The 72089-nt window shown below is 41.5% G+C and overlaps 2 long non-coding RNA genes across 3 annotated transcripts; both read right to left on the bottom strand.

Annotated features, from left to right (window-relative positions):
• Positions 1-18169: 18169 nt before the first annotated feature.
• LOC144374007 (uncharacterized) lies at positions 18170-38022 on the bottom strand. 2 transcript variants are annotated; one of them, XR_013433534.1, is made up of 5 exons: positions 34330-38022; positions 33811-33961; positions 29425-29495; positions 24085-24237; positions 18170-23041 (listed from the first exon to the last, which is right to left on the bottom strand). It is a non-coding gene; the product is annotated as an uncharacterized LOC144374007 (long non-coding RNA). The 2 variants fall into 2 exon arrangements; XR_013433533.1 differs by lacking the exon at positions 33811-33961 and having other exon boundaries at positions 34330-36718.
• A 111-nt stretch (positions 38023-38133) lies between these two features.
• Positions 38134-57400, bottom strand: LOC144374004 (uncharacterized). Its single transcript, XR_013433532.1, has 4 exons — positions 57288-57400; positions 46699-46773; positions 44299-44397; positions 38134-39418 (listed from the first exon to the last, which is right to left on the bottom strand). It is a non-coding gene; the product is annotated as an uncharacterized LOC144374004 (long non-coding RNA).
• Between the last annotated feature and the right edge of the window lie 14689 nt (positions 57401-72089).

Raw genomic sequence — 72089 nt, 5'->3', positions numbered from 1 at the left:
TTACCTGTGAGATATCCCCAGATAACTCTCTCAAGCTCCGTTTTTCAGTCATGCACCACTCTTCATCCCATTCCAGAGAAGATCTCTTCAAAAACCCCATTATCCGCTGGATTCTTCTGATACTGGGACCTCTAGTTGGTCTTTTTATTCTGTGCTTTCCTTCCTTGCATTTTAAAATTCCTTCAAGGACAAATTAACAAAATCTCTAGCCAAACTTCCAATCAGCTGCTCCTCAGGGATTCCCAGCTACTTGCCAACAATCCGGATGACATGCACATCCAGTCATCCCAAGAAACCTCCACCAAGTGCTGAAAGATGAAGATACCGAATGACAACTCCACCGAAGGGCCATCATGCCAAAAAAATAAGCCCTTGGTTTTCAGCTTTATATGTTCTAATCTGCCTTCTCCTGGGCAAAGGCTTTTTCTACCAGCCCTACAGACTAGATGACATGCCAGAAATGAATGCTGTTTCTTTTCATAGTTGCAGGGCATATTCATGGACTTCTCCCCAGAGGAAATCCAGCCTTCAGTGCATGGATATGGGGCCTCCTGGCCCTTCTCCAACCAACTGACCTCCTTCCCTCCCTCTAAATGATGCCCCTACTCAGCAGGAAGTAGCCAGATCAAGTACAACGCCCCCAAACCAAAACAAAAAGGGAGAATGTTGGTAAAGACGGTGCACAGACTGCTTCTCTTCAGGGAGCTCAGGTCCATGACGCACTGAATGGCACGTGTACGGTCACCTCCAATCCCTGTGAATGCACAAACTTTGAATGGCGCACCTCTAATCCCTGAAGTGGCGTGAACTCTCAGCCAGTAAAGAAGTAACAGCCCACTCACCTTGCTCCTCCTCATCCTGTGTTAAGCCCATAAATATCAACACCCTGTTCATGTTCACTCTCTTACTCTTACTCTCCCTCTCTCTCTTACTCTCCCCTCTTTCTTCCCCCCTCCCCTCTCTCCCCCTCCTCTCTCTCTTCTCTCTCTCCTCCCTCCCCCCCCCTCTCTCTCCCCTTCTCATGATCCCCTTCTCTTCTGTGACTGACCGCTATGGTCCTGATAACAAAATCTCGGACATGTAAACGAGATGTTTACATGTTTTGGCTTGTTGAGCTTATGGAGCTTTTCCATCGTCCTTTACAGTCAGTTTATTAAATCCCGGGACAAAGCTTCAACTATAACACCACTTCATCAACAAGACAAAGAATAATTTAAAAAGAAAGAAAGAAAGAAAGGAAGGAAGGAAGGAAGGAAGGAAGGAAGGAAGGAAGGAAGAAAGAAAGAAAGAAAGAAAGAAAGAAAGAAAGAAAGAAAGAAAGAAAGAAAGAAAGAAAGAAAGAAAGAAAGAAAGAAAGAAAGAAAACTGCAGGGATTTCTAATTTCTTGGGCAGGAAGTGGACACAGAGGGTCTGTAAGCTGGCAAGACTCCCACATTCTCTACATCTGCTGGGAAAAGCCAATTTCTCTCCCATACTGATTCCTTCTCAGTATCAGAATGTTTTTCTGGCTCAGACTGTAAAATTGCTAGACAACACAGCCTGCTTCTCCTTCACCTTTGATACTTGCCTCTACTTGTCTCCAGTGCTGCCACAGTCTACTCATTTTATACATTCACCTTTTATTCTCAAACCTGACAATCTGCTCCTCCTCTGGCCTCTAACCCTGGGAGACACCTTCCAGCTCTTCCCTGCTCTTCCTACTTCTTCTCATCTTGTAATGCCGAATTCGTGGCTTGGGGCTAAAATCCCCAATAGAGTTCCAGGAGCCGAATCTGATTCAATCACACAAGAGTCTTTATTGCAAGCTTGAGCCTGGACTCACAACCATTTCTGACACAGGGGTCCTGAGGAGTGAGTCCCAGCCCTTAGTTCATTGAGTATTTATAGGTTTTTGGGGGGGATACTCTATGCATCACAACATCACACAGCAAATCATTTCATACCACGGGGAAAATCAAACAACCACTCCTAACACTGATTAGGACTTTCACTGGTGGGAACAAGTTGGTTAAGGGTGATTGGTGAGTTCAAGATATGGATACATTTGAACTGATTGGTTTAAGCCATGAGGGGTTGCAAACTGCAGGGTTGCCTAATCATGTTATCAATCATGAACACTACTGGGACGGTCACCTGGCATTTCAGAAATTTTCCCTGTCTCATGCTGATTGTTGGCTGCTAGGGGTTTGCTATGGGTACTCACCTAGTTTATCTGAGTTAGGGACACCTGACCCTACAGATCTATCCTGTTATTTGCAGAAAAAACAACTCAGCAGGATTGCTATGTGACTAGGAATGCTCTGTTGATTTTTCCAAGGACAACGGTCACCGCCCCCTCCCTTTAGACAGGTCTTGAGGTAGAAGCTGGGTTTTCAAAAATGGAATCACAGCAGTTTTTCAATCTCTGTAGAACTGTGCTTCCTATTCTGTAGGGTATGATGTAACATGTGGGGATGTTGCATCAGAATGGAGGAAACCTAACTTGATGTAGGGCATGCAACATGTAGGGCATGCTGCATCAGAAAAGAGGAAACCTAACTTGCTAGCTGCTACCCTGATTCCTGGTCCAGGGGCCACATGTGGCTAAGATAGCTCCTGCCAATCAGCTAGAAGGCATTGTTGTGGGTTGTGACAAAAAAAATGGACCACCTCTAGGATAGGCTCAGAACCCTTCCACCCTCATGGACAGCTCATGTCTCCCATTACTGCCTGTAGGATGGGTGTACACGTGACCTCTCCCAACCCTGCTGACCTTTATCCTGATTGGCTCCTGTACATTATATTAGCTGTGTGTGTTTTCTCATTAAACAACATCCTGCTTTGACTGGTCTCCATGAAACATCTGATTGTCCTCCGGCTAGGGAGGACTGAGTGAGTGGTTAGTTGGCCCTCTCCTTTCTTGGCTTCTCCTGGTTGGGGCATGCTCTCCCCAACTATCCCACAGGTCAGGAAGAAATGAGGACTTAAAACCCCAACACCATTCAGCCTTGGACAGCAGTGGCTCTGTACTGGGTTCCTCTACTGGCCATTTTCAGAAGACCCTTGCAACAAATTATCAATATCTTTGTGGAAATACAATTTAGCCAATGCCCTAACATGGCCCTCTCCAACACAATAACAATTTTTGGTTAAACCATTTTCTTCTTGAAAACATTTTTATTCACCTTTTATTATATATTAAAATCCAGGTAGGGTGTGGCTGAGTTTTCTAAACCACTCAAGGTATGCCTTGGGTTTATATTTTGTCTCTGGTGATTGAAGTTCTCTCCTTGGTTTCTTGCTATTATGACCTCTCCTGACTTCCTTTTAGTTTTCTCTACATTTTGCCAGGCAATTGTGCCTTTTGCCCATGAGACACTTGTTTGCTGGTTTTCTGGACAGATTCCTATTATTAGAATGCTTCCCAGGCACAGGATGGACACAGGGCTATTTATAAGTGAGTGAAGACCAAAGTTATCTTGCAAATTCCCCCTCAGGAGTAGCCTTCCCTCATTTATCTCAAACTAGGTGTGGGGAAACAGATTTAATGTAGTCTGGGAAATCCAATCAGCCTGAGAGGGTGTGTTCCCAGCTGAAGACAGGATAGGATCAGTGTCTGTGGAGCCAGGGTGTGTCCCTAGAATGTGGTCCTGATGAGATTTACAAACTGATTGACCCTAAATAAAAGGAAGTCAAGCAGAGGTGGCATGTTCCCAGAGAAGGGGCACTGAATAGTCCAGAGCTTGGGAGAAGAGCAAGTCCCTGCTCACCTGAGGAACCCTGCTGGCTGTCTTCTCCTCCAACTCTTATTTCCTGGTGAGTTCTCCAGACAATGGATGGGAGCCACTTTGCTTCACTGTGAGTTAAACCCTCTCTCTCTAGGAATTTGTGCCTCACCTCAGAATTATAATCTCTAAATTGTATTGTTTCAACAGGGACTTCTCCACTCTTCCTGCTTTGACAATTAGGGAACCATTTCCATTTGTCTTGAATCTAGGTTATGATCTTAGTTTCCTCTTCCATGATTTTGTATCTTGCTATAACCAACAACCAATATCTAGTGGTTATAAATTTAAATGACTCATCATTGAAATGGAAATGAACTCATGTATATCTGTAATCCTTGTCATTTGCAATGTTAAGAAAGGAGAATTGCAAGTTCCAGGCCTTCCTAAATAATGTACCAGGGTCTTCATCAACTTAGTGAGACTCTGACACAAAAGAAAAATACAAAAATTACTAGGTTTGTGGCTCTGCAGTAAGAGTGTGTTAGGTTCAATCTCCAGTACCAAATACCAAATACAAAAAGGCTCTTCTGATTCAAGTGGTAGAGATTTCTTTTTTCCATTAGCTGCATTCTTATGGATAAACCAGATTATGAAAATCTTGCACAGCTGGGGTTTTTGTTGCAATCCAATTTTATCAAATTGTATTTTCCATTTATCTCATTGACATAGGTTCATATTGATTTCTCAGTTCCTGTATGTTTAAAGCTGTTCTCCTATACTATAGATTTAGATTCTGCTTTTATGCCTGCATTGATAGAATATAAAAGGCATAGGGAAGAACCATTCACTATGTCTGGCATTGAGAAGAGGCATATCCCCTGCATTGAGTAGAGGATTTATCCCATCCTGAACACTGAGAATTATGAGATTAGGGGGTCATGGTTTAGGTTTGAGGTTTAGAAGGCTTGCATGAGAGACAATGCATGAAAGTTAGAGGTGAGAGATTGGCTTATGATAACTTTCACCTAATCAGTGATACAAAGCCTTAAAGGGATTAACTGGGTGGTGACTGAGGGCAGGTAGGGTGTGGCTGAGTTTTCTAAACCACTCAAGGTATGCCTTGGGTTTATATTTTGTCTCTGATGATTGAAGTTCTCTCCTTGGTTTCTTGCTATTATGACCTCTCCTGACTTCCTTTTAGTTTTTTCTACATTTTTTAGAGTTGCATTATATTTGTACGTGATAATGGGATTTGTTGCTCTGTATTTGTACATGCACACAGTATACAACATAAAGTGGCCAATATCACTCCCCAGCATTTTCTTAGGCCCCTGCTGCCTCCCTCCCACCCCTTGCTCCTTTCCTCTACTGATCTCCTGTCATTCTTAGGACATCCACACCCACTCTTATTTTCCTCTCTAGCTTCTGCCTATGAGAGAAATCACAGGACATTTAACTTCCTGAGTTTGACTTATTTCCCTTAACCTACTGGTGTCTAGTTCCATCCGTTTTCCTGCAAATGACAGAGTTTCATTTTTCTTTGTAACTAAACCCCCCTCCCCGTGTAAAGATACCACATTTTCTTTGTGCATTCATCTGTTGATGGAACTGAGACTGGTTCCATAGTTTAGCTACTGTGAATTGTGCTACCATAAACATGGGTATGCCTGTGTCACCATAGTACAATTACTTAATTCTTCTGCAATCAGGAACCAAATGCATGTTGAAACATGCTAGGAGGACGGGGAATTCCCAAGCTGGCATCTCAGTGGTGAGGAATGCCTCAAACACTACCTTGATAGTGAGGATACAGAGAGACTCTTCCCTGATGTCTTCCTAAGGGACCTGGAGGGAGAGGACAAGTTGCACCAATACCCTTGCTGACATCACATGACATGTGGATTAGTGTAACTTTGCCCACATGAATGACTAATTGAGAAGCACTAATCCAATTGTTAGTTTCTTCAATGCTCTATAGCTAGGTTGTTGTTTTCTGAAAGTTAACTGTATTTGGACATATGGTGTTAAAAGAGGAAAATTCAATCAAGATAAATGTGTGGACACCATTGCAATATGATCAGTACCCTCACAATAGAAAGAGTTTGGGGAAGAGTTGGGAGCAGGAACACCATATAGAGACACAGGGCGGCCGGCCTGTACAAGGCAGGAATAGAGGTCTCAGTAGAAACAAGCCCTGCAGACAAGTTGATCTCACACTCCTAGCCTCCAGAATCATGAGAAAATCAATTTGTTTTTAAAGCCACCCTGTTTCTGTCTTACTGTTATGAAACTCTTATGAAAGCCCATTCAAACTTGGTGAACTAACACAATATTCTTAGTAGCAGACGTACTAATCTTTTGAAAATATGGATGAAATTAGAAGGTGATTTTCCACAATTTTGAGAAGAAAAATTTTTGTGGATCATGCAATTATGGCTTATTTAGAAAAATATATCAGATTCTAAATACTTTGAAAGCCAATGGGAGTCGTGATTCTGAGTTCAGATATGGATGGCCACTACAGTCAAAGGTTCTCAGATGCAGCTGAAGAAGAGACACATACAAGCATTCCCCTGCTACAGGGGCTGGAGGACAAATGTGGGAAATAGTGTAGTGAAGACCAGATGAGCTTGATGAGTGTGTGTTGAAATGAGTAAGAGCCTAACAAATTGAGCAGTGATAAGAAAAAGAGGATGAGGTTTGGGAGGTGGGTCAGTGCACTGGAGGATCCTGAATGGTAGGGCCTGGGAAAGGAGAGTGAGCTTGATAAATGAGAAGGAAGACCGTGCCCTGACAGGTAGGGCTTGTGCTCTTTAACAGCAGAGGCACTGTCATAGGTCAGCTTAGAGGTTGTGTTGGTATCTTCTTTTGCACTCAAGCAAAAGGGAAAAAAAGGGAAAAATGTTACTGTTTATTTTCCAGTTGGATAAATTCATCATCTAATGAAGACCATGTAAATCTTTATTTAGGTCATTTTTTAATTTATGAATTGCCCTTTAATCAGCAGGGTTATGATAAGAACCCAATATTTGAAAATTTGTAATCACATTTAGTAAATTATTGGTGCTTTTTTTGTTTTGTTTTGTGTTTGTTTTGTTTCTTTGTTTTTGATTGGGATTGAACACAGGGAAATCATGCCATGGAGCTACATTCCCAGCACTTTTTTATTTTTATGTTTTATGTTTGAGAGCAGGGATTGAGCACAGGGTTGCTGAACCCCTGAGTCCCATCCCCATCCCCAGCCTATTTTGTGGTTTTGGGGTTTTTTTTTTTTGTATTTTGAGACAGAATCTCACTTAGTAGTTTAGAGCCTGGATGTTTCTGAGGATGGCATTGAACTTCAGTCTTCCTGCTCAGCCTCCTGGGCAGCTGGTCTTTCAGGTGTGCATCATTGCACCTGGATTTTTCTCTTTTTTCAATGGAGGCACAATAACATGCGTGAATTTTAGTTTTCATAATAAAAATTGTAATTCCTCCACAAAATTTAGGATATGGTGATGCATCACTGCACGTGGATTTTTCTCTTTTTTCAGTGGAGGCACAATAATATGAGTGAATTTTAATCTTAGTAATAAAAATCATAATTCCTCCACAAAATGTGTAATATGTTGATGGATACACTACAATTTATAAATATCTGTGTCCTATGTATGGATCTATAATTAACAACAGATATCGAAGCTGATGGTGGATTGGATATTGAACAGGATTTCAAAGGTTTCAACCAGCACATTAACAAATGACCAGACTAATCAAATAGATTTCACCCTGATCCCCAGTTATCATCTATGAGCATCATTTCTGAACATCCTTAATATAAATTAATGTGGCCAGCCCTGACACTCCCACTAGGACCCAGTATTTAAGCTGATTTGGATAAATGGAACTATAAGGGCTGGATTGGCAGGATGGAGCCATTGATTCCTCAAAATGGAAATCAACTTGAGTTGATTCATGCTTTCATAATAGAGATCCTGACTTGATTGCTCCTAAATCCAGGAAGAATAGATGTACCTCATGGGTGAGGGAGGGTTGGCAGGGAGTGAGACTCCAAGGGGACACAATTTAACTTAGAGAATCACTGCTAACAAATAGAGCAAAATCAGTGAAATCTGAGTAATTCCACAATGTTTCCCTAGAAGTGGAAACCAAAGTCTGCATGTTGGTTTAAAAAGTGATATTTCTTCAAAATCTAAGAGCATTTTAAAATTCTGGACCATTTACCGGGCAATTCACGTGTGAAAATCAAGGTTCTCCATATATATGTAAATGCATATATGGAGGTTTAATTCCTTCATTTTTGTTAGCAATCATGTTCCCATTCTTTTGAATTTTGATCTTGGAATATGAACAGAGTACTGCACCTATAACTCTTGGGAAATCTGAATTTCCCAGGGTTAGCACTACATTTTAGACAAAAGAATGTTTAGGATTTCATAAGAGAGGAGTCAGGATGCCTTCTAAATGTGCTGAATATCATGATTTTTCTTCTTCATCCAAGGTATTTTCTGAAAACTGTTTGGACTGTGTGTGACTGAAGAGGAAGATTTCAGAAAGGAAAACCATGGCTAATAATCCATCGGTGGGTAAGCAGTGAATGGCTTTTCTACTAAAATTTCTGCCCTATTGACAGAGATGCCAAGTCTTCAGTGCAAGCAGGAGTTACACCTGTAGCCCACAACTCTGCAGCTGTCACCATGGGTCAGGAACTCATTAGCAGGCAGCTGATGACCTTCCTGTTAGAACACCATTATACCGTGCTACCATTCCTGGCTGTGTACTTCCAGAAGGTCATATTGAATCTCACATTCTGCTATGACTCCATTTGAAATAATTGCTGATTAATGATGCTACTTATTGCAATGATGTTTGGATTGTAGTGAATTCAGGTCAGGGAAATGAGTGAGGAGTAGAACCTCACAGCCCAACATGGAGGCAGATATTCTAGCACGTGTTTTCTGTTGACCCAGTGCCACAGTCATTGCAGTCATACTGAGAAAAAATAAAAGACCTAAGCTAGAGAAGGCATGAGAAATATTTTTTTTTTGCAATTTTAAACTTAGAGTTTTATGGAATAAATTTCAACTGTTGATAATCCCCCCCAAAACACCCTAAATTAATCATGATCATTTTTATTCCTAATGTTGTTATAACTTATAAATAAAATATTCCTTCATATTTTGTACTGGAAGTTGTTTATACCAACTTATATTAACTTAATTGATGTTTATCATTAAAATATACTAGTAAATCAAAGTAGATGGAGCAAATTTTTTGAAGAACTGGATACATAAAAACAATAAAGAAACAGAGAAATGAGATCAAGATATCAGAGAGATTGAAAAGTAGTCTTTGGAGCTCAAAAGAGAATTGAGGATGAGCGTTGTAGTAAGGGATGGTTGCTGGGACTCTGCCTCAGAGTACAAGTCTCAGATACTGTGCCTTGTGCTGCTCAAATGTCTGTCCTTAACCTTATTCTGACCTCCTTGGTCACATTGAGAAGGGTGACTCTTCCTACTGATACCAAGTTACATGTAGTTTGCTCAGTTCTCAAAAATTCTGAAGATTGGTTCAAGAATGTCTGCATTGTTCTGGTTACAGTTTAAACGTGTTTTGAAGATATAAAGAAATTCATTGGCCTTTTAAACACATTACTAAATATTTTACTGATGAGGGATCTAAGATACCTCTTTGTGAAAATGACTATTTTATACGTAATCAATTTCCAAGATGACAAATTAATGTTAAGGTTGGCCTGGTGATAATTCTGGAAAGTTATTTAAATAAATGGGGATTACATTATAGTTAAAAAGGTTCAAGTGAAAATTTTATAATAGCCTGATTGAAAGTTATTCTTACCTGTCTTTAAATTTTTTTTCATATTTCATGATTCTCTATCATTCCATATTCCTTTACTATAAATTCTATGAATTCAATGTATGTATATTCTCGGTTTCTGAAAGTAAGAATGTTGGGAGATGAAAATGAATAGGCTGTTGCTTTAACAGTTTGATCTCCTGCACACCTAGTTTCCGCTCTGCCTCATGCTGTCCTCTCAATCCTTCTTTTGTGAAACTGATCTCCTTGCTCTTTCTAATCTAGCTTGTCAATACCGTTCTAGGAATTGATGACCATTGAAGATGTAAGCATAAGTTTCACCCAAGAAGAGTGGGCCATGCTGGACCCATCTCAGAAAATGCTACACTGGTCAGTGATGCTGGAAATCACTAATCATCTAGTATCAGTTGGTGAGTCCATCAATGATATATATGAAAGATGTGAGGGTATACATATTTCTTCAATAACAGTATCTGGAATAGCCTCTCTATTCAATTCCAATCTCTACCCTGATTTTCTCATAGAACTTACAATTACATGTAAGAAAGCTGCTCTTATTTTTTACTTTAATTACAACTTATTTTACACCACCCTACAATATGGTCCACACCATAATGTTATGTATCCATTAAAATTAAATTACTCATAGACCTAATATTTATAAATAATTATCCTTATATGGTCAGTGTGCTGGAGGATTGAATACCAAAACAAGAGAATTCTGCACATTGTGTGTGATTATTTGGATTCCATTTGAAAGTAACATCTAGTGGAGAGATGAAGTTCCTGGTTCATTCATTTGAATGTCATCGTGAGCATGGGTGTCCTTCAATCCTCCATAGTATGGGAGCTTTCTATCTTTTCTCTGCTAAATAGATTCTCCAAGTTCTTTGGTTCTCTTTATTATTGTTAAGTCATCTTCATGGCCTTGAAACTAATGCACATTTCTTAACAGAAACCCTAAAATCCAATGGCTTTCTTTCACCATGCATAGGGTATCTGTTCTGCAAATCAGATTGGACTTTGTATCTGGAGGAAGGAAAAATCTGTGGATGGGAGAAGGGACAGGGTTGTTCCCAAGCCAGAGTGCTTAAGAAACAGACTTTTGTGATTCTACAGAGATGGGTGCACAGTTATTGAGCTTGGAAATATTAACTGACATAGCTGTGAAATGAATGTGGTTGTCTAAAATATAGCAGGGGATCATGGAACAAAATTTCTCATGTATTGAGATAGCTCATTTTATTTTACACTCAAAATGTTTCCTCTTTATTTATATTTTCATTGAGGGGAAAAACCTGTTAGTGTATTTTTTAGGTCAATTTCCATGTGTCTTTTCCAGATTTTCTCCTTTAAATTACATTTTTAAAAACAATTCTATCTTGAAATCTTTTATATACCAGTGTTCTATTTTTCCAAGATATATAATGTAGAGAATCAGATGTGGCTGCATTACTCTTACTGTTCTTGATGGAGTCTGCCTGCAAATGGGATATTCTGTCAAGGTATAGATAGGTAACAGCGGACATGCTTGAAAACGAGGTGTCTGCTGTCCTTGGGAGGACTTGCCTGCAAACGGGATGTTCTGCCAAGTGGGCTAGGAGGGCGCTGAGAAAAATTTTATTATCTGCTCTTAACAAGAGCAGAGCTCGGCATGCTCCAGGCCGAGAGTAGATTATCCATGAGAAGCGGGTCACTTCTGATTATAAAGCACAACTTCTGTATTCTATGATTAATAAGCTGAAAGACCTGATTTATTGCTGTTGGAAGGCTGCCTTCTTTGTTCACAATACTATGAAAAGATTGCTTGTATACAATAAAGAACTTTTTTTCTGCTGCTGCTTTGCTTGCTCTACTTCTTCTTTTTTTCTCATGGTGACCTGCAAGTGAATTTACTGCAACAATATAATTTTTCTTGATTTAAGCCATAACCTCCACGAAAGTGTCAATGATGAAAAAGACATTCTCATGAGATTGTTGATTTTTAACTTTGTCTCTCTGAATTTCATACTAACAATTTGTATTTCAAACTCTTCTAGGAATGGAAAGTGCACATCCAAAACATGAAATGATATGCAGAGAAGTTTTGAAAAGAAAGGACACACCCGTCAACATGTCAATGGTAAGTTTCAAAGATGGGAACACTCATTATGTAAGTTAAAGATCTGTCTGTGGAATAAATTAGTAACTGAGTACAATTTCATGGCTGTGATTATGTTGAAAATACAAAATTCCTGTGTCAAAACATCTGTATAGCTTGCATTTCTGGGAGAAATTAAAAAGACTCCAAATACACAAGAATTTCTCATGCAGCTATTCTTTGAAATATTGAAGACCATAAAGTTAATCTGAGCCCCTTTAAATTAAATACTAGCAAATGGAAAATACTTGGCTCACCTGTGAATTATCTACAATGTACATGGAATTAAAAGTAAAAAGATTTACATATTCATGTTATAATGGATTCTTATGTAGAAAAAATAATTTGTAAGTTTATATAGAGATATCATTAAGAAATATTCATCTTCTTTATGAAGCAGGAATCTCATGTTAAAGAGAATTCCTTGGAATGGAAAGTCTTGGAGGAAGATCTATGTCACAGCCCTGCATGTATTCGATCTTGGTTTACACGCCCAGCAAGGAACCACTGGGAGAACAAACACTGTGGACGATCTCTTGCTGATAATGTGCATCTTGGTGAAAACAAGAAAAATGATTGTGTCTCATGTGAAGGGCAAGAATGTTTGAAAGGACATAGGAATTGTTTACTACCTAGAAAATGCAACCAGAATGATCCTGCAGAGATACAATATGAACGTCGTCTATGCAGCAAATCATTTAATCAATCCTCTGATCTAAGCAGACTCATTGAAACTAAAACAGGGGAAAAGAAGCATGAATGTAATTTTTCTGGGAAAGTCTTCAGTTACAGCTCTGAGCTTAGACAACATGAGAGAACCCAAATGGGTGAGAAACAAAATAAATGCCATCTGTGTGGGAAAGGCTTCAGGAAGTCTTACAACCTTAAAATGCATGAGAAAGTCCATACTGGAGAGAAACCATACAGATGCCACTGGTGTGAGAAAGCCTTTTGTAAATTATACAGCCTTCAAATGCATGAGAAAATCCACAAAGGAGAGAAACCATACAAATGCCATGTGTGTGGGAAAGTTTTCAGCAAATCAGTTCACATTAAACGTCATCAGATAATCCACACAGGAGAGAAACCATACCATTGTCAACTGTGTGGGAAATCCTTTGGGCAATCATGCTACCTTAGAATACATGCAAGAATCCACACTGGAGAGAAACCATATCAATGCCAATTTTGTGGGAAATCCTTTGGCCAATCATGCCACCTTAAAATACATGAAAGAATCCACACTGGAGAGAAACCATATCAATGTCAATTATGTGAGAAATCCTTTGGTCAAACGTGCTACCTTAAACTTCATCAGAGGACACACACTGGAGAGAAACCCTATCAATGCCACATGTGTGGGAAATCCTTCAGTCAATCTAGTTACCTTAAACCACATCAGAGAATCCACACTGGTGAGAAACCATATGTATGTGGTGTATGTGGGAAAGCCTTCAGTCTATCATCTGGCCTTAGACACCATGAGAAAACACACATTGGAGACAAACAATACAAATGTCACCTATGTGGAAAAGCTTTCAATACATGCTCTGGCCTGAGACACCATGAGAAAACACATACTGGAGAGAAACCATACAAATGCCCTGTGTGTGGGAAAGCCTTCAGTCGATCATCTGGCCTCAGAGTTCATGAGAGAACACACACTGGAGAAAAATAACATGAATGCCACCTGTGTAGCATACTCCTTGGCCATCACCCATCATCCTGTCTTATGTCTCTTTATATTCTGTAGGAGTTTGCAGATTTGGGTGTGTTTGTGTTTGGAAAAATGGAACATGACTCACCTTGGAGTGTGGCCATTGGAATATAGTTTGTGTGGAAAGGCTTCTCTTTAAGACTCTAACCTTAGAAAACATGAGCCAGCTCAATGAAGAGAAACCTCATGAGTTGCATCTATGTGGGAAAGGCTTCAGTCAATGTTATTGCCTTAGACTGCATGAGAAATGCACATGAAATCAACTGTGGGAATGTCAGCTCTTTGAGATGTCTAAGCAATGTTCTTCATGTAGGAACCTATGATGGAGACAAAGTTGAATTCTTGTAGCATATATTATAACCTGGTATTACAAGATATAATAACTAAAATTTTTTCTCTATAATTCACATATTTTTGCTCCTACTCATATTTTTTCTACTACCTGCTAGAGGGCTGAGTCTTTGCTTTAATACAACAGAGTTTTTTGGCATTTTTGCACAGATTATTTCACCTAAACAGATGTCCTCTGGTTACACCCACATGTCTATACCAGTAAGGATTTGTACATTTCAAAATAGGTAGAATAGGGGCTTTGGATGTTCTCACACAATTACATGGTATCACTGAGGAAGCAGATTCACTCAGTGAATAGAGGTGTGTAAATATCAGTTGGTACTCTGCAGATAGGCACGATTATTCTGTCAATCAATAGGTAAAAGAAACAAAGATAGAGGTGGTATGCAAGTTCCCTTCTCTTTATTTACTTTCAATTTACTTTATTACACATTTAAGTTGATTTTATAAATTCAATTCCCTTTGACACAAATGTGGGTGTTATTCCATAGTTTGATCAACTCATTAATTTCCAGATACATTGCAGCTTCCCACTCGTATTTCATAGTCCATATTTATTTCCATTTCAATTATGAATCATTTAGATTTATACCACTGGTTACTGGCTGTTGGTAGTATCAGATGTAAAATCATGAAAGAAGAAACTAAAGTCACAAAATAGATTCAAGAAAAAAAGAAAATGGTTCAATAAGAGTCAAGTCAGAAAGAGTAAAGAAGTCCCTGCAGAAACGATAAATTTAGAGATCACAAAATGCTGCTCTGATGGCCCAAATGCCCAGAGAGGGTTTCTCTCACTGTGAAGCAATGAGCCTCCTATCCCGTTTCCTGGAGAACTCTCCAGGAAAGAAGAGTTGGAGGAGGTGGAGAAGACAGCCAGCAGGGTTCCTCGGGTGAGCAGGGACTTGCTCTTCTCCCAGGCTCTGGACTCTTCAGTGCCCCTTCTCTGGGAACATGCCACCTCTGCGTGACTTCCTTTTATTTAGGGTCAATCAGTTTGAAAATCTCATCAGGACCACATTCTAGGGACACAATCTGACTTCACAGACACTGACCCTAACCACGGCTTCAACTTGGAATACACCCTCTCAGGTTGATTGTATTTTCCAGACTACTCTAAAGTGGTTTTCCACACACAGTTGGAGATTAATAAGGGATGGCTACTCTCAAAATGAGAGGCATTCACTTATAAATAGCCCTGTGTGCATCCTGTGGATGGGAGGCATTCTAATGATAGGAATTTGGCAGACAGAGGTCCCATGGGCAAAAGGCACAACTGCCTGGCAGAATAGTAGACTTGAAAATGCAATGAAAAATGAATATACAGGAAAGTTTTCAAGAAGAAAATGGCGTAACAAAAAATTATTACTATGATGGTGAGGGCAATAGTATGACATGGGCTAAGTTGTATTTTCAAGACAATATCAAAATTTATTGATAGGGTGTGCTGAAAGTGGCCAACTAGATGTACCCAGTGCACAGCCCCTACTGTCCAAGGCTAGATGGAAAGCCCAGTTCCGCAGGGATGAGATGAGGTAGGAAGACCAGGGGGAGAGCTTGAGGGCATCTTCAAGGATCAGCAGAAAAGTCAGTTTTGAGAATACAAACAGAATTAATGGAAGGGATAGATTCTGGCTGCACTGGAGATATGTGGTGGCCCTTTGTGGAAGGAGAAGAAGAAGCAGGCTGTGTTCAGCAATTTCCCAGCATGAGCTGGAAAGATAATTAGGTACTGAGAAGGAATCAGTATTGGAGGCAGATCATCCTTTCCCAGGAGATATAGAGAATGTAGAGAACCATAGTGAATTTTCAATATATGTTGAAAAAAAATATATATATATATATATGGGTGATTATTAAATGACAAGTATTCTCCTCTAATTAGGACTGGAGATTGAACTTCCATTTCTGAAATTCCCTTTATATTAGAGGACCCTGAGACAACAGAAGCAACAGAGTCCATTGCACTATGTGCTCCAACAACATAGAGCATGTGAAAACCTGAAGAGACAAGCCAACAGGAGGCCTCCATAGGTTACAACCACAGTAAGAGTGCCCTCAGAATTGCATTAGCCAGAGACACTCCATAAAATATAGGATAGAGTCGATACAAATTAATTGACAGCATATACAGTGCTTTTGCTAATATGGCATGTATTGCATTATTATGTCTTTTTTTTCAAATCACCACTGAGGTTGAACACTTCTTCATATTGAAACTCATTGTATTTGTTTTATATTTATGCTTCTTTTATTTGCTCCATGAGTTAATTGGCTAATTTTAACTTGTACTTGATGTAGTATTAGTGAGAACTTTGTGCTGGACTCTGCCCCAAGCAGGGCAATGTGCCTTTGAGTAATCAGGAAGACATGTCCTGGACCATGTGTTTTCAAGGCAGCATCTGTCAATAACATCAACATGAGAACATTCTGCCCTGCTATCTTCCACCCAAACCCTGAAATTGCTTTCTACTCACCTCCTGGGCCAAAAAAAGTAAAGGGAGTGACTGGCACTGGCACCTGCCAGGCAAATTTAAGTCACTCTGGGCAGAACCCTCTCCTATGTGTAAAGACAGCAGTCCAAAGGCCAGAGGGTGTCTCCTTTAAAGTTGCCAAGGCAGTCTCCAAAAGGCAAGGCATGGGCCAAAGGAGCAACTCTCGGGCTCCGGCCAGGTGTCCTGATGTGACCAAACAGCCCTGCCTGCAACCTGCAGCACAGAAAGAGGCCCCAAACTCCAAACTCACCATCAGGACCCCATAAAGACTGGCCAGAATGCCTGAAAGAAGCCTCCCTAGGAGCAGTTCCTTCTAAACTCCCCAGGGGACCAGTCAGAGACCAGGCTTGGGGGTACTCCAGCTTCTCTAATGTTCAAGGTACAAGTGGACTTGGAAGAATAGTGTGACCCCAAGTGACCAGGAAAATTCCAATCCCAATGCCTAGCACTCCCCTGCCCCCACTCACTGTTGTTTGGACAGGCAGTTGCCAGGAGAGAAGATCAAAAGAAACCAGAAAGCAAAGAAGAATGAAAGAAAGTGCTGGGCATTGCTCGGATGGGGGTGGGGGTGGTAAACAAGAGGAGGATAACACAGATGTAGAAGAAAACAGGGATCTAATGCAAATGTTGAGACTGAAGAAAGAACAGAAACAAGAACATAAAAACTCAGAGCAAGGAGCATCCTCTTCTGGCTACAGGCCTTTACAGCCTGCTTTGTCAGGAATGTTGCAACATCGCCATCTAGAGGACTCAACTCCTCCTGCACCTGTTGGATCAAGCTGTCCCTTGTCAAGGAGGGCAATGGGATGTTTTACCACAAGGCATGAAAACCAGGCCTACCATTTCTCAGTATTGCATGATTGAGGCTTTGAAGCCTTTTTTAAAGGTATGGAACTCATGATTATTCATCGAATAGATGACTTTAAGCCCATTGCTCTGCACCAGACCTAGAATCTATTTTCCAATGAGTCCAACTAGTGCTTAAAGAAATTGGTTTTAAATTCAGCTCCAGAAAAGGCACAAAAACTAGTTCCTTTTCACTTTCTGGGAACCATATTAACCCCTGAAGACATCTCAATATAGGCTCCAAGCATTTACATAATATCTCCCATTACTTTGAATGAGTTACAAAAGGTTTTAAGAGACATAAATTGGCTTAAGTCATTTCTCCAGGTTTCTTCATAGGCTGTACCTCCTGTGTTCCAGTGTTTGGAGGGTGACATATGCCCTTTGTCTTTAACAAGGTTAACTCCTAAAATTATTAACCTTGCAGAAGGTTAATAATCAACTTGCTAACTTGCATCTTAGTTGATGGAATCTGACAAGGACATTATTGCAGGAAACAGGTAACCCTATAGAATGGGTGCTTCTTTCTATCAATGTTTCTTCCAAAATTACCACAAAATTAGATTTTTTTTTGTCTGATGACATCACATCTGCACACTGACTTGTCAATTATTTTGGCTAGTACCTGATCAACTTACCTTGATATTAACAGGAGATAAGCCTTCTTTTAAAAAATAATATCCTGTTTCAGAGTGCAACTATGGCTTTTCCAGGAAAATTGGATGATCATTTACCTCTTTGGAAATCTATCCAAGCTTTAATTGTTAAAACAGTTAATTTTTTCAAAAACAATTTGTTATGAACCAATCCCTGGAGCTGAACTCATCTTTACTGATGCCAGCTCTTCTGGTGGCCTAGTAATCCTCATTTATAATCTTACCAGGGATGAATACAAAACTTGCACTTATAAGGAGCCACCATATAATAACTAATAACTCACCTCAATTATTAGAGTTATCTCATGGGCCATCAAAGCTAACTTCACAAGCTATAAATATCTTTACTGATAGTGTTTATTGTACCCATCTTATACCCAGATTCCTCATTCCTTTATTAAAGGTAAACAAAATCAGCTTTGGATATATTCCTTTATTATCTTCAAAGAGTGCTCCAGAAATATACTAATTCACTGTTTACCATTCATATCAGAGCTCATACTGGTTACTGGAAACTCTCTCAAAGCTTAATAGTTTAACAGATCAAACCACAGGAAATGTATACATTACTGATTGGGAATCAGCACCAGAGCTCATGCTCATTTCCATTAGTCCGTGCACTCCCTCAAACAGTTGTCTCCTACACTCACTATCCAACAAACTAAACAGATAAAACTTGTAAAAGTTGTGCTCCATTTCTGCCTTTGGGACCCTTACAGCCTCCAGGAGTCAATCCACAGTGTTTAAATGCATTATCTTTATGGTGGATGGATGTTACACACATACCCTTTTTTGGTAAATGAAAATACGTACATGTCACTATTGACAGTTTTTCTCAGGTAATTATGGCTACCCCTATGGTGGAGAAAAAAACCTAATTATGTCCTTTAACATATACTCAAGTGCATTATAGCAGCAGGCATTCCATTTAATGTAAAAATGGACAGTGGTCCAGTTATACTTCCAAAGCTTGTTGAATTCTGTGCACAATGGAGTATTCAAAATTCTACTGTGATTCCTTGTAACTCTCAGGGAGAAGCCATGCTTGAGAGAGCCAACCCAAATATTAAGCCTCAAATCACAAAACTCAAAGGGGGGAATCCCTTGCTAACTAAAGCAAATCCTCATATTTTAACCAATATGACCTTAAACAGGTTAGTTTTTAAAAAATTTGATGATGCTAACCATACCCCAATACAGAGACATTGGGAGCCATTAATAGGTCCCTCACAGTTACCACAAGAGTCTGGAAGCATCCTCAGACACAACAATAGCAACCACAGACCCTTTATTAAGCTGAGGGTGAAGTTTTGCTTGTGTCTTTCCAGAAAACGCTATACCAATCAATCTGGGTCCCAGCAAGCCTTGTGCAACCCTGGACAGCTGATTCCCTGAGGCACCAACTGACTCTCAAGAGGAGAAAGTATCAGCAAATGGCAAAGGAAACAAAACATCCAATCACCTGAGGTGACATCAAAGGGTTGGTCATACAGGCTGAACAGATTGGGAGAAACTCACATCAAAATATCTCCCAGCTGTCTATACTCTTCACTTGCCCTTTAATTGCTTTCAACATTGAGAGCCCACAGGCTGTTCCTTTGTGGACCTTCATCCCTCATCCTCCTTTCCTTAACAGATGTAAAAAGAGATAAGCCCTTTCCTCAATTCAGCAATAAAACTCACCTGTTTACAGATATTGCTTCTCCAATAGGTTTCTCCAAAGTATCCTGGGATTCCTCCATTGCCTTGCCAGACAAACCTCTTTGTTTTTATTTAGTTTTTACACATAATAACATCACTGAAAGAATTTCCACACATCCTTGTACTACATTTTCTGCAGGATTTTTCTATGAGTGTGTTCTGATGACCCATTTGGACCTTCATTCACGTTGTGATCAAAAGTTTAATGGAACCTGTAAACAGCATTTTGTCCCTATTTGTTCCCAGTGTACCCCTGCACCACAAGCTTTTGATAACACCACTTTTCCTTGGAATCCTTGTCATGCACGCAAGTCTTCCACTGTTAACTTGGATGCATGGTCCTGGGCTCTGCTTTGAGATATCAATGTCACTATACACTGGGCGGATCAATAAACCAATGTTTCAATCCACTCTTAGGATGATATGAAATTATATTCTCAAGCTTGTGTCACCTCTCTATCCTTTGACTTGCCACTAATGATTCCTTTAACTCAACAGGAATACCATATTCCAGCAACAATACCTGCTGCTTAATTTCATGTGTTGCAGCCAATAAGTTCAGTACTTTTCTTTATTTAGTTTGCATGCTTCCTCTTATCTGGCTTCCTATAAACCTGACAGACAATTGAATCAGTCTATGGAAGAAAGTTACATACATTGGTTACAACGAGGGCTAAAGGGAACAGAAGAAACTCTTGGCCACATCATGGCTGGAATCATTTCTCTTATTATAATGCTAGCTTCTAGTGCCTCTGCTGCAATATCCTTAACCCAATATTTACAGATTGCCAGACTGTAAACAACATAACACAACAAATCAGCACCACTTTTGAGAATCAAAAATGAATCAGTCAACAGTTACATGCTGCCATCTTGGTTCTCCAACAACAACAAAAAAATGACCTTCAAGAAGAGCAAATCAAAGCTCTACATCAAACTCAAAGACTGTTTTGTGAGATGCATTTTATGGACATTTGTGTGACTCAATTTCTTTGGAGTGATTCTTTACAAAATTATACTAATTAGTCAAATCATATTCATGGACCTTGGGTCAATCATTTCAACAAACTCTCCTTAATTTGACTACTAAAATTATAAAAATGAATTATACTCAAATTAAGATACCTACAGTTCCCACCTTCATCCAAGGGTGGGCTAAACACCTACTTAACCATTGGCAAAAGTTAATTTCATAAATTAATCCCTACAATCTGTTAATATATGGCATACTCAGTATTCTTCTCATGTTAGCCTTGTTTATTATAACATGCCTTATTAGCTGTGTGCATACAGCTGAACATAAAATTGTCTTACTACTCAGGTTGTTTAAGACATAGAGGGGGGAACTGTTGATGGGCCTAATTACGGACCTACATTGAGAAATGCTTATCTTGACCTTGCATGTTGTGGCTCTTTAAAGTCTTTCTTCAGTAGTCCTAAACATTTATTTCAATGTTAATAATATTCTCCCTAGTGTGGGATGCCATGTCCACATTTTGACTGCTTGGCTATGCAAATCTCTTTCAAAATGGTTTTCTTCACAAAGTTTATTTGCTATACACAGAATCTCTACTTGCCTCACCCTGGGAACACTGGGTGGCCCTAAAATAGTGAATACAGCAATCAAGCTGATTGATACTGTATGCTGAATCCTCTATCACTGTATTTTCCCCTTCTCTCTCAACAAACCTATTAAATGCTAATAACTGACATACAAAAGTTTGTTTTACTGTTTCAGGCCTGGACACTGGAAATTTAAAATAATGTCTAAGCCATTCAAAGTGTGAGCAAAATTTGAGAATCACTGGAGTTGGCTGGAAAAGACCACAAGTCAGTGACATGCAGTCACCATTCTCTCCCTTTGGAAACCTGTCTGACTAGGATCAAGAAAGTCTCTATGGCTTCCTAGGGACATGAAGCAGATGCCTCTTCCCTCCTCTCTGAGAGCACTAACACTGCTGTCCTTATTCACAGGGAGTATTTGATGTGATGATACTTCTTAAAATGACTTTAAAAAAACAAGGCAGGTGATCTCTATGGAGAATCATGGAGGAGAACTATTTATCTAAAGAGCTTCGTAAACCCCCAATGACATGGAATTCACTTTGAGAAGCAGGGCTTAAATTCTAGAAATGTGTGACTGTGAAATCTGGATAGAGGTAAACACTTATATCTTTAGTAAGGTCAATGCCCAAGGTGATGTTAGTCCCCTCACAGACTATGCCCTATAACATGGGATACAGGCACATCCCTGTTATGGGAGACAGCACAGCACAGTGACACCCTTCGTGCAAAGTGGCCTTTCTTATCTAAACTAGGGTTGGGATCATTGAAGTGTATCAATTTCCTCCCTGAAAGATCACTGTAATTCTGAGCAATAGTAAATGCAGTCATATAAAAAGATGTCTGAGCAGGGCAGCCTTTGGAAAACAATATGCCTTCTCCTACCAAAGTGACTTTTACTGCATTTCACTCTTTTCTCACATGTGGCTCAGGATGCCTTGTGCTCAGGCACCTGTGCTTGAACCCCCCAATGCATTGTGGGATTTAATTCTCATGTCCCTTGGTTTGAGTGATTGATAGTGAAATACATTAAGAAAGGAAGCAGGGTGCAGGTGCTGGAAGGATGAGAAGGAAAATGTCAGGGAGAATTTCCATAAAAGGAAGGGAGCTTTCCGTGGAGCTCTGCATGCACAGGCACTGGGGTATAGAAGCTAGAGGTACTGAGAACACAGGTCTCTGTTGCCAGGTGCTGAAACTCAGAGAGGCAAGCTGTGCTGGAGCACTGTGTCCAGGTGCAGCAGCGAATCTAATGCTCCCATCCAGGGGGAATTATAGAGAGACCTTCCTGGAGTGGAGTCTGTCTGTGTGATGGGCAGAGGGGAATGGCCTCCTTGTACTCCTGCTGGCTGGGGGGAGGATTTCAGAAGTCCTGGGTGTTGGGGCTTGCCATTTCCCTTTATTTAGGTCTCATGCCCTCACTACTCTCCTAGACCTCAGTACCTGCCCTCAGAAGAGAAGACATCAGAGTGTGTGAAGAAGAACAATGACCTAAAAGAAGTGCTCAGGTGAGGAGCACCTGCCATTCAACTCTGCACCCCTCTGTAGTGTGTGTGCACTTGACCAACCTTAGTGACGAAGAACAACTCAAGTCATGTCTGAAGAATTCCTCCCTTACTCTCATGCTTTGCTGCATAGGGACTACTGTATGTAAATATTCATTGACCTGCAGGAATCTCGTGGGGTCTTCCAGGAAGGAGTCCACCTCTAGTGTGGACTGTGGGTTCAGTTCCTGACGTTCTGACCCGTCTCAGAGGTGCTGGGCAGTGACGTGGTGCTGCAGCACAAGGCAGCCTGCTGTCCTGGGAGACAGGCTCCCTCCTGCCTGCCAGGCCTCTCCATGGACAGAACTACTGGCCCCAGGCTGAGAGCTGCTGACTGAGATAGGTGCAGTTCATCCAGCTGAGGGTTCTGTGGCCAATGCGTTTTCAGCCCCAGAACGGCAGGTGTTCTTCCCTCCTCAGGCTGAACATTGACCCTGGGAGCTTCTTCACTTTCACCCTGGCTCAGCTGGGGTGCTGGTGTACACCTGGCGAGTAGAAATGGAAACCAGGTTCAAGTGAGAAACCCAGATGGGTCCAGCTGAATGTCCTTACCTGAATAACTGGTCTGAATGCAGGACCCACAGAAGTTTCTAAATTGATCCACCCCCTATATGGACCCTGATCAAAGTCCCCACTTTGAGGCTGCATCATGTAACCTTGCGGTTCTGACAGGACTGGTTCAATATACAGATTTTGTCATAATGTGTTTTTCAGCATTGAGAAGAAAATACTGGCATGCTCAGCATAAATATCTTCAGGACTCTAAATTTTCACATAAGTGGGAAATGCGAACCTTACCTTGCAGATGCAGCCCATGCCTACTGGACACCAAGCCTGCTACTGAGCTCCATGGAGACAGAGGTGCCTTGGTCTGGAGGTGTGGAGGGCCCCAGGCCAGCAAGGACCTGAAGGTGCTGTAGAGGAGCCTAAGGCCCCGCCCATACTGGCCACACCCCTGCAGACCAGTTTCCTGCTGGCCCTGAAGCAGGTTTCCCTCTTCTGGAGTGAGTGTCAGTAGTTCAGTTCATAAGTGCCTGTGTCGCCCAGTTCTCCACAGGTGGGCTCCACAGTCCTGAACTCCCTGTGCACATCGTGGTCTCCACCCACGTGTCAGGGCCCTGGGAGACTAGGTGACACACCCCTAGGGGGGCATCTGCACCTGGCTGTGTTTGGTTAGAGTCTCTCCAACTCTCTTCCCCCTCCCCTTTCCTTGCTTTCCTTCCTCCCCATCTCCCTCCTCACCCCACACAGGGACAAGCCACTCTCACCAGCCAGTCAGTTCCCACATTCTCAGTTCCTCCCAGATAATGCAGGGATGTGCCAACCTCCCCTGGCCCTGACATTATGCAGGCCACACCTTGCTAAGATCCCCTATGGATCCTCATGACCTTTGGGGTCTGAGCCTAAGTTCCTGAGACCTCTCCTTCTTAGTTCTGACTCAGGGAGAACCCTGAAGTTGGATGTGGGGGTTCCACCTACCCTGTGACACCCCTGTTCTTTTTCCCTAACCCTCATCCAGTTGACTTACCAGCAGAGATGTCTTTAAATTTCCATTGTGGAGACAGTCAACACATCATCGGAACAGAAGCAAGAGGCCCTGAGACATTAAGGAGCACACATGGAAGCTCAGATTTTGTAAGGATAGTTTGGGGAAATGGTATGACCAGTGGCAGCTACAATCCTAGAAATACCAAAAGCAAAACAAAACAAAAAATAAATTAAATGAATAATTCCGGTTTCAGAGTCTGATTTCCATATTTCCCACATTACAATAGACAAAACTCCAGTTTTTACCAAACACACCATGATCACTGGCATAGAGCGATTATGAGAAAAGCCTGTTCTTAAAGGAAGAAAGTGAGCTGTGACAATAATGTCCAGGGAAGTGTATTTCCCCCCCTCACCATGCTCCGTCTCTCCTGTCCCAGGACTTTGTGCTGAGTACTAAGGAGTAGCTCCAGGAAACTGAGGGGCTCACACACTCTCTGTGTTGGTTAGAGAGCAGAAAGTCACTGTGTTGAGGAAGTAATTCTGAAATACTGTCCAGGGCTCTGTGCACCCACCTCTCAGGGCTGGGTTTTGAGGAAATTATGAAGGGATTTTGCAGATACAATTTCCATTCATTGTCAGTTAATCACAGGGAAAAATCCAGAGTGAACCTAAGTTGACCAGGTGAGCCTGATAATTTCTTGTTCTAATTATGAAAGGAGAATTTCAGGCAGAGTTTTGAACCCTAAGAAGGTCTCTAGCTGGCATTAAAGAAGCAACCTTGAGTGGGTTGTGAGATGCAGTGGTGCACTGCAAAACCAGCAAGCCTGAGGCCCTGACTGCCCTCTCCTGAAATGGTAGAAAAAATTATACAGAGTACCTCATAGAATAGAAAGGGACAGGGATATATAGGAGGGAACAGAAGCCAGAGTATGAAAACTGGGGTCCCCAGCCCCCACGGAATGGAACCCTTCTAACAGTCTGTGGGATATGTGAGGACCAGCAGCCTCTCCTGAGATCACAGCCCCAGATAACACCAACTGGAGGGCCCATGAGAAGTTTTCAGAGGACCCAGCCTGGTCGGACCTGGAATCCTGACTTATAAATCAGTGACTTGATTTTTTTCAACAACTGTTGTGTCCCAGTTTAAACACACAATCATAAAAATGTGTAGATACATTCTCTTCTTCTCCCTCCTTCAATACTGGATGCATCAAACCTCCAAACAATGGCTGAACTATGTACACGCAACGGACAGAAAACTGACTGCAAAGGAAATGATGTGGAATAAGCAGAATCCTCATTTTTTTGGAATGCATTTCAATGTGAGGCTGGGAACTGCAGAATGACATGGACAGAGGAACCCCCAATCAGTCCTTCCTTTATGGTAACATCTTATTTTCTCAATCTCAACACAAAATTATTATGGAATTTCCACACTTACTCATTGTTGTTGGCTCTTTCTGAAGTGTTCCACCAGACTTCATAAAGGATTAATTTAGAATAAGAGTTTGGAAAGTAAGGATGAGGAAATAGGTAAATTCTGGAAGTATAGAAGAGAAGGCATTTGAGAGTTGGAAACTACTAATGTTGATCTACAGGACATAGGAAATTTAAACAATCTTAGTGTATCTTTATCAATCACTAGCAAACCACAGTGCAATGCAGTAAACTATAGGTATATTCAACAAGAGAGTAACATTTCATGTGAAACTATTTTTATTTCTTATGTATATATTTGTTTATTTAGCTGCTAGAATTGAACCAGGAAAGCTTTACCACTGAGCCACATCCCGAGTCCTTTCAGTTTTTATTTTGAGAGAGAGTCTTGCTAAGATCTGAGGGTCTTGCTAAGTTCCCAGGGCAGGCCTCCAAATTGCAACCCTCCTGCCTCAGCCTCCTGAGTTCCTGAGATTAAAGTGTGTACTACCAGGTCCAGTTAATGTGCAATTATTTCTATATTTAAGAAGCCAAGGTGGAGGATGAAGCAATATAGTGACAATTGTACAAAGTATTGTGTTCACTTTACAAATGTGCATGTATCAAAATATTTAGGTATAAAGAAATGTTATGTGATCAGTTTCAAAATATCCCAGAGATGATTAGAATAGATGTAATTTGGTCCCACTGATAGCATTAGGAGTGTTATCATGTGGCCTTGAAAGGTGACCCCATCAAACTGCCCCAAAGGAACTTTATGTACATAAGATGATATTTTCTCCTTTTATTGGTCTAGGTTTTTAGTGAACAAATTCCTCTGAAGGCTTTTAATTTTCCTGAATTTAATTTGTCATAGTAAAAATATAAATTAGATAATTTATAGAAATTATAAATTTAAAGAAATTATAGAAAAAATGATGATATAAACTAGGTTATTAAAATGTGATGATCAATTCTCTTATGTTTTCTTTTTTAATATTTATGGGAAAGAAAGATTCACCTATTAGATATCCCTGAAAAACCTCAAATTAGTTTCTAATGGATAGAAGCAAATTTCATTTATTTCCCAAGTGCACATTTTAGAGGTTATATTATAGAGATATGACATAAATACTTAGCAATAGAGTACAAATAAGAGATAAAATATCAGATTTTAAAATTTACAATAGTATTTCAGAAAATAAATAAGAGTCGAAAGTTACAGTGTTATGGAAATTAACAAGTTGATCCAAATATGGAATACCACACCTAGTTGTGCCAAAGGCATTTGAATTTATAAACTGACTGAAGTGTGAAATAAAGTAAATTGAAAGTAAATAAAGAGAAGGGAGCTTACATACCATCTCTATCTTTGTTTGTTTTTCCTGTTAATTGATGGAATAATTGTGTATATCTGCAGAGTACCACCTGATATTTCCACACCTCTGTTCATTGAGTAAATCTACTTCCTCAGTGATACCATGTAATTGTGTGAGAACATCCAAAGTCCCTATTCTATCTATTTTGAAGTATACAAATCATTACTGGTATGGAGATGTGGGTGGAAACATAGGGCATCTGTTTAGGTGAAATTATCTGTGCAAAAATGGCAAGAAACTCTGTCATATTAAATCAGAGGCTCAGCCCTGTACCAGCACTGCCCGGGGAATGGTTCCATGAAGGGCCAGGATGTGAGCCCACACATTGGTCTCTGTAATCCTTGCCAATAGCAAGTCAAAATGGAATTTGCCACATTGGGGTGAAACTGTTCTTGCACAGAGAGGTTGGCATTGCACTTTCTAGTTCCTATTGTAAACAGCAAACAGTATGCAAAATAAAAATTGAATGGGCAAAGCCTCAAATATTCCTAATCCACACATGAGAGATACTAAACACTATAGAATCCCAAGGTTTGTTTGGGTATCTTCGAGAATGGCTGCACAGGCACACACATGCACGTGTGTGCATACCAACACACACGTTTAAACTGAACTGTTTCCACTTCATTAACAGATATGTTGTTGATCACCAAGTGACCTCACAACTATATAAGATTTAACTTCTACACATGAAGGTTTTACATCCTTGTCAACATTTGTTACATTTTTATTTCTTTGGTGATATTCATTTTATGTCTTTTCTGGTTATCATTGTCATTTCTTGATAACTAATGATATCAATCACTTTTTTCAGGTGTTTGTTGGGCATTTGTATTTCTTTTTGGGGAAATGTGTTCATTTGCCCATGTTTTTGTGAAGTAACTATATGGACTTTTCATTTTTTGAGGTAGGGCCACTCTATGTTGCTTAGGGCCTCACCATATTGCAGAGGCTGGCTTTCATCTTGGAATTTTTCTTCCTGGGGCTCTGGAGTCTGGAATTTTAGGATTCCCTTGGGTGCCTAGCCAGAGGTGGAATTGTTAAGGAAATGAGTTCCTCTGTTTCTGCCTCAATGTCCTGATCCTCAATGGGTTTGTTATTCATTGAATAGCTACCAGTGAGCTTTCATGTTATTTTATTTTTGATGCTTTGGTTGTCAGGGTGATTGGAGGTTGTGATAGTTTGGACAACACGAGTGTCCTAGCCACTGGGTAGGGTGTGACCTGACACTGAAAGACTAGATTTGTTAAATTACATCCAGAGGTACAATTACAGCTGAAGAAGGATCTGATACCCAAGGCTTCATCTTTGTGGTGCTCTCCTTTCTGATGAGGTTCCCTGTGGCTCTGTCACCATCATTGTCCTCACCCTGCTCTCTTGTTCATGACTATGGCTTGGAAATGAGGTCTCCCTCAAAGTGTCATATTAGAAATCTAGAAATGTTCCAAAATTTTGGAGGTGAGATGATAACATTAGGAGAGATGGATGTGACCTGATCAGTGAATTGATTGGCCAATAATTTGAATGGGCTACTGGATGGAAACTGTTGGAAGTTGGGCCAGAGCTTGAGGAAGTAGTCCCCTAATGGCCTTGGGGAATAAGCACCTCATCCCTGGCTCCTCACTCTCTCTGCTCCTGGTTGCCATTAGAGAGTATCTTTTCTCTCTCATGCCCTTGTGCCAGGATGTTCTGCCTCACCTCAGGCCTAAAGCATTGCAGTCAGGTGGCCATGGACTGAAACTGTAAAACTGAGTCCAAAACAAAATACTTGTTCTATAAGTTGTTCTTGTCACACATATTTTGTTCCCAGCCACAAAAACTGGCAATGAGGGGGGTAGTTTGCTCATACAATTACTAACACTGTGATCTAATCAAAGGGAAATTACCTGAGAGAACCTGAAAAGCTGAGTGGTGTAACAGAAATCTATTACTTGTAATAGGAGGTTTGCAGACAGAATCAAACTCTGAACAGGTCTCCTTCAGGCACAGAAGAAGCAACTGTGGGCCTAGGTACAGTGCAGTGGTATAGTGCTTGTCTAGCCAGCCCAAAGAATCAAACACTGCAACAAACACAAACACACCCCAAGTCTGCAAATTTCCACAGAATATAAGGAGACATATAAAAGGAAACAAAAATCAGGGTGTCAAAATTCAGGTCCACAGCCCCACAGCCCCAAGGAACTGCACCCTCCCCAAAGACTGAGAGAGAGGGGATCAATAGGCCCCAAGGAGATCATGATGCAGCCAGCACCTGCATAAGGTCCTGTGACAGGCTTCCAGAGGATCCAACCTGCTCTGACTTGGACTTCTGACCTGTTAATCTGTGACTTAATGGATTTTATTGGTGTTGCCACCAAGTTTCTGGCCTATTTCAAAAATTCCAGCACAAATTAAAATTTATTTTCTTGTTCAAAGAACATGGGGAAAATATCATTAAAGGCAACAATTTTCCAACCACACTCTTTGTGTCATTATGTCTCTCAGATTAAAACTGTTTCATTCTACTTGTAATCATTGTTGATCTGAGTAACAAGAATACAACTGTAGGGCTGGGGATGTGGCTCAAGTGGTAGTGCGCTCACCTAGCGGGCGTGCGGCCCGGGTTCGATCCTCAGCACCACATACAAACGAAGATGTTGTGTCCGCCCGAGAACTAAGAAAAAATAAATAAATGTTAAAATTCTCTCTCTCTCTTTCCCCCTCTCTCTCTCACTCTCTCTTAAAAAAAATAAAACTGTAAATTACTAATGTAAATTTAATCATTCATTCCCCCCTCTTTGGAATACCAGATTAAATGGAGAGATTCAAGCACATAATAATTGAAAGTAAAATCCTTGAAAATACTTTTTGTTGTTTATGGGATTGTTCTCAAAAGTCCCACCAGTGGATACAAGGGAACCAATGTGAATGAAGCTCAAGAAGTTCCTGAGGAATACAAGGGGGTAGGGTTAGGTCTGAAAGTACACAGGATTGAGGAAATCCTGTCTAGGACCTGGATAGTGTCAATATGACTTTCCTGTCAAACACTCTGGTATATTAAAAGCTGAGAATTGAGAACGTAGACTACTACAATCTTTTCTTGACAGGGGTTATAATATTCATGCAATTTAAGAAGGATCACTTACTAGGGCTTTTGAAAACAAATTTTATTCATATGGCTTATTTTCCAGGAACTTGTGTTTGTCAACAGAGGATTAAAATTACTTAAAATTTTTTCAAACAGATTAATGGTGATTCATCAATTTTGGGGTGCTCAGATTTAGATTTCACATATAGAGTTGAAGTTTGCTTCACATTTTTAAAAATAGCTTTATTGAGGTAAAGCTGAAGAACAATCAAATGCACATATTGGATAAATGCAATTTTATCAATTTTGACATGTATGTAATAAGTACAATCTTATCATTCAAATTTTAAGCATTTCCATTACACTTCTAAATAATTTAAACCAGGAAGACTGTGTTTCCTGCATAGTTTATTATATTAGAAATCAATCCACTTGAGATCTATAGAACCCATCACCCATGTCAAGTCCTTCAACATAAAATGGCAAGGAAAAAGGCAAAAGAGAAGTAAATAAAAAGTGCTTTGAACTAAATGAGCTGAGAGATCTTTCAATGTCAGAATCTGTGGGATAAAAGAGTACACAGATAAACATTTATAACTTAAAATACTTTCATCAGTAATAAATAGGTCAGCAATCAGTTTATTTTGAAATTAGGTGAGTAGGAAAGAAAAAATAAGAGTAGGAGCAGAAATATATGAAATAGAAGTCAAAAATTTTTAGTTATTATATCTTGCAATACCAAGTTAGAATATATGCTACAGGAACTCAAATTTGTCTCCATCATGGGTTCCTACATGCAGAACATTGGCAAGATCTCAAACAGCTGGCATTCCCACAATTGATTTCATGTGCATTTTCTCATGCAATAAGATTGACTGAAGCCTTTCCCACATAGATGCCACACATGAGGTTTCTCTTTATTGAGCTGGCTCGTGTTTTCTAAGGTTAAGATATTAATAGAGGCCTTTCCACACAGGCTACATTCCAGTGACCACTCTCCAAGGTTACTCTTCTTTGATTTTTTTAATGGTACGGTGATGGTCAAGGACTATGCCACACAGGTGGCATGCATGTTATTTTGCTCCAGTGTATGTTCTCTCATGAACTCTTAGGCCAGCTGATCAGCTAAAATCTTTCCAACACACAGGGCATTTGTATGGTTTCTCTCCAGTATGTATTTTATCATGCCATCTCAGAAGAGAGTATGTACTGAAAGCTTTTCCACACAGGTGACATTTGAATGTTTTTCTTCAATATGTGTTTTCTCAGGGTATCTAAGGCCAGATGATAGACTGAAGACTTTCCCACACACATCACATTCATATGGTTTTTCACCAGTGTGAATTTTCTGGTGTGGTTTAAGGTAACACAATTGACTGTAGGATTTCCCACACATGTGGCACTGGTAGGGTTTCTCTCCAGTGTGTGTTCTTTGATGCAGTCTCAGGTGGCTTGCTGGATTGAAGGATTTCCTACACACAGGGCATTCATATGGTTTCTCACCAGTGTGGATACTCTGGTGTGTTTTAAGGAAGCATAAAAGACCAAAGGGTTTCCCACAAATTTGTCATTGATATGGTTTCTCTCCAGTGTTGATTCTTTCATGTATTTTAAGGTGGCATGACTGACCAAAGGATTTCTCACAAAATTGACATTGATATCATTTTTCTCCAGTGTGGATTCTATAATGTATTCTAAGGTAGCATGACAGACTAAAGGATTTTCCACACAATTGACATTGGTATGGTCTCTCTCCTTTGTGGATTATCTGATGATGTCTAAGATGAACTGATTTGCTGAAGGCTTTCCCACACACATGGCATTCATATGGTTTCTCTCCTGTGTGAGTTTTCTCATGCATTTAAATGTTGTATAATTTACAAAAGGCTTTCCCACACACATGGCATTCATTTTCTTCTCGCCAGTTTTGGTTCTCTCATGTTGTCTAAGCTCAGAACAGTTCCTAAGGACTTTCTCACAAAAATTACATTCACGCATCATTTCTCCTGTTTTAGTTTCATTGATTCTCTTGAGATCAGAGGTTTGATTTAAGTGTTTGCTACATAGATGACATTCATATTGTATCCCTCCAGGGTCCTTCTTATTGCATTTTCTGGGTCGTAAAAAATCCCTATGTTGTTTCAAACATTCCTGCCCTTCACATGAGATATAATCATTTTATTGTTGTTGTTTTCACCCGGATGCAAATTGTCAGCAAGGGATCATCCTCAGTGTTTCTTGACCCACTGGTTCTTTGCTGGGTGAGTAAACAGGAAAAATGCAGAACAATCCAAGATCACAAGTGTAAAATATTCTAAGTGCATGCAAACTGAAATGCTCATAATCCAATTACATCTACATATCAACTTATATTGATCTTCAAATCACAATGTAAAATTACACAGACAAATCATATTGTAATAGCCCTCAGTAAAACTGCATTTGGGGCTGGGGTTGTGGCTCAGTAGTAGAGCACTCACCTAGCATGGGTTCAATCCTCAGCACCACATTTTTAAAATGAAATAAAGGTATTTAAAAGACTATCTTTTAAAAATTAAAAACACTATATTTGTTTAACAAGTTAAAAATGATTAATTAATGATATATCCGCTCATCTTAGACTACTATTAGCTGATGTGAATATTGTTTTATATATGCTTTCCAATGGGCCCTGTAGCATATTTTAACCAATAACTTGTTTCAATTTTTCTAATAAATATGGCATCACTTCAAAAGACTAACTATCCATTCTACCTTCTTCATTCTTCTGACTGAAACTAAAAAGATAGATGCCCTTCAGTAGATGAATGGGTAGGGAAACCTTGGTATATACACACAGTGGAACATTACTCAGCATTAAAAGAGAGTTAAATCATGGCAACCGCAGGTAAATGGATGGAGCTGAAGAATATAATGCTAAGTGAAGCAAGGCAATCCCCAAAACCCAAAAGCCAAACACAGAATGGTGATGGGCAGGGTGGAGCATGGGAGGAATGGAGGAAATTTAGAAAGAGCATAGGAGAGGGAGGGGAAGGGAGAGGAAGAAAGGAATGATGGTGGAATGAGTTAGACATTATTATCCTAAGTACATGTATAAGACACGAATGGTGTGAAAATATTCTGGGTACAATCAATGTTTTAAAAAATCATGTTCTATATGTATAATATAAAATGAATTGTATTCTGCCATCGTGTATAACAAATCAGAATAAATTTAAAAAATAAAGCGTAATAAAAGGTTTATGACAAAAAAGATATTGTGTCCATGTGTAACTAAATATATTTTTAATTTTTAAATCAATCAATTTTTTAATTAGGTTAATATGACAGCAGTATGCATTTTGATTCATTGTACACAATTGCAGTACAACTTTTCAATTCTCTTGTTGTAGGCGATGTAACGTCACACCATATGTGCAGCCATACATGTACCTAGGGTAATGATGTCCATCTCATTCCACTATCTTTAAAAACAAAATTTGTCACGCCATCTAAAAAAGCTAGCAAGAACTTCAAAACACGAATCATCCTGATAGCAAAAACTCAATCCAAGTAAAATTTCAGTATTGTGTGGTGGTTTGGGGTATTTGTCTTTTCAGCCAGTAAGCCAAGAACCAAACAATTTACTTCTCTACAAAATGTACTGTACCTTGTAATGAGGTGATGGAATACAACTTTAGCGACATTGTGTGTGTGCACATATGATTAAGCTAATTGCCATAAGTATGCCGCAGGAACAGAAAATTCCGTAAGAACTGTAAAGGGTTCTCCAAGAAATGTGGCTGTAAACTCCATCTCTGGGGGCCCCACTAACCCATAACATTACAATTCCCCGCTCACGTATATGATCCACAGGCTTTTCCTGCGACCAATCTGTGAAAAGTAGGAAAAGGCAACTTACATCGGGTAGCAGACGCACGTCCTTCTGCTGTTGTTACTGTGAGGCAACAACAAATTCCCCTTTGGCAAACCCAAGACGTCAAAGTGCGGTACAAAAGGTTCCGTGGAGACGCGAACCCGCTGGTTTGCACAAATACACAGCTTTCTGCTGCCTACGGAATTCAAAGGCCACGCTGACGCCGGCCCTCGCTGTGCTGGCGGTCACCAGGTCCCCGCGGGAGTCCCCACTCGAGGCCAGAGCGCGGAGTCCTGCGGTTCCCAGGGGAAGCGCGCTCCGCAGGGCCGGCTCCGAGGACCTGCCGGCGGCCGGGAGGGTCCCACGCCTTCCCCGCGGCCGGGCAGAGCCTTGAAGGCGACCCTTCAGCGCTGCCCTCGGGCTGGGGCCAGACCCGGGGCGTCCCTGGCACTTCAAACGCCGCCAGGAGGTCCACTGCCGCGCAGGGTGGCAGGCTGGCCCCGAGACCCCGGCCCTCGCCCCCTGGAGAGCCCCGTGGGCCGTGGGCGCTCGCCGGCCGCTTACCTCGGAGGACTTGAGCCGAGGCTGGGCGTGGGCGACAGCAGGAGGAGCAGGGACGCCACGAGGACGGTGGGGACGGCCTTCACCTCGCCGGGCTTCCCGGTCTCGTTGGAAGGTGGAGCGGCGTCCGGGAGTGGCTCGCCCGCGGCTGGGCGGCGAGGCTGTGCGCGGGTTCGCGGGCGGGCGCGCTCCCGGAGCGTGGGCAGGTGCCAAGCCGGGGCTCTTCTTATTGGACGCGAGGGCCGCCCCGCCCTGGAGCAGCCCTTATTTACATAAAGTTAATTTACATAAAGCTGGCGCCAGCCAAGCAGTGCGCCCCGGCCTGGTCTGCAGGGGGCGCTCCACGCACACAACACGCCGTCCTTGACCCACAGACTGCGGACTTGGCGCGGCTCCATCTGGTGACCATCTCTCTCCAGCTCCATCTGGTGACCATCTCTCTCCCGCGCCTGCAGCGTCCTAGGGAACACTACCATGACCCGAGTATATTATTATGAGCATATTATTATGCATACATAAGATTCATATTTATCTTTACTATGATTTTTTCCTCATGTCCATTAAGATCTGAATAGTTGGTAAAGGATTGATTGTCCTGTTTGCTGACATAACATTTCTTTGCATTTTGACTTAATCAATGTCGAATCAATGCAATGTAGTGAGTTAGACCTGCCTCCAAATCACTGTTTTCAAATACATCTTTCTGGCTATGAGGTTTCTGCTTTGGAAAGAGATTGAAAGTTGGTAATCATGTTTCTACATAAAACCATGTTAATTTCTCTATATATGATCCTAGACAAACTTATAATAGTCAAAAAAAATCCATTTTTACTTCTATTCACATAGCCCATTATTGCCATGTAGGACAAATATTGTCCATTTGGTAGCATCCTCCTGTGGGATCCACTTATTAATTTTGAGGATTTCAATATATTTCAAAGACCAGATACATGGATAATGCTTATTAAATTTCCCCTTTCTTAAAGATTTCAACTTCTGTTTTTTAACTTATGTTAATTTCACACTTAATTCAAACAAGTTAGAATTTTTGGCTCAGAAAATTCTTCATCTTAACTATATTACTATCAGGCAATTGAGCTGCATTAGTCATTTATTCCACTCCCAGGTCTTTAATTCCATTACCAATGTTCACATCCATGAAACTGACATGGTGGGTGTGTCGTTCCTAATTATTTCCTTAAATTAAATGGCTGTTTTTGCATGTAATTTTCCAGCCTATCTTCCTGGAGAACCAAACAAATCATTATCATGATATTGAGAGAATGAAAATGTTGAAAAAATCCATGGGCATAATAATGTATTTCAAACCTGACACCTAAATGGAATATATGAGTCAGATGAAAAAAAAACTGAAGGTAATAGAAACACATTATAAAATTTTCAAGATTGGAAAACAGAAAGAATATAAAATGGAGATGACAACCTGAGCAGATATGATTCAGGAATATGATCAAAGACAATGAGAACTATAGCCTCTACAGAAATATGACCCAGTACATGCATTACTATCCCGTTCCCCTAAAGCCAGAACCAATGCATGAAAAACACATAATTTATGATTGGCATATGACAAGAATCATGACAACACATGAGGAATATTTTTCCATTGTCCTCTCCTACATTTAGACCATATCATTCATTTAACGACACCTTCATTTGACGTTTCTAAGAACAGACCCACTGGCTAGGCACACAGCTGTACCGAAACATAAGTCTCTGTTGTGCAATGGACTCTGTATGTGGGGAGCTCCCCTGTGTGTTACCATTCATAGAATTTCTCTTCATTCTACATCTGATTTGTAGAATTCACACCCTACCCAGGGATATAGAAAACAATGAAATTTTGAGTTTGTACTAATAATTGTACATTATCAATAAGTCCATGATGTATGGAGGAAAAATAAGGAAAACATTGGAAGTCAGCCAAGAAAACATGTTTAATGTGTTTAAATAAATTTTTAATTGAAATAGTCTCTCATGTCTTTTCAGATAATCATGGAGTGAAATTAGAAATCAACAGAAAGAAACAAACTACAGAAACTACACAAATACATAGTCATTAAACAAGATACTCCTGAATGATCTGGTCCATCAAAGAAAAGTTCAAAAATTCCTATAATCAACCAGAATATTAACACAGCATACAAAGTCGGTGGGATACAGCAAAGGCGATTCTAAGAGGAATCTTTATAGCTATGATCACCAACATTAAAAGAAAGACCCAAGAAACCAACCAAAGCATGCATTTCAAGGTCTCAGAAAAGCAATAGTAAGCATTTTTATGAATCAAGAGAAGGAAACAAATATTGAAAATCAAAATAGAAATTAATAAAAAAGAAAAAACAATAAAAATGATCACTGAAACAGACTTGAATAACAAAACTGATAAACCACTAACCACACTAATAAAAGGAAAAAGAATGAGGACTCAAATTTATAACATTAGAAATCACAAAGGAGATAATACAACAGAAATCTCTGAAATCCAGAGGATGATTAGAGAATATTTTAAAAATTTATATTCCAACAAATTAGAAAATCTACAAAATAGGGAGCAATTTCTAGATATATGTTGCCTATCAAGTTGAAGCAAGAGGATGTAGAAAACCTAAAAAGAACAATAATGTGCAATGCGATCGAAGCAGTAATTGGAACCTTCCAACAAAAATCCAGATGGATTTACAGCTGAATAGAATCCCCATATCCCTCTCCAATCTCTCTCCTGATTCTATCACAGAATTCATAATTGTATAGAGCATAGCTGTATCTTCATTTAACTACAATTTATTTTTTGACACACTAGAATGTACTCTGGACCACAGTTTTATATGTTTTGACACCAAATCCAAAAATACAAAGGGAAGCAAAAAACATAAGGAACATTTTTGAATTTATAAATGGATGAAATATTTTAAAAACGGCTTTTATCCTCTATGCTTGATAAGAGAATAGTGAAAATAACAGCACGTTTGGTGTTCTCTTGAGGTTCATATTGAATTGTGATTAAAGATCATATTTAGTACACTGTAGAGAAATGCACTTCCTCCATTTTGAAAAGACTGATTTTTCTGCACTCTTCTTTGAATGTGTTCATGAGCATTTGTAGGTTCCTCCCAGCTATGGGTACACATCAAGATTATATCCTACTCTTGTGAAAAAAACACTTCAATATTTTCCCTGTTAAACAGTTCTCATTGGCTGAATTAGAAGGTTAGCCTTATTTTTTTCCAATAAACATTGGGGATTTGATGAAAATGCACACTGGCAATGAAATAATAGATTAATTTAGCAGAATTAGCAAACTCTATTGTCAAAATTTAGCATTTTCTGAACCAAAACTCTTGAGTTATCTAAGATAACTGAGAAATTGGCATGAGTTCAAAACCAGGAGTTGAGATTGCTTTAAAAAATGGACAATCACGTAAACTTTGCCCATATGTGTAGCCTTGGAAACATTAAAATCCTCAAAATTAATCTGTGGGCCAAATAATTAGAATGTTACCAACTGTTACGTATTTGGTCTACCTGGACATCATATGCTGTGTGCCCAGAAGTAAAACCAGAAAGATTGTTGTTTTCAGACTGTGACTTCTTAGTCTCAGAGTCTTAGAGAAATTAAAATATGACTTTGTATGGGTACATTACTACCAAATCACTATTTCCTACCAAAGCAGAAATCTCATCTGCAGAAAAATTCATTTAAAAGGAATGATATTGAGGAAGGGATAATTTACAACTGTACAATGATTCAACATTTGTTAACTCATAAATGAAATCAAAACTATCTCAACAGTGTGGACCATCACCTAGTGTCAACTTATATCAGCCCTCTGTATACACGTGCATATCAACTCAGGTTTTCCTAGAATTGACTTCATGTAAAACACCTTACATGCTGATTCACTAAGTGCCAATGTTAGGGTCAGTTTACTTCCCCATAATTCAGAGTCAACGTCTGTGTGTCTGTTTCCAGCACTTTGGCGTCCCAGCAATGGACTCCACAGATGGGAGGTTCCTCTTCACTAGGTGCAGCCTGCTCCCTGTGTCTTTGCCTCCTCAGGCCAAGAGGGCTCTCTTAGTCACCTGTGTGTGACGAGCATGAGACTTCTCTTCCATGGAGTGTTTCACTCCCTGTCACTGACCTCAGGGGAGGAGCAGACCTGAAGGTCTTCAGAGAAGACACTCTCGGGCACATGGGAGCCCTGTCCCTCAGCCTTCTACAGGATGGGAGGGCTCTTAGCAGGACGGATTGTCTTCTCAGGAGCCTGGAAGGAGAGAGCTGTGATGAACTGGGAGATCCACCTGTCATTTCCCAGTCTCCTGAAGACCACTCTGAGGGGCTGTTTTGAAGCACAGGTGGATGGTGGGTTATGGGACTTGGTGCAGGCCTCCACAGAATTCAGGACATGTGTTTTGCTTGGAGGGTACAGGCCAATGCTGGGCATCTGGGCTGGTATTTTCCTGATAACTTGGAGTGAGAATTTTGGTCTAAGTTCACTTGTACCTGACAGAGGCAGTAGAGGCTGGAAAGATCCCAACCCAGGATTCTGGGTGCTCCTCTGGGACGTCTGGGTGTGGCTGAGTCTAGGTTTCTTTGGGGCATTCTGGCAAGACTCAGTGGGGACCTGGACATGTTTCTTATCCGGGGCCCTTAAGGCTGACTTTTGGGTCCTGGTCCTCTCTGTATGCTACAAGCTTCAGGCAGCTTGGACACATCAGGACACCTGTCTGGTGCTTGAGGGTTGAGTACCTGGCCCATGCCATTCCTTTTGGAGGCAGAATGAGACCTTTAAAGGAGACACCCTTTGGCTTTTGGACTTCTGTTTTCACAAGGAAGGCAAGGTTCTGGCCAGAGTGCCTTTATGCTGGCTGGCAGGTACCAGTGACAACCACCTCCTGTTGTTTCCCAGGACAGGAGGTGAGTAGAGGACAAGTTCAGGCATTTGGATGGGCAGCATGGCTGTACAGATGGGTCTCCCGTGACTGATATTGACAGGTGGCTGACTCAAGAGGACAGGGCCTAGGACAGATCTCTTCTTGGTTATTGAATGGGCATTGGTCTACTTTGATTCTGTAGGAAAAGACAGATACATAAAATACTCAGTACTTCTTACATCAGGTGAAAATGAAAATCAATCAAATAAGATATGGAACATAGCATGTGAAAGTTAACTGTAAAATAAAAACTCATAGTCATTTTAAACTTGAGGAAGTGCTCCACCTCTGTGGTGATACAATATCAATACATTAGATTATCCACTTGATACACTTCATGCCAAATTAGAAAATAAAAACATTCTTAATATGTCATATGGTTAATGAGGATTTAAAAGGCTCTTTCCTGCATTTTTGTTTCAAGTGTAATTGATTGACATAATTTTAAGGGCACTCTGAAGACAAGTTGAGGATATATACCCACTGTAAATAAGAATCTCCTGTAGGGTTGGGGTTGTGGCTCAGTGGTAGAGTATTTGCCTAGCATGTGTGGGGCACTGGTTTCGATTCTCAGCACCACGTATAAATAAATAAATTAAAGATCCATTGACAGCTAAAAAATATTAAGAAAAAAAAGGTCTCCTGTAGTAGGACTTGCTCTTGTGGAGTGATTAGATTCAACCATGCCTACCTGCCAGGAGAGACATGCAAGTCCTCCTTCAAAGCATTGGAAATGCTACATCTGAAAAATACACAAACCACAATTGCATTGTCCAGAACAGATTGATGATACACATACTGAAGCCCTGTGACCTTTGCTAGTCTGTGCCTGCACTCATATAACACCCTATCCCTAACCCCAGGCAGCCCTTCTCAAGGTCCATCTAAGTAGTTTTATATGTTCTCCATTCCTTTTGTATCTGTGATGTGCCAAGCACCTACAGGTGCTGTGAACCCTCCCCATTACTAATTGACTTGAGAAAAATGAGCTCCTGGGTTTGGATTCCTGCTATGGAACTTTGGTCTATTTCTTTTTTTTTAATATTCATTTTTTATTTATAGTTGGGCATAATACCTTTATTTTTTTTATTTATTTTTATGTGGGTCTAAGGATGGAACCCAGGGCCTTGCATGGGCTAGGCGAGCACTCTACTGCTGAGCTACAACCCTAGACCTCTTGCCTATTCCTTTCAGGTTTTTCTGTAATTGCCTGGAGATAGAAGTGCAGTGGCGTGGAGAAGGAGAGACAGCTAGCTTGGGCTGCAGTGCTGGAGGGGGATTATCACCCTTTGCCACCCTCGACCAGGGCAGGCAGCTGAACTTAAGATTGCTCCTGTGAATTTTCAGGGACATCAAATAAAACACAGACACAATTTACCTTTACACAAGCTTCAGGATGGCTTCCCTGACTCTCAGCCTCATGCTCCCAAAAGGGAGAGCAACAGAAAGTCATGAGAGGCTGTCGAGAGAGAGGGGGAACACATTTGGAAGTGAGCATTTATTGTGGGACTCTTGTTCTTAGAAAGTTCTATCCAAAAAGGGAAGAAGGGGCAGGACTACAGGGGACAGGTGAGCGTAACTCAACACTAGGGGCACGCCCCACAAAGAAGACCCCTTACTATCAGAACTAGACCCCACCCAAGCCACAGCAAATGCAGAGTTTGGTCAGAATCTGAGGCATCAGGACTGGAAAGTGTGGTCATTCAATGTAGCTCCCCACATAGTCCCCCTTCTTTCTTTGAAAAAGAAGCTGATGAGTCATTATTTTGAGCCCCAAATTCTTGTTCTGAAGGTATGACATCCTACAATTACAATACAAGAGAGAATTAGTAGCAAAGAGAACAATTCAAGGATAGACCCCCAGAATGTTTTAAGAATGTTTGCAGGGTTAAAGCCATTCATTTCTCTAAGTATTTGATCAGCTAAAGAAGTAGAATATGAAAAATTAATCTTACTTTTTTGTATATCTTGAATATAATGATGTAACTCCAAAAGATCCAAGCTGTTATTATTATTTTGCCAAATATCAAACAAATGGTTTTTAACCCTCTCCCAATCCCATTAGGAAGCCTTGTATTTGGCATTAGAAACACACGCATACTTATAGTCACATGACACTTACTTAAGTCTTTCTTTGAATTTCAAAGCAGAAAGTTCATGACCAATATTTATGACAGTAGCTTCTAAGGAATTTAGCTTAGTCTCAATCCTTTCATCAATATTTATTTGATTATGAAGAGCTTTGGAAGTATTCTGAGCCAAATTATTAAGAAAATTTGCATGTTGAATATTTTGAGATATGGCCACTGAAGCTGTGGCTGTGGAAGCTACAAAGGAAACCAAGGCAACTACTCCCAATACTACAAGTCCAAGTGCCCGTTTAGGTCTTAGTAACTGGACATGTATTTGTTGTAAGACTTGACAACCAGCATAAGTGTACCATGGCCCTGAAATATTAGCTGGCAATAAGAAAAAAAACGGGGGGGGGCTTGTGAAGTATTAGCATTCATTTCCCTCTATTATATCTGGTGATGCAAATAGTTAAATTACATTTATTACATGATACAAGATATCTATCACCTTTTTTTAACTTTTATATTTTCAGTAATTAAAATGTAAGGAGATTGAACACAGGCCCACAATTCAGTCCACCTTCCAGTTTTTGCCTACAAAGTCCAGTAAAGTCTTGTCAGTAAAATGTAAGAATTCTGAGGGAGCAAATAAGCATCAGACATCTTTTTGAATGCCACCTCCACTGAAGGTCAAGACGTTACTAAAAATCTTCCAGGGGTCATGGCAGCACCCTTTTGCAATTGTTTTTTGTCAATTCTAGGAGACCAGTCCGAAAAGTAGCCACTATTTCTAGACACCTTATGCTGTACTGGGAAAGTATTTATACAATCCATCCACTTAGGAAAGGTGCCAATTTCTATTGCAAAACAGTTAGGACGATGAGGTGTTGGTGGATGTTCTGCTGAGATGACTCATTTGTAAACAAAAACTCCCAATTTAATACCTGATCTGATATAAGGCTTTGAGTCTCCAGGAACAGTACAATTAGCTGGTCTAGGTCCCCCAACTTCTGTCTTTTCCTCAAAGGACACTTTTAGACAGCATGTTTATTGAAGGACCAACACAAAGGTAATTGAGCACTACAACTAGAATAATTAACCCCAATCACATAGATAGGAGTAATATGGTGTCTGTAAATCCTCTCATCATGAATGGGTCATTAGTAAAATCTGGGATGGATTCTCCATCCACATTGTTGGGTGTACTAAAGGTGGATAAGGAAAATATGTCCAATAGCTTTCTCCCTGATTCCCCTTAACCTGACAGCTCAAAGAGATAGTACTGTGGCAAGCATCATCATTGGAGACTTGGTTTTTCCTTGCTGCTGAATCATTTGATCAGCCTGCAGCGTCAGATTCTTCAGTTCTTTCCATGAGGGTAGCTTCACGACTGGGTCTCTCTGGGTCATCTTCTTTCCCCTCTTCTGTTGAGAGTTCCTCTTGGTGGTGGGAGTGAGGACTGGCTTCTCTGGGTCAATCCTCAGTCATTTGAATCTTGGTTCTAGGTCCTCCATGCCTGATAGTGCATTCAGGTAACCAAATAGGACAAAAAGCACATTCTGGGAAAATACAAGCATGGACTATGTTTCACATAATCACTGGATCTTATCCTTTCCAATGACCAGTCTGTAAGTCCTTTCACCAAACTCAGCCTAAAGGGCCTGTTGCTATGGAAGACATGTGTTGCTCAGCTGCAGTGTGACCTTCTGAGTCACAATTTAGAAAATTTAAAACAAATAGAGCATGATTGAGGTTATTTTGGGAAGTGATAATACTATCTCCCCCTTTTAGCTTTTATAGATGTAGCTAAACAGATAAATGAGTTCGTTCTATAATGCCTTGACCTTGAGGGTTGTAAGGAATACCTGTTTTATGGTAAATCTAAAACTATTGGCAAAACTGTTGAAAAGAAGAGCTTACATAAACCAGTGCATTAAAATTTTAATCTGCAAAGGACATCCTAATACTGCAAAAGCAGCTAAACTATGAGAAATAACATTCTGAGTATTTTCTTTTGTATGGGCTGTGGCAAACATAAATCTAGAATAAGTATCTACAATTACATGTACATAAGATTGCTTACCAAATTGAGGAATGTGAGTTGCATTCATTTGCCATAATTGATTTGATTTTAATCCATGGGGATTTACCCTAGGTGGTAAAGATGGAGTGTGTATAACACACTGGGGACAGTGACATAAAATTTGACAAACTTGCTCTCTAATAATATTAAATTTCTTATACAAACTAGAAGCCTTTTGGTGATGCAAAGAATGTAAGCTTGTGTACATTTACAAAGACATTTGCTGACAAACAGCAACCAATTTATCAATCTTATCATTAACTAAAGTTAAAGGCCCTGTAAAATTAGTTTGGGCCCATATATGGCCTATAAAACATTGGTGTTTTCACATTTTCACCATCTTTTGTAGGGTATGAAACAAATTGAGTAATTCTTATGATGGTATACACTCAATAGTTGAAGTTTCAATATTTTTAGTAACTCTATCTGCATATAAGCTGTCGGAATAAATATTGATGGACTCGTTGCAAAATGATATAAAGAACAAATGAGATAATTGCCACACATAAAATGGATAAAGAATTGATACCCAGTATATTTGAAGAACTCATATATATCAGTAAAAGACAAATAACCCAGTAGAAAAATGGGTTAAGAATACAAAAGGGCTTTATAGAAAAGTAGACACATATGATCAACAAACATATGAAGAGATGTACAACCTGATTAACAATCAGGCAGATGCAAATCAAGGCTAGTTTTCATTACTTTTGAACTTCAGCCACATCCCCAGCCCCCATTATCCCCCACTATGTTTTAGACAACAACGTACTTTTCATAAATACGTCACTTAATATTTCCAAGCTCAGTCACTGGCTGGGCACCCATCTCTACTGAAACACAAAGGTCTCTGTTTCCTACCTGCACTCTGGCTTGGGAGAAATCCTGTCCCTTCTACCATCCACAGAATTTCTTCTTGCTCCAGATGCAAAGTCCCTTCTGACTTACAGAACATATACCCTATTTATGGGAAAGAAGGGAATTAGATTTTAGGGTTTATGCCAAGAAATGTGCATTATCATCAGGGCCATGAAGATGACTTAGCAGCAGTTCAGAGAACCAAGGCAGTGTGAGAAACCATTTAGCATAGAAAATATTGAAGTTCCCTCACTGCAGCAGAATAAAAGATAGAAAGCTCCCATACCAAGGAGGACTGAAGGCACCCATGCTCTCAATGACATTCAAAGAATGCTGAATCAGCAGCCTTTCAGGAACTCCATCTCTCCACTAGATATTACTTTCAAATGGAATCCAAATAAGCACACAAAAATATTCAGAATTTTCTAGTTTTGGTATTCAATCCTCAAGCACAATGACCATATAAGAATAATTATTTATAAATATTATGTCTATTTATGGTTTTCAAATAATTTATTCAGGAGATTTAGTTGCAATAAATACATACCATTATGGTGCTGACCACATTGTAGTGTCATGTAAAATGTTGTGTAATGCAAATTTTTAAAAAAGCATCTCTCTTGTATGTAATTAAAATGTCTATGATAGAATCAGAACAGACTGGAATTGAATAGAGAGAGTCTATCCTGGATACTGTTGATTGAAGATATATATATATACCCTCACATCTTTCATACATAACATTGATGGACTCACCAACTAATACTAGATGATTAACAATTTCCAGCATCACTGACCAGTGTAGTATTTTCTGAGATGGGTCCAGCATGGCCCACCCTTCTTGGGTGAAAATTATACTTACATCTTCAATGGTCATCAATTCCTAGAAGAGTATAGTCAAGCTTGTTTAGAAAGTCCAATGAGATCAAGTTCACAAAAGAAGGGTTGAGAGGACAGAATGAGGCAGGGGGGAATCTAGGTGTGCAGGGAGATCAAACTGTTAAAGCACCAATCTATTTATTCCCAATACCCAAAATTCTTACTTTCAGAAACCCAGAACATCAATACATTGAATTCATAGATTTTATAGTACAGGAATATGGAATGATATGTGCAAAACTTTTAAGGACTTGGAATAATAATTTTCAAACAGGTTATTATAAAATTTTTTACATTTTAACTAAAATTAAATCCCCAATTGTTTAAGTAAACTTTGTCAGTCTTGAAATAAGATTATGAATAAAATAGTCATTTTCACAGAGAGGTATCTTAGATCCCTCACAGATAAAATGGTTAGTCATGTGAATATTTAAAAGGTTGAAGAATTTCTTCTTATCTTCACAACATGTGTGAATTATAACCCAAACAATGCAGACATTCTTGAACCAATCTCCAGAATTTTGGGGAACTGAACAAACTGCATGTATCTTGGTATCAGCAGGAATATTCACTCTTCTCAGGATGTGACCATGGAGGTGAGAATAAGGTCAAGGACAGATATTTCAGCAGCACAAGACAGTCTCTGAGATTTGTATTCTGAAGCAGGGTCCCAGCAAACATCCCTATACTTCCCTATACTACAACTCTCCTTCTCACTTCTCTCTTGACCTGCAAAGAATACTTTTGAATAGCTCTCTGGTATCTTGATCTTGTTTTTCTTTTTTTTTTTTAATTAGTTTTCATGTATCCAGTTCTTTAAAAAATTTGCTCTATCTACTACTATGTTATTTAATAGTATGTTTTAATGACACAACATCAATGAAGTTAGCATAAGTTGGTGTAAATAATTTCCAGTATGAAATATGAAGAAATGGTTTACTAGTAAGTTGTAGCAACACTGGGAATAAAAATGATCATGATAATTTTAGGCATTTTGGAGGACTTCTCAAAAGGTTGAGCCTTATTCCATAATATTTTAAGTTTAAAATTGGAAAAAATAAATAAATGTTTTCTCTTGCCTTCTCTAGCCTACATTTTCTATTTTTCTCAGTGTCACTCCAATGTCTGTGGAACTGGGTCAACAGAATCCAACTGCTGGAAAATCTGCCTCCATGTTGGGCTGTGATGTTCTACTCCTCACTTAGTTATCTGGAATACATTCACCAGAATCCAAACATCATTGCAATAAATAGCATCATTCATCATCAATTATTTCAAACGAAGTCACAGGCAGAAAGTGAGATTCAATATGTCCCCTTCCTTCTGGAAGTACAGAGCCAGGAATGGTATCATGGTATAGTGGTGTCCCAACAGGGAAAAGATCAGCTGCCTGCTGATGAGTTCCTGACCCATGGTGACAACTGCAGAGTTGTGGGGTAGAGAACTAACTCCTGCTTGCACTGAAGACTTGGCATCTCTGTCAATAGGGGGGAAATTTCAATAGAAAAGCCTTTCACTGCTCACCTGGAAATTCATAGCCATTGATTTTGCATTTTTTTCTCTTCTTCTCTCAAAGTTCAAACTGTATTCAGGAAAAGTCTGTGGATGAAGAAAGGAATCATGAGGTAGCAAGGATCTAAGCTTCTAAGTGAGATTTTGTCTCAAAATACAAAAATACAAAATAGGCTGGGGCTGGGGGAGGGACTCAGTGGTTCAATCCTGTGTTCAATCCCTGCTATCGATAAATAATAAATAAGTAAATAAATATAGAGTGCTGGGTATGTAGCTTCGTGGTTTGATGTAGAGAATCAAAAGTAACTGCGTTACTATTACTGTTCTTGATGGAGTCTGCCTGCAAACGGGATATTCTGTCAAGGTATAGATAAGTAACAGTGGACATGCTTGCAAACGAGGTGTCTGCTGACCTTGGGAGAACTTGCCTGCAAACGGGATGTTCTGCCAAGTGGGCTTGGAGGGCGCTGAGAAAAATTTTTTATCTGTTCTAAACAAAGAGCAGAGCTCAGCATACTCCAGGCCAAGAGTAGATTAGCCATGAGAAGCAGGTCACTTCTGATTAGAAAGTAAAACTTCTGTGTGCTATGTTTAATTAGCTGAAAGACCTGATTTATTGAAGTTGGAAGGCTGCCTTTTTTGTTCACAATACTATAAAAAGATTGCTTGTACACAATAAAGGACTTTTTTTCTGCTGCTGCTCTGCTTGCTCTGCTTCTTCTTCTTCTTTGTTTTCCCATGCTGACTTGCAAGTGAATTACTGCAACAGTTTGATATCCCTGAGTTCAATCACAACAGAAAACAAAACATAATAAAAATAACCAATAATTCATTAAGTGTGACTATGCTTACAAATTTTCGCATATTTGGTTATCATCATAACCCAGTTGACTGTAGGATAATTCACAATTTAAAAAATGACAAGCAAAGATTTGCAAGGTGTTCTCATTATGATAAATTTATCCCAGTGGAAAATATGTAGCAATGTTTTTCCTTTTTTTGTTGTTGTTGTTTGTTTGTTTGTTTTGATATTTCTATGACCTGAGCTCAATGTCTTTGCAGACACCAACACAACCTCTAAGTTGATCTGGAATAGTACCTCTGATGTTAAAGACCACAAGCCCTACCATGTGATTCAATGGTCTTCTTTCTCATTTCTCAAAGACCACTCTCCTTTCACAGATTCTACCATTCATGATCCTCTAATGCATTAACCACACCTCCCAAACACAATCTTATTTTTCTTATCATTGCTTATTTTATTACATTCTTACTCATTTTGAGATACACTCATCAACCTAATCTGGTTATCTGTACACCATTTTCCACATCTTGTCACCAAGCCCCTGTACCATCAAAATGCTTGTATGTCTTTTCCTCAATTGCACCGGAGAAGACTTGAGTATGATGTGCATCTCAAAAGTACTGCTCCCATTGGCTTCCAAAGTTGTAAAAACTTATGTGTGTTTGTAAGTAATCTATAATTTCATGATCCACAATAATTTTTCTTCTCCAAAATTGTTGACAAATCACCTTCTAATTTCATCCTGATTTTCAAAAGATTACTACAGCTTGGACTAAGAATATTGTATTATTTCACCAAATTTGAATGGTTGTAGGGCTTTCATAACAATAATACAGAGACAGGGTGGCTTTTAAAACAAAATGACTTATGGAGAGCGGGACAGTGACTGGGAGAGCAGTGTCTGAGATTGGGGTCCCTGATGACTTCATGGCTGTGGCAAACTTGGTGACTGGGGAAACCTCTGGGCAAAGGCATAGCATGCCTTGTTGCTGTGGAGATGTCCTCCATTATAGAGTCTTGTCAGCCTCCACCTTAATCTCAGGCCCAGCAGCTCTGGGAATGAAGGCACTTCCTTGCTAAAATAACAATAATTCACCAGTTCGGCTGCTCCTGAATCTGCCCACAAATTAGTAACTTTAAACAATGGGCTTTCTTGAGAGCTGCACAATGCTCCTAACTTTGCACATTGCAACCATAGATGGCAACTGAGGAAACAGCTGCATACTGTTGCATAGTCCTTAATCTGATTCAGAGACATATATAATAAAGATTGCTGGTGTAAATCTCCATCAGAGAGCAGCGCTACATCTGACCACAGCTGTTTTATCTTCAAGATCTGCAAGTGTTGCTCTTGATTTCTTCCAATCTCCCATCACTCCTTACTGAAACCTAGTATTCTGCAGCTCTGGTCAAGATGCTAGAGTCTAGGGTTGTGATATCTACATGTCTGCAGGGTCTGTTTCTTCTGAGACCTGCTTTCCTTTCTTGTATATGCCTGTCTCCCTGTGTCTCTACATGGTCTTCCCGGCTCACATCTCTTTATAAACTCTTTCTACTGTAAACCTACTGATCACATTGCAATAGGGTCCACCCAATTACCTCTATTGAATTTTCCTCTTTAAACACCATAGAGTTAGCTTTCAGAAAACAACAACCTAGCTGCAGAGCAGTTTCAAAGAAACTAACAATTGGCCTAGTGATTCCCAATTAGTCACTCATGTAGGCAAAGTTACACTGATCCATGTGCCATAGCAGGAGTAGTGACACATCACTGTGATGTCAGCAAGGGTATTGGTACAACTTGTCCTCTCCTTCCAGGTCCCTTAGGAAGACAATAGGGAAGAGCCATTCTGTATCCTCACTATCAACGTAGTGTTTGAGGGCATTCCTCACCACTAGGTGGCAGCCTTGGGAATTCCCTGTCCTCCCAGGATATTTCAACATGGATTTAGTTCCTGGTTGCAGTGTTAGGGACCTTTTTGCCTGCACTCAAAACTACATTCTGCAAAGATTGTCTTCAAATATAACTGATCTCCATGAGAAATCCACTGTTCTTTTCCTTTCCATTCAAACCTACAACCAAAAAGTAAGCTACTTAAATAGGGTTTTCATGACCTTTTTCATCACTCTGACCAATAGGGCTGGCAAGAACAATATAGAGGAGGAAAAGTTTACTTGACTGGAAGTTGCAGAGAACTCGGTCCATAGACAGCTGACTCCACAGCCCTGGGCCAGAGTCAGGCAGAATATCATGGGGGAACAATATGGCAAAAGAAATCAGTTGAATAAAAACAACAACCACATGGTACTGGTTTGAATACAGACAGAGAGACCAAGAGTACACAATGGAAGAAACACAGACAAAACCATATATCTTCAGTCACCTGATCCTTGACAATGTTGTTAAAGCACACATTGGATAAAACACCCCTATTTAAAAAGTGGTGCTAGTTCAACTGGTTATTCCACATGAGGAGAATGAAGCTAGACACTTATCTCTCACCCTACAAAAAATTAAATCACAATGGACCAAACACCTTGGACATAGATTTAAAATAATGTAGTTCCTAAAAGAAAATTTATGGTCAACCCACCACTTTTAGGCACACGAATGACTTTCTCAATAGGAGCCCTAAAACTCTGGAACTAACGCCAAGAGTTAATAAATGGGATGACATTGAATTAAAATGCTTCTGCACAGCAAAGATCACAATTCGGAATATGAAGAGAGAACCTACAGAAAGGAAAACAGCTTGGCTAGCTATTATTCTGACTGAGGATTTACATCTACAATGTATAAAGATCTCAGAAAATGCTAAAACATAAAACAAGCAGAAGCCCACCTTCTAAATGGGCAATTAAACTGAACAGACACTTCTCAAAAAGAGAAATAGAAATGGCCATCTAATACATAAGAAAAAAAGGTTCAACATCCTTAGCAATTAGGGAAAAGCAATTCAAAAGTAAACAGGGATGTCATCTCATACCAGTCAGAATGGTAATCTTCAAAAACAGAAATAAAAATTAATGCGAGAGAGGACATGGATAAAATGGAAAACTTTTACACTGTTCGTGAGACTGTCAATGAGTCTATCCACAATGGAAATCAGTAGGGAGGAGTCTCAAGACTAGGCATGGAACCACCATATGACCCAGCTATAAAACTTTTCAGGATGTGCCCTGAAGAATTGAAGTAATTGTACTGTGGTGATAAATGCATGCCCATGTTTATGGCAACACAATTCACACTAGTTAGACTATGGAACCAGCCTCAGAGTCCATCAACAGATGAACTCACACAGAAAATGTGGTATCTGTACACAGTGGAGTTTTATTTAGTCAGAAACAATAATGAAACTGTCATTTGCAGGGAAATGGATGGAACAAGAGACCGTCCTGTCAAGGGAAATAAGTCAAACTAAGAGAGATAGGAGTAGTATATTTTCTTTAATATGTGGAAGCTAGAGAAAAAAAAGGAAAGTAAGGGTGGGTGTGGGTCTCCTAAAAATTAAATAAAGATCAGTAAAGGAAAGGAGCAAAGGATAGGAGGAGCCATAGGAGTAGAAAAATGCTGGGGAGTGATATTGGCCCCTTTATGTTGTCTTACTGTGTGCAGGCACAGGTGTGGAGCAACAAATCCCATCCACATGTACAAATATAATACAACAATTAAAAAATGTACAGAAAGCTAAAATGAAAACTGTACAGGTCGTAAAGGCAAGAAACCAAATGGAAAATGTCAATCACCAGAGACAAAACATAAACCCAAAGGCCCACCATCAGTGGGATACCACACTCAGCCACACCTTATCTGCCTTTAGTCACCGTTAATCCCTTTAAGGCTCAGGACTGATTAGATGAAAGTTATCACAAGCCAATCTCTCACCAATAAATTTTCATTCATTCTTTCATGTAATCCATTGGAAACCTCATATCTAAACCATGAAACAGACCTTTTAATTCTCAGCCTCAGGGATGGGATAAGGCTTCTTCCCAATGCTGGGGATATGCAGTGGACATAGACTGAGGGGGTTCTTCCCCATTGCCTTTTATATTCTAGCAAAGCAGGCAAAAATGCAAAGACCAAATCTAGAGTACATGACAACAGCTTTAAACCCACAGTAAGTGAGAAAGCAATATAAACCCATGTCAGTGATATACACGGAGAATACAATATTCTCCAAATATGTTACAACACAAAACCCAGCGTTGCAAGATATTCATCATCCATTTCATTCATAATAATGCAGCGTATGGAAAAAGGAGAACTGTGTGAAATTGTTTTGTGATTCTGAACATAAAAATCTACCACTTGAATCAGAAGAGCCTTTTGTATTTGGCATTTGGTCTGGGGATTGAACACAACACAGTTTTACTATAGAACCACAACCCAACTAAGTTTTTGTACTTTTCTTTTGAGAGAGGGTCTCCCTAAGTTGCTGAAGACCCTGGTAAATGGCTTAGGAGGGCCTAGAACTTGCAATCTTCCTATCTCACCCTTGCAAATAAAAAGGATTAGAGATATAAATGAATTCACTTCCATTTCAATGATGAGTCATTTAAATTTATAACCACTAGTTATTGGTTGTTGGTAGTAGCAACATACAAAATCATGGAAGAGGAAACTAAGATCATAACCTAGATTCAAGACAAAGGAACTGGTTCCCTAATTGCAAAGCAGGAAGAGTAGAGAAGTCCCTGTTGAAACAACACAAGTTAGAGATCATAGATGCTGCTGTGATGGCACAAATTCCAAGAGAGAGAGGGTTGATCTCCCTGTGAGACAAGGCGCTCCCATCCCATTGTCTGGAGAACTCCCCAGGAAATAAGAGTTGGAGGGGAAGACAGCCAGCAGAGTTCCTCAGGTGAGCAGGGACTTTCTCTTCTCCCAGGCCCTGGACTCCTCAGTGCCCCTTCTCTGGGAACCTGTGACCTCTGCTTAGCTTCCTTTTCTATATGGAGAATCAGTTATTAAATCTAATCAGGGACACACCCTGCCTTCATGGACAGGGACCCTAATCAGGGCTTCAGTGGGAACACTCCCTTTCAGTTGATGGATTTTCCAGACTAATCTGAAGCTCTTTCCCACACAGTTGGAGATCAGTGAGGGAAGGCCTCTCCTGAAGGGGATTGGGCAAGATGACTCAGCTCTTCACTCACTCACAGACAGCCCTGTGAGCATCCTGTGGCCTGGAAACATTCTAATGATAGGAAATTGGCCAGGAATCTGGCAGACTGGACAAAAGGCCGAACTCACTGGCAGAACAGTGGACTTGAAAATACAATGAAGGATGAATACACAGGAAAGATTTCAAGAAGAAAACGGAGTAAGAAATTGTCACTGAGATCAGGAGAGAAATGCTAGGGCACTGGTTACATCATTCTTTAAAGAAAATAGGAAGGGTGTTGTGAAAATGGCCAAGTAGAGGAACCCAGTGCAGAGCTGCTGCTCTCCAGGGCTGAATGGAAAACACAGTTCTGCAGTGATGAGTTGAGGGAGGAAGACCAGGGAAGAGATGGTGGAGTCTCCCAGGGCTAGCAGAAAGGGGAGGAGCAGAGAAGACAGTTTTCAGAAGACAAAGAGAATTAATGAGGAATGGACTGTGCCAGCACTGGGGATGCGTGGTGGCAGGCGGGGAAGAAAAAGGAGAAGCAGGCTGTGCTGTCCAGAAATTTCACAGTCTGAGCCTGAAAGATGTTCACATACTGAGAAGAATCACTTTGGGAGAGCCATCAGCATTTCCCAGGAAAATGAGAAAGTGGGGAAAGCCTTGCCAGTTTACAGACTCTTCATGTTGACTTACTGCTCAGTATAGTAGAAATCCCTGCAGGTTTTTTATTATTATTATTCGGGCTCTGTTAATGGATTGCTTTTGTTTGTACCCAAGACACAGAGGTCATGTGTCCTAGATTTTCACTGTGCACAAATGATGAATCCATCTGGACATGGAGTGAGACTCTGCCATAGTTTTACTGAAGATTTGGGCAGGATAGGAACTTTGGCCTCCAGGATTTAGGTCTGCAAAGTAGAGAGAAGCAATGGGCACTTCCATTTCAAAGTGGTGGTCTAACTGCTTGATAAGGAACAAAGCTGTTGGCATTTAGAACTGGGTCTAGTTGGGGTTGTGTGCAAAGGTGCTACCTTCAGAATTCTACCTCAGGGTGCCCCAGCTCTCACACACCCAGAGTATCTGGAAGCAATCCCCAGACTCCTTCCCAGCCCATGGAAATCACCTGAGTCTTGCAATCTGCCTTGGCCCACAGGCTGTCCAGGACAGAAGACTGGTCAGTATCTGCTGCCAGAGCCACACTCCCTTCCGCAGATGGAAAAACAGAGCCACACTGAGGGTGAGTTAGGCTCTGAACAGGAAATTCTCCTTCATACTCACTCTCAGGTAAAAGCAGGCAGAGCTTAGCAGAGAGACCCCTGAAAATTATGCCCAGTTTGGATCAAAGTGAATTAGCAACAATGGATAGGATGATTGATTTCTTGTTACAAACACCCTCATTGCCAGGGGACTTTACAGTGAAAACCATGGAAACATCTTCATTTCCAAATCCTCAGCAAGGAGAAAACAGAGATCTCTTGGTGATTCTTGTTATGCTGCGTCTTTTCTCTCCAGTGTCTTAGAAATGCTCTATTGTATTTTGCTCAAAGGTTGTGTTGAGTACAACTTGTCCATCACCTGAACTTTCACTCAGCCACTCCTTTGCTTCTCTGCTCCCTCAACTGCCCTTCTGCTTCACTCTCCCTTCTGCTGTCTCCTTCCCTTTCTCACGTGGTTCCTTTGCAATTGTCTTTTTAACCCTCTTCTTCCAGTCAGTTGAGTAGTGCTCACAGTATGACTCATGCTTCAGGCTTCAGCCAGTCTATTTTATTTATTTACCACTTTCATTGGTTAACCCAGTTGTAGAGATCAGCAGTAAATATTAAATGCATGTCACTACAGAGATGGCAATGACATTGACAGGTTCTCTCCTCTCTAATAGGGGCTGGAGATTGAACTTCCCTTTCTGATTACATTGGATACCCTCACACAACAGAAGCAACCGAGTCCCTCGCAGCATGTGCTCCAACAAATCAGAGCATTTGAAAACTGGAAGAGACCAGCCAACAGAGGCCTCCATAGGTTACAACCACAGTAAGAGCGCCCTCAAAATCACAATAGTCAATGACACTTCATAAAATGTAGGAAACAATTTAACAAATTACTAACAACACATAACACATGATTTTATTTTCTAATATGGCATGAATTGCATAATGTAGACACATAAATTATTTTTTAATCAACACTGAGGTTCAGCAATCTATTGAATACGACTCTAGTTGTTTTACATTTAAACTTCTTTTCTTTCTTTCACATCTTACTTGCTAATCACTCGCACCTTTGCACTACATGACTCTCTCAGAATACGTTTTTGTGAATCACTGTGTTCTAGATACCGTGCTGCTTCCCTGACTTCAGTGTCAATCTCTCTCAGCCAATATTTTTCAGAAACAGGTTTAAAATCAGTAGTTAGAAGGATTTTGAGACCCTGGGTAGATTGCACATGCCAGTTGACCTGGATGACTTTGAGTTTTTACAAATTTTGCTCTCTGGGGTCTCAAAGATTTCTTTCCTACCATTTTATTTAATGATGCCTTAATTAAAAGACATGAACTACAGTGCTTTAATGCTTTGAATAGTATGAGAACTATTTTTATCATGAAGAGAATATGAATCCCCGTTTATATTGAAAAATCTTTCCTTTTGTCCACAGTTTGGAATCACATTTCTGGACATGGAAGGGCCCAGCATTTCCACATGGTGAAGGATATCCTGGTGCTGAGGGCTGATGACCCTGTTTCCCATGCGAATCTGGGGGCTTCTGAGTTCCACTGCAGGAGCAAAGTGTGGTTCTGGTTCAGCCCTGCTCCAGAGGAGTCCACTCAGGCCCTCAACTGGCCAACTCATTCAGTGTGTGGCAAATGGGAACATGCCTATGTCCCTGTCCACCGCCCCTGACCAACAGTAGTTCCCAGCACTCTTCCAGTCCTCTCCTGATACAGTCCCTCCCTTCCTATGTCTCCAAAAATTCCACTCACAGAGATTTGTACTGCTCAAAGCACTGGTGGGAGGGTGCAGAGCTCAGACCACATGGTGCCTGAGGATTTTATGCTCACTTATCTTAAATGTCACAGGAAACTGAAGGCAAGCTCTACTCCAGACTCCTTTCATATTTTTAAAGAGGTAAAAATCATTATAAACTATTTTCACAATATAAAAACAACATAAAAATCTGTCAGGAAAGACAGACAATTTAGTTAATAAAGAAAAAATGAAAATATTTCCTGTTCATGGATTATTTTTAATGAATGCAAACACTAATATATTATTAGCATACATTGTTAGCACGGGAGGTCCAGTACTAAAAGTACATATGAATATGCAAACACAAACAAACACACAGGTATAATTTTTTTGTAGAGTTCTTCCTTTTGCTTGTTTGGAAAACCTAATTGAACTGTTTTTCCATCACAGACTCCTTGTAGCACTGTCTGGGATTTGTATTAAATGATTGGATTTCTCTTAAAATTCTTAAACCATCCAGATAATGAAATTGGCTTCTATGCATAAGGTGTTTCATCAAAATGATTGCAGAAGGAACACACCCAAATTCCCCAGAAAATTCTCTGGCTGCTCCTAAAGCTTTCTAATTCAATTAAAATTTAGAAGGGATTGTGGATCTACGCCAAGTGAGTGGGTGTGGTGGGTAGAACACTGATCAACTGAGGACATGGAAAATCCTGCCCTTGGAAAACCACCTCAGAAGAAGAGTTTCTCTTCCTCTTGAGGTCAGGCAGGGAATCCTTGGAGTCACTGATGGTGGAGACATGGAGGCAGCTTCCCTCGTCAGGAGAGACCAGTATCAATTGGATGACGTTGTTGACCCCACACCTTCTCCCTGAAATCCAGCTGATGCTAAAGTTAATTTGGGTCCTTCTCTACCTGCAGGGTCACCAGTGTAACCTTGGGCACATGCACACTTGAATAACACTTTCTTCAAATGTCCTTTGGGGACTCCGAAGGCTCCTAGGGGAAACTGTCTGTCTGGAAGTGTCATTCTGTCTCTGTCGCTGGCTGTGGAATATGGAAAACACCTGCTAGGTGAATGGAGCTCTGCACAGACTGAGCCACAGAGCTCCGCGGTCAATGAAGTGGAGGAGGAGGTTCTATGTACGGGAGAGAACCCAATGCATCCTAGTCAGGCCAAAAGAACTTACTTGTGTAAATTGACCAAATTCAGTGCCTCCAAAGGTCCCCATTAGGGAAACCAAGAAGTAACAGGTGTCAAACTTTCCCAGGAAGAAGTACCTTGACTCAGGACACATGGGGTTCTTAACATTCATGACAGAATAGAAATTCCACATGCCCCACTTAGAGTCACAGACAGGGATTTGTGTAGAGATGCATTGTGGTGAAGCAAACAATAGGGACTGGAGGGAGAATGTGGCCTCTCCAGAGGGAGAGACAGCTGCCCCTCGGTGAGGGGTGTTAACATTTTAGTGTGACAGTCTCCTGCACTAGAGTGGGAGGCAGTTGGGTTGCACAATTTCATGCTAGAGCTTATGAACTGAAGTATATTTTTAAGATGTAATTTGTTCATTTGAACACGTTTAAAGGTTTCAGTAAATTCAAACTATCCAGAGGTTTTGCTGAGGCCTTGAGGCAGGCAGATGTGCTCAGACTCTAATTAAACCATGGCCATGTCTTCCATCTCTGTCACCACTATTTAAATCCACAGAACTTACCACTGAGAGGGTAAAGGGTGTGTCTTTACATCTTCTGTCTTCTCTGGATGTCCCCTCAAGTTCTTCATGTGAACCTTTCCTTCCTGTAATTCTGGTCATAGGGAAAGTCTCTGGAAAATTAGGAGAATGAGAGTGTTGAAGTGTGTCCCTGCCCGTGGGTGTGCAATTATCCAGTGGGCACTTCAATGAAGCAGATGGGCCAGATGAAAGAAAACTGCAGTCCTGAAAAAGGCCCTAGAAATCAAAGGTCATGAACATTTCTGATCCTCGAACAAAAATTAAATGGAAAAGCAAGCCTGGGCACACAAACATCAGGACTATCGTGAAAGGAGAAAGCGAAGACAAGGATCTCTCAGGATATGTAGTTCCCACATGCATTAGTATTTTCCCCACCAAGTCAAACACAATGGTAAGAGAACTCTTAAAATATGCTTAGTTATGGAAGGAAAGATGACAATACAGGAGGAATTTTGTCCCACTCTTCCCTTTTCTGTGTAGATAAGATCATTCATTGTGACAGGACAAGGAAAGTGTCCACAATGTTTTCCACCATCACATTCTACAGTCAAGAATGCCCATTGCAGGCCAGAACAGAGGTCCCAGCAATCAGCTAGTGTTGCTCCATTCAGTCACAGGACAACAGACTGACAGTTGAGCCTCCTATTGACATTATAGTTCCATATATACACCAGCATAGCAACTCTCATTTTTATTATCTGCACAAAATACAAAACTACATGTGCCCATTTGAAAAGTCCCAATAGAAATCTCAAAAGAAACCTCTGTCATTCAGAGCCAGTGTCTGTGTCTGATCCCATTGTTTCTGGACTCCCAAGCATTTCCTGTACCAGTCCTGATCTTTGTCTTCCCTCTCTTTCTGGGTCACCACGAAATTCAGAATCAGAGATTTGTACTTCAGAGACCTCTATATGCGGGGACAAGACTCATCCCAAGAGGCACCTGAGTATTTTAGGCACACTTGTCTCAAAGGTAAAAGAAAACATAATGCAACCCTTACTTTCTGACTCCTTTCATATTTCTGCCAAAGGCAGGTAGAGTCCACACTAACTCCTGTCTTTCCAATCCAAACCTTGAGGACAATGTTTCATGAAAAACACCCAAGACATATTGGTAACCTGTGAAAGCATAGGTTTGAAAAATAAATCTGTGGTAATCAAACATTCTGAAAATCGAAAATGCTTCCATGATCCTTGTGTTTCCACAAATAGAAACTGTAAAAGAACACTAAAAAGCTCTGAGTCATATAGAATGGAAATGCTCAACGTTTCCTAATCCAGCTAGTCCAGGAATCTCTGAGAAGTGATTGGTGGATCTGACATGGAGAGAGAGGGGCGGTGGGTGGACTCCCTGCAGGCTGAGGAGGTGAGGAAGCCTGTCCTATGGAAACCTGCTCAGAGAATGTCTCCCTTTCTTCTGAGCTCCCAGCAGGAGTCCCTTGTGCCCCTTGATCCTCCATGCAAGGAGGCAGCTTTCATACACTAGAAAGACCCGTCTCAGGTGGATGACATTAGGAACTGCAACAGTTTTCAGACAATGCCCCTGACACTCAAGTCTACCTGGGCTCTCCTCTCCTTGCAGAGTCATCAGTGTCATTTGGGCCAATGCAAAGTTGAACAACAATTTGACTACAGAACATGTGTTGGCTCTGGAGCCTTCCTGTGCTGTCCTATTCATAGATCTGCATGCTGAGTGGGATGCAAGCCCACAGGATCCCTGCTGTCCACCAGCCTGGCCATATCATCCATCCCAGCCTGCATTGGCTGCTGCCTTCCACCCATCTCAGCATTGTTTATCCTAACCTAGACCTCTGTCTATGTGCTTAACTGTGTCCTGTGGGGATTCTCTTCTATCCTGCATGCCAAGAATACCATGGGTCCTGAGTCAACTCCCCCTTCTCCCTGGGAAGGGTTCTGACCTGTAACAATTGGGTTTCCCAAATGGAGAACTTTGGAGGCACTGAATTGGATCCATGGACACAAACACTTTCCTTTAGCCTTGACTAGGATGCATTCTGTACTCTCCAGAACATAGAACCTCTTCCTCCACTTCCTTCATTGACTGAGGGGCTCTGGGGCTCAGACGGAGCAGAGCTGCTTTCACCTAGCAGGTGTTTCCCATATTCCACAGCCCAGAGCCACCCACAGAAAGACTCTTCCAGGCAGATAGTTTCTCTCTAGCATCCCAAAGTGGATTGAAAGAAACTGTTACGTATTAAGTGTCCATGTGCCCAGGGTCACTCTTTGGAAGTTGCATGTAGAGAAGAACCCAAGAGGACTTGAGCATCAGCTGCATTTGATGGAGAAGAATTGGGCTAAGTAAGGTCATCCTCAGGAGACTGCTCTCACCTGTGGAGGGAAGCTGCCTCCTCGTCTCCACCCTCAGTGACTAGTGGAAGTTCCTGCCTGACCTCAAGTGGAAGAGAGATACTTCCCCTGCTGAGATGGTTTCCAAAGGGGGAATTTTCCATATACTCACGTGATCAGTAGTCGACCCAGCACACCCACTCCCTTGGTGTCAGATCCACAATACCTTCTGAGAACTTAAGGAGATGAGAAAGATTTGGGTGTGGCCAGTTCACAGCCTGGAGTGCTGAAGGCAGCCTGTTCTCCAAAGACTCATTGTGAACACCAGAAGTAATGAAGCAGATTCATTACAAGGATGGTTCAAGTATATTTAGGGAGGTCCAGTTGCTTCATAAACTTTCAAGTAGGGCAGCACGCAAGCGGTAATGGGATGCACTTGGATCTCCTCTCTCCAAACAAACAAACAAAAATTCCAGAAAAAGAATTCTAGCTGCTTATGTGTGTACAGGCGTTTGTGTGTGTGTGTGGGGGGGATGGTGGTGTTCATGGGTGTTTGTGTGTGCGTGAGTGTGTTTGTGGATATGTTCATGTGCACATTCCTATGCATGTGTCTGTGTGTTCATATGTACTTTCAGTTATGAATGGAGCCTACTAATATTACAGGCTAACAATGCATTGAGTTGGTATTCCTTCAAAACTATTCATGAAAAACAAACATTTTCATTCTTTCTTCAATTCCATTATTTTGACTTCTTTCCTGATAGAATTTCATGATGGTTTGAACTGGGAAAATGAAGCTAGCTTCGAATTGATTCTACCCATTATTTCAAGAACTATGAAAAGATAGGACTCGGGTTGTTGCTAAGTTGCAGAGGGTTGGCCTCCCAACCATGGGTGAGTGTGCTTTGATTCTAAGCCCTGCACCTACATAAATGCATAAACAAAAGGTCCATGAACAAGTAAAAATATTTAACAACATAAAAGGAAAACCTCTAAAGGGGACTGTGGGAGTGGAGGCTGCATTCACTTTTCTGTGATATTGAAGATTAGCAAAGCTACTGAGGTACCAGGTGTTCTGAACTGTGTACCCATAGGCCTGTGTATTGAGAAGTGCAAATGTGTGTGCACGAAATCCATGGTGACCTACAAAGGAAGCGACACCAGCACAAGAGCCCTGGTAGAGTGCTGGAAAATCCTGCTGGTCAGGGACTCTTGAGACTTACACAGGTGTATTTCTCCTCTGCAGCAACATTTCAGGATTGGCCCAAGAGAGGGCCTGAGGGGATTCCCTGGGGGCGGGGCCTGGGAGCTGAAGCCAGAACCCCACCCTCTTCTTCCAAGGGAGCTCAGAACCCCACCAGATTTGGATGAGAAACCAGGGACATCAGCCCTCAGCAGCAGGAGAAGGAGACTTCAGCCCTGTGGTCATTCTGAGCACTTGCATGTCCACAAATGTCATGCCAAACCCAGCAGAAAAAGAAGTAACTCTTCCAATGAAAGTGTAGAGTCAATGCAATCCAGAGCTTAGTTATGTCACATAAAGTATGAAAGCATTGGGCAGCATTTCTTTGATTTCTGGAATCCTTATGTTAAAATGGCAGAGTTAAAAAAAAAATTGATACCCCAGAGAGCAAACTTGTAAAAACTCCAAGGCCCTTATGTCAACTGGCCTCTGACCTCTTCCCAGCACCTCAATGTCATTCAAACTATGGATTTCAAACCTCTGTACAGGAAAGTACTGACTCAAAAAGGCTGGCAAATCTTTGTTCTGGGTAGAGTCATGGAAATCAAAGGTGTGAGTCACTGAATTTTGGCCTAAAATTGCACCTGTGGTATTGAAGATGACGTGTTGCATCACGTGATCCTGGGGGAGGAGACAAGTTCCCAGAAGCCCCCTTCTTTCACTGCCCCTTCCGGCTGGCATCCAGGAGGCTGCATCTCTTCCTGGGCTCTGTGTACAGCCCTCACCTGTCTGAGCGCCTGCTGACAGGAGACAGCAGAACAGTGGGGTCTCAGGTTGGTTTTCTTTTCCCAGGTAGTTTACAGAAGATTCCTTAGAAGACATGTAGGTGGGGAAAATGTTAAGGATGGAGGGGGAGGTGCTTGTAATATTAAGGTTTTTCAATTGTGTTTCTTTATGCTGAGGTGGATCAAATAGGTCATTGGAGGTTCAACTCACTACAGAACTATTTCAATTTCAGAGAATATTACTGCAGCATTCTGACACCTGTGAGCAGGTGGATCAATGTGTATGAAAACTGCTGTAGTTTACCATGGACTCTTGGGTAGAATAGGGCCTACCTCCGATGGATAGAGCAGTGTTATTCCCGGTGCTATTTCCACACAGGCACATAGAAGTCCTGGGTCATCCTCACCCAGCCTTCCTCTACCCATTCTCCCCTCTCTTCTGACCTGCTCTTCCATTCTCTCTCCCCTCCCCCCTCTCAGCACCCACCTCTCGCCTTCCCCCTTCCCCCTTTAGGGTAGCTTCTCCCCTTAGTATCCACACCTAGGAACAAACACTGGTTTGGCATGTCTAGCAAAGGATGTACACTGGTTCCATCCACAGCTTGTTTGGAAAATGTCAGAATTTCATTCTTCTCTGCCGCTGAATAGCTCTCATTGTCATGCTCGGTTTTTCTTATATCATGTTATGGTAGAGAATCATCGTGACCCCACAGCATCCCTTGGGGATGATTTTTTTCCCTTTCTTTCTGTAGAAGAGTTTAAGAAACCTTTCTTAGAACTTTTTGAAGCCTGGGTTGGGTGAAATTCCACATTGAACCCACCACGTCGTCCTCAGCTTCTCTATTTGGTTAGGTTCATTACCACTGATCCAATCCTGAGCTTGTTCTCTGTATCTTTAATTTAGAAATATATTTCAAGATCTATTTGCTTGGGTCAGATATTCAAGGACATTCTTGGATATCTACTAGTCCTCAGCTTCTCTATTTGGTTAGCTTCATTACCACTGATCCACTCCTGAGCTTGCTCTCTGTATCATTAATTTGGAAATATTTTTCAAGGTCAATCTGCTTAGGTCAGATATGCAAGGACATTCTTGGACATCTACTAGCATTTCTAGCTCGTGACTTCTGACTTTGTCAAGAATTACTCTGGATAACCGTGCTCTGCAAATCTCTGTATTAAGATGAAATTCCTTTTGATCTCTCTTTGTAGGAACTAGGTTTACCTCTCTTCACCTTTCCTCTTTTGGTTATCATTTGGATAGAGGCAAAATTGTTCCCTTTGGTTAAGATTGCTTTATTACCTTCAGGAATCATGCATTCACTCTGCTATAATTCTAAGAGCATGGAGTATCTTATTTTTGTCAAACGCAGTAGTTGGCCTACTCTCCCTTGACTGTGCACCCATCTGTGCTCCACCTATTCTACTGGGCTCCTCAGATCATGGGATGTGCTCCATGCCAAAATGTGAAGAACAAATGAAAGATCCCATGTTGACTTTGGTCATGACACTTTTTTCTTTTCTCTTGGACCTAGGAGGGCCCAGTGTCAGCATCTGAGGGAATGGGTCCTGACTTGAAGAACATGAGAAAGTCGGCAGAGCAGGCCTCACAGCCTCTGGCCCCGAGCCTCATGCAAATCCAGAATAAGAAGCACCAGCAGAGGGGAGCTGTGGGGCATCGGGCTCCTCCCCCTGAAGAGGAGGACCCCAGGGTATGTGGACATCGGAGGCAACGGGAAGCCAGGGGCCGACACAGGTCAGAATCGTGGTGACGTCCTCTCAGATTGCCTCTACCACCCAATTCTCCCATTCCACCCCACCAGGACCTGCCCGGGCACCTCCTCTCAGCTTAGTCCTTTCCTAGGATGGGAGGAGTCATCTTTTGGAACCACTTGAAACCCATGCATCCCAACGTTTGTCCTGTTGTTGAAATCTGGCCCAGGCTCCTCAAGTTGCAACATCCAAACCTTCCTTCCAGTGCCCCTTCATAATAGGTGCTTCCACAAACGTGTTCTAGGACCTTAAAATCCCTAGAAATTCATGGTTCACAGGCCTGAGTGCCTGACCTACAACGAGGGGAAACTAAGACTTCAAATCTCACTTTGTCTGTAAAAGGGCAGAGCTGGTTGTGGTTGGGCCGACTCCTGACAACTTGTGCTTTTCCACCGACAGCTGAAGTGTAGGGACTGTGGGGCTTTTGGACACACTGCGAGGAGCAGAAGATGCCCCATCAAGCGCTGGGATGGTGCGCTGGCCCCACAACCCTTGGGCCCAAAGAAGGAGAAGGAGAACCAGGCACCAAGCAAGCCTAGGAATCTCCAGAACACAGGGGCCTGTGAGCAGCCAGCCAGAATGAAGGGCCAGGTGCACAGGTGAGGGATGGGGAAGCTGGGATCCAAGCCTCGGGCATGGAACTCCAGCGGGGTGGTGTCTCCCCTTCTCCACATAGTCATCTCCACACATTCGCATGCAGCTAATGACTGGGTCAATGGAGAGAGATAGACAAGGACTCCATGTCCCAAAGCCAGAGCCTGCAGCACATTCTCCTGTGCATTCAATTCAGAAAGGGAAGGGGGTCAGGGCAGCACTAGGAACATGACCGCGGGAGGCACAAAAGCAATGTGTCCACAGGCAACTACTTAGTGGTAGATGAGAAGGGCTTCCTGGATGTAGGGACTGGCTGTTGTAGGAGGAAAGGCACAGACTTGGGGGAGAACCCAGGGTAGCACAGGAGACACTAAGAAAACGGGCACCTCTCATTTTGCTCCCTCCTCTGCATCCATCCAAATACCATCGTGTGTTCTGCAGGCAAGAAGAGGAACAACGGGGAAAGGCTCTACTCCAGACATGGAGTACCTATAGGAGACCCCAGGAGAGGCAGCAACCCAAATGGAAGGAAGAGACAGAACCCAGTGCCTACCTAAGGGTGAGTATGTGCATGGTGGCCTGCTCTTTTGGTGTCCTGGAGAAGCCTGATAAATTCCCTCTCTGTGGCCCTTCTGCCTGAGGCATTTGCTATCAACATTTAAGCCCAATGGGACTGAAGCTTGGGGGTCCTCCACATTTGCTCTTTCCAATTTTGTGTGGGACTTTTTTCATCTTCCCCATGACGTGGTGCATGGGCTCATGGGGGCAGAGTTGACGCCAACGTCTCAGAGGACACAATGTCCAATGCAGGCATATTCCTATTGAAAGTGGGAGAACACTCTCAGCTTCTGTAGGCCAACTCCTGAGTGGCCACATCTGCTGAGAGGAGCGTTAGCCATCGACATCCCATGGAAGGACACACAAAAGAGCCCTGCCCATCTCAAGGCACGAGACCTCCGATTAAGAACGGGATACTTCCCCATGGGCCCTGAAACATGTCAAGTCCTTCTTGGAATGGGTCTTTGGCCGATAGCCATGGAGGTGGAGGTGGAGCGCCCCTTTCCTTTCCTGGGCTGAAGACGTGTCTTTCTGTTCCACTCTATGTTCTGTAGCCGAATTCCTGTTTAGGTGGGCCTTGTTGGTGCTTGAGTGCAGGGACTCAGGAGAGTTTCCTGTGTTTGTCTTTTCCTCCAGAAGCCCAGCAGGCCACTGCCCGTCCACACGACCAGGACGAGGTGTGTCCTGGGCTCCGTGCTGCAGAGTCAGCCTTGTGTCCAGAGCTCGGATGAGAGTCTCACCTTCACTAGCGCACCTCCCTTTCAGAGACCCAAAGGTGGACTCCACTCAGGTCCCGGGATCCAGGATAAACAGGATGTGAGCACCCCTGGCACCATCCAGCCGGCAGCAAGGCCCTCAGGGCAGAACCCTGCCCTCCTTGGGAAGAAAGCACCTGAAACACCAGAGGTGGTCTCCTCCAAAATTGCCCAGACTTCTGCCAGTCTTCTCGGAGGGGGCCCTCTGCTCCACCCTCCATCACTAGCCAGGGGTCCTGATGTGAGCAAAGAGCCCTGCCTGCAGCCTGCAGCATGTCCACAGGGCCAGGGCCACGAACTCAGCCTCCAGGCCCCAGGCAAGAGACGAGCTCAGGTCCACATCCAGACTGGCCAGAACTCCCCAAAGAAACTCAGGCTGGGGCACAGTCCCACTCCACGGGGGAACACCTGCAGGCCAGGCTCGGAGGCCAGGAAGTCTCTGCCTGCTTGGCAAGACACAAGTGGTATCGGACTAAATGGGTCACCCCAGGTGACCAGAAAAATTCCAGCCCATGATTCCAGCATTTATCTTCGCCCTCCCAAGGAAAGCAGCTTCCTGAATCCAGTGGAGCCGCGCACCAAATCGAGTCCACCAGCACCCAGCTGTGTTCCCCGACAGCCCCTCCGGATGCTCTTCAAGAGAATGCACAAGAACTGGTGGAGATCCAGGTTCATTGCCGATCTCCCTTCCTGTCCCGCTGCAGAGACCAGTGCTCTTGCTGACACTCCTCCCTATCTTGATGAGTCCCAGAGGCCCAGCTCCCACGAGCCACTGAGTGTCCTCTATGAAGACCTTCAGGTGTCCTCCTCCTCTGAGGACAGTGACATGGAGTGAGGCACACCATAGCAGGGAAGAATGGCCTTTGGGGCTCCAATGACTTGCAGGGTCTCTCACGCTGAGGAAGCAAAGATGCAGGAGCAGGTGGCACCAGGGTCACAGGACCTTCCTAGCTATGGAGTAGGAGCAAAGGCTGGGACTTCAGAAAGCTCTGGCACAGCCCCGGACCCTGCCTCTGATGCACAGCCACCTGTCCAGGACTCAGAGGAGAGACTCCTCTGAATGGGGTTTCCAGGGGATGGTCCAATGTGCTCATGTCACCTTCCACAGGCTGTCCAAGAGATGACAAATGGAGTGGATATGCAGGTGTAGAGACGGAAGTGGAACAGAAGTAGAAGGCTCAAGTTTGTCCCTTTTGTCCTATGACCACATGGAGTGTAGCACCTGCTGATCACTGGGACCTCTGTCCTGTTCTGCAGTGGACCTTCTTGACTCTTGAATGTGGTCATGGAAAGCATTGTGGACACTTTCCCTGGCCTTTCCTTTTTTGTTCCTTGCCCCTTATGATAATCATGTACTTGATGTTTCTCTGAATCCTCATCCAATTTTCCCCATGTTTTACAATGTGCATAGTTGGACTGCTCAATAGGTATTTGCCTTTGTACCTTGTCTCTCCGTCAAACTGCATTTGTTGTGTCCTGGTGCTCAATTGTAATGCCTTGGACAGCCCGAATGTCTCAGGTGATGTCCACGTGTCAATTAAGATCATTCATTGGTTGTAGTTCAGGATATCCCTGGATTCCCCATACTACCATGATAAATGGGTGAAATTGGCGAAAGCGATCCCCCACTCACTGTCTTAACAGGGTCACAGTGAGAAAAAGTGTTGGCAAAGCCGCTCTCCCACTGTCTTGACAGGGTCACAGTGAGGATGAATGCTGGCAAAGCCACGCTGGTTGGTGGGAAACTGAAACCATGAGACCCTTTTTTATGTAATTGGGACTTTTCATTTTCATGCTTATGTTTCTTCAGGAGGCATAAGTATGTTAGATGCCAAACAAATTAAATTTCAGATGGCTAGAACAGAACAGGTACATCATGCCATGGAGGCTGTTCTACTAGCCCTCAGCATATCAAGGACAAAGTAGAAGGCTGTTCTTCTAACTCAGTACATTGTGGACAAACCTGATCATGGACAACAATCATCCTCTGAAAGGTCATGAGAGTTTTAGGCACCACATTGATTATATCAAGGAGAACCCAAGCCCATATTTCCAGCCTCTTAGAAAACTTAATGATTAGGCTTATTTTACAAAGTTCACCACATGTAGTCTCATTTTTGATTAAGGAAAGTTGTATTATACACTTAGGAAAGTTAAAACATATAAAGATATATTCTTCTCTTTTTATAAACCCTTTCTTACTTTACATAGGGATATATGATGAGCATAGTTAATATTGGTGGACAGTGGATTGATGTTGGATCTTACTTTCTATTGAGAAAGGTTATAAAGATATGAGAACTAGTGCACCTTGACTGAGAAACAAAGAAATTCTTTGAGAAAATAGCTCAACCAGTTTTATGAGAATAAATTTAGAAATTAATTAAAACAGCTTTATAAGACACAGTTTTAGAATAATGTTAGAAATATTATTTTATTTAGATTCTTAAGTTTAGAAATTCTTAAGTTTTTAGTTGTATAGGTTTCTGATATGTTTTAAGAATGATTGATATACTTTAGGATGCTTTAAGTATAAGATTTAATGGGATTTTTTTAGATGGGAATTTTAGATTAGAAATAAAGTACAAGTGTACTTTAGGTTAATGATTGGTTAGGAGACTTAGAGTTTGGTTACGTAGTTTGGCATTAGTCAATAAGAAAATAACATATCTTGGGAAAAATAGTAAATCTTGGGAAAATCTGAAAAATGTAAATTAGTGATGTATTTTATTAATGATTCTATACTTTTAATAATTACATAACTGAAGGTCATATCCTGGAAATATGTAAATTAATGTTACATTTTTTGTAACACCAATCATGGTTAAGGAAATGTCATGTCTTGGCAAAGTTTGAAATTATATAATCAATGACGTATTCTCAATCTATAATGATGAGGAAAATTGTAATAAAAGATGACCCAGAGAAAGCTGCATTAGCTCTCTCTCTCTCTGGAGATTGCTCCAACGGAACGACTCCTGTCTCATCTTTTCGCCAACGCCACTCATCCATCAGGTCTTCCTGGACTCCGCTAGGGCAGGACCCCGGCATGAAATTGTGTTTCCAGATCAAAGAACTCACTTGTGATTTGGAGGCCTGAACACTGGGGCTTCTCAACTCTCTCTGGGTGCTCCTAACTGTGAGCAGTTGTGGAACCACTGCAGCAGGTGGAAAGAGCTCTTGTCCTATGTCTGGGAACATGTGTGTCCAGGGTCCAGAATGACTCTGTGGCTTTTTAGCCAAGATTTATCAACTGGACACTCCCTTCTCCAGATGGCACTGACATGGCTGTCCCTATTCAGAGACAGAGTCCGGGTGCTGTGAATTCTGACCCACAGGCAGGTGATTTCGCAGGGAAACAGGGAGGAGAAACATGGAGCTCCTCAATTTGAGTTTGGAGCCTGAAAGAATGGAGATATGTGAACACTGATGTCTGGGACAGGCAGCTCTTGAGATGCATTCCATATTCAGATTTGGTTTTGCCCTCAGTGTAGGTTTTCCTGTACATTTCCTGGTTGCAATCCTTATGTGGAGAGTGCCATATATTTAGGGGTCTGTCCTGGGCCCCCCAACTAGTGTGGGAATTGCTTATCCCACCCATGCTGTGAGCAAACTTCACCAAGTGATGCACATTTAGAAAGGGAAGGAAGGGGTGGAGAGGTGGGGAGATTAGTCTGGACAATGCAGAGGTTGAAGGAATGGTATCTGCTCCACAGTGTGCACTCAGGAGTACTTTGTTCTGGTTCCACCTCACACATACTAGGGTCTAAAAGAACGTTGTGCAGAACAGCTGGGTGCCAGAGCCATGACTGGACCAGAAAAAGGCATGCCCATGCTGGCATTTCATGTCCATTAGCAGGTTTGCACCTGATCGCCCCCCTGACCAGGCATAGGGCCAAGAGGGTCCCTGAAGTGGAGCCTGATTCTCTGAGGAGCAGAATGCACCAAATTCACATCTTCATACATGTATTTTTGTATAATGATGAGGGTGTTCTTCCACCATTTATGCTATTCCCCTTCTCCCTCCCTTTCCCTCCCTCCCTTATTTCCTATCTAGAGGTAATCTTCCTCCCATGCTCTCCCTTTATACCCTATTTTTTAAAGGTCTAGGACCACATTGGTTTCACTGCTGAATTCTAATAGATCTTTAAGGAAAAACTAGTGTGAATTCAACTCAAAATTACAAGAAATAGAGAGGTAACACTTACATACTTATCCTGTGTAGTCAGTAAAAGTCTGATTGCAATCTGAAGTAGTAGCTTTAAAAATGGTCTCAGCCAATTTATATCACCCAATAGGTTTTGAAAATCATTAAGGGTGTTCAGCTCCTTGACCCTTATTTGTGAGGTTTGAGGATGGATTCTATGTCCTTCGATCACATGACCTAGATATTGAAAAGAGATGTCCTTTGTACCTTCTGAGGTGAAATGCACAAACCCATTGCTGTGAGTGAAGTCTGTTTGGGTAAGATTTTTAGGAGTACACCTGGATTAGCATGAGATACACATATATCATCCATAAAGTGAATCATATATGCATCAGGGAATTTCTCCCTCACAAGCATGATGTCCTCTGCCACAAATTTTGACATAGGGTAGGGCTGTTACACATTCCCTAAGGCAACAATATCTTTTGACTAGTTCTTTAAAATTTATTGCCAGGACACTAAAGGCAAACCTTTTACAGTCCTCTGGGTGGAAAGGTAGAGAAAAGAAACAATCTTTTAAATCTATTACTATTAAATGATAACCCAAAGAAATAGCTGTACAAGGAAGCCTTGGTTGCAAGGCTCCCATTGGCTCATTAACACAATTAACTGCCCTGAGATCTTGTACTAATCTCCAGTGGCCAGATTTTTTCTTGATTACACAGATGGGTGTGTTCCAAGGACAGAGAGTAGGTTGTGAATGGCCAGCCTGAAGTGGTTCCTGAACTAGCCTGTGGGCTATTTCAAGTTGTTTCCTGTTAAGGGCCACTGACTGACCCAGATTGGCTCTTCTGTGAACCAATTATTTTTTTCTGCTGTTCTCTGGGTTGGGGATAAAGTCAGGGCCCCTACCAAAAATTCTGGCTGCATGTAGTAATTAAAATATTTTGGAAATATTGGGTCATAGGGAAATCTTGTAAATTTCCCTCAATTTCTCTAGGAATAAATTTTGATTAAATCCCTCAGATGACAGAATTTGGAGTTACTAATAACAAACCTAGGCTGCTTAGACTATCATGGCCCCACAAATCTACTGGCAAGGTCTCTAAGACATAAGTCTTGAAAATCCCAGAGTTACCATCTTTATCTTCCCTGTGAAGGTACTGAGCACTTTCAGCAGGCTGAGAGATCTGACCTATTCCCTCCAAGTTGGTGGGTGTGAAGCAGAAGTATTAGCAGAAGTATTAGCAGAAGTATTAGCTGTGTTAGTACATCTCTTGTAGAGAGCTGAATGGCAGGGTCCAATTGTACAGTGATCCCAATCTCATCTCTAAAATTTGAATTTATTACTCCTGGCAGCACCTGAATTCCCTTAAGTTGTTTCACCCTAAAATTAAGTCTATGATATTGAAGCCAGATTTAAAGTTAGGTAGTCAGTGTAGTTCGGTAAATCGGGTCTAATGTGGAATGAAATCTAAAATGGAGGCCATGCTGGGAATGACTCAGGGAAAACACAGGACAATTCATGGAATGTTAATGAAGTCCCCCAAAGGCCCTAGGCCAAAGTCCACCTCAAATAAGTATTAATGAACAGCCCCCAACAGATTTGGAGATAGCCCATCCCAGAGAAGTGATAAGCCCATCCCAAAAGTCCTTCCTGCCCTTTTGGCCCACCTGTGTCCCACCCCTGGGGCCCTCCAACCTACATTCCATCACCAAACCTATAAAAAGGGGAGACAACCGCACTTCCACAAATTCCACCTTTTGGGTCCCCTTCTTTCCCCAGGGAAAAGTCTTTTCTGCTGTCCTTTAATAAACTTCTAATTTCTACTCTGACCTTGCCTTGGTGTGTGCTTTTCTGGTGTTATTCTTCAACATTGGGGAAGAAAGAACTTGTCACCAGTCAACAGTGGTATCATATTGGAGGTCCCATACGGAGATTCTACACCGAGGTAAGTGTAGGCACCCCATGTCTGTTTGAGGTGCATCTTTCTCTCTTTCTTGAGGATAAGGTGGGCACTGGACGGCTACTTAAACGCAATTAGTGCAGCCACCACTTTTCAAGACTCGGGTGAGAGGTTTCTCAGCCTAGGCAGCTCTCAATCACCTTTTCAATACAGAGCAGGTATGTTGGGTTTTGTCAAAGCCACTTCCAACTTTTCTGTCTGGGCCCAGAGAGCAATTGGCGTGAGTACACAGTGTCCTGAATCCCGATCTGCCTCGGATGCATGGAGGTGGAGGAAGGAGTTTGGAACAACTGCGGAATTCCGGTCTGGGCTACACTCAGACGCGTTCTTAAGGTTCCTTTCTCTTGAGCCCCCTCCCCACAGCCCTCAGGGGTATCTAGGGTGATTGGTAGATGAATGGCACTGAGGGAAAGCCCCAATCACATTTGCCTCCGTATGGGCTATGCAACACTCCCAACCCCGCATCCAATCCCTCCTGGATGCTCCCCTTCCTTCATGGGTCAGAAATGTTAGCAATTCAGGTTGTAGGACTGAAAGAAAGGCATGGGATAATTAGTAAAATCTGCCCAGGTTCCCTAAGGTGCATAGGTAACTTTTACTAGGTTGTTTTACTGCCCCAATGTTTAAAATGTGCTGTGTTCCTTATGCTGTTAAGAGAGGCATTTTTAGAATCAACTCCTCTGGTAATCTGCTAGTCTGCAGAGCAAAGGCGACAA

The sequence above is a fragment of the Ictidomys tridecemlineatus genome, unplaced genomic scaffold (assembly GCF_052094955.1).
Source record: "Ictidomys tridecemlineatus isolate mIctTri1 unplaced genomic scaffold, mIctTri1.hap1 Scaffold_540, whole genome shotgun sequence".
Classification (NCBI taxonomy): domain Eukaryota; kingdom Metazoa; phylum Chordata; class Mammalia; order Rodentia; family Sciuridae; genus Ictidomys; species Ictidomys tridecemlineatus.
Note: the sequence above shows the minus strand (reverse complement) of the source record. Positions and strands in the feature narration are given on the sequence as shown.